This window comes from Liolophura sinensis, chromosome 4 (genome assembly GCF_032854445.1).
Source record: "Liolophura sinensis isolate JHLJ2023 chromosome 4, CUHK_Ljap_v2, whole genome shotgun sequence".
Lineage (NCBI taxonomy): Eukaryota > Metazoa > Mollusca > Polyplacophora > Chitonida > Chitonidae > Liolophura > Liolophura sinensis.
Window position 1 is genome coordinate 15,889,597 of NC_088298.1, and position 72,089 is coordinate 15,961,685.

The window sequence follows — 72,089 nt, forward strand, 5'->3', positions numbered from 1 at the left end:
TCCAACCATAATAATGACCGCTATCCTATCAGTAAAAAATTATTTACGATGGCGGTAAACAATAATCAATCAATCATGCCCAGAGCTGATCGATTGAGGCAAGAACGAGCGGTTTCCTCTGAACATGATAAGCTGCAAAAAGTGGAGAGGGTGACTATATGTTACAACACATGCAGTGTGTACCAGAAGTATTACTGTGAAATAAGAATTTGATATAACAATAATATCAGAATTAATCGCATCAAGACATTGGTTACATCATACCATCACATGAGCCTAATTCATTTTTGTCACTAATTTAACAGATTTTATTTCAGTTCCTGACTTTAGCAACTGATATTACTAATTACTTTAGGAATCAGAATCTCTTCGGCTTTGTGTTCATATCTTAAAGTAACATGATTGCATATTTATTCTTTACATACATGATTTATATATGCATTCAGAATGCATTTTTTAAAATATGTTATAGATAATGCCTATACCTTTAGACCTTTTCTCACACAGGTGTCTTCAAATGATCCCAATTGCTAAAACTTCTTGTGAACACATCTACTTGACTGTCAAGTTTATTCCTGACAGCGCCTGAAAGGCATGCCATGCTATTGTGTAAACGCATACGCTTCATAGGTAACAATCTAGATATCGCATTCAAAGATATTGTAACAAAGGCTTTTACTAAGGCTGTATTACACCCTGACGCTAATGGGGTTCTCCATTCAATAAAACAAGTTTTGGTCTTCCGCAAGGGGACACACTGAGCCGTCTCTCATATATCATTCTTTGCCCAAAGTAACACAACAGAAAGACGTCTGGCAAATGGCGTTAATGTGGCATTAGTTCATCGCAGCAGGAAGTTGACCAGCCGGACCCCAGCGGTGCCCTAAGCCCACATATGTTCCCAGTGAGAGAAAAGATGTCAAGAACCCCACCACGCCTTTGTTTAGCACCCCATGAAGCAGTAAATCTTTATTACAACTGGCCTGATAAACAAGTCCACTGCCATAAAGGAACGATATCACTGCGCTTTGCGGGTACAGAAGGATTAAGAAAGACGAGATGTATGTTCTGGTAAGATCCTACCTGAAAAATATCACGTTTTGTTTTTACTAAAAACCATAATATTAACTTTGTATGTGATACAAATTTTATTCCCGAAAACTTAATATAGAAAACTTAAAATCCAACACTGACCTTGTTGTAAACTTCTTTGAAGCAGCAAAAATCAATCGATGAGTGATAATACGAAGTAAAGCTGGGAAGAATAAATACATATATGTAGGCAGTGTAATGATATCGTGCAGAGCAAATTAAAGGTGGAGAGCACACGAAAATCACGTAGTGTCCAGATGGAAGAGTGCTAAAAGCTAGCTGTAAATGTAGTCCTCAATGTTTTTTTCGATTTTTCTTAAAAAAGAAAACAAAAGAGAAACTTGAAAATAATTTTGTGTGGCGGGTATTTAGGACCATCTCTCGGGTATATATAGTCTTCGCGTAATAATGTGATACATGCGGATGTAGCGCATGTTTAATAAATATATTTGCACTAGAATTTGGTCTTTTTAGCTAACAGACACTTTCCACCTGGATTTTTATCAAATTTATATTTATATATATTCATAAATATTATCATAATTTAGATTAAATGCATACCAAAAAATTACATTCAAATGAATTTAGTGCGCATGCATCATATCCCCTTTTCAGCACATTATTATGTAAATACGATATATACCATGAGGTGGTCCCCAATACCCACCATACAAAAATATTTTCAAATACCCTTTTCTCCCAAATGAAAAAAATTGTAAAAAATATTAAAGACCATACATTGTAATTGCAATAAATTTTCATTCTCTTTCATTTGATTTTGGCATCATTTCATTGTCTACTTCTTCTTTAAGTGGCATTATTATAGAGGGAGCATTTTAACTTTCCAGCACATCGCTCCACATGTAAATAAAATTCGCAATGATCAAACATGGCGCGAATGAAATAAACGGTAATGGCTTGTTGCGCCATCTTACATATCATTGTGACATTTTGGCCAACGATACAATAAAATAAAGTGCCATTTCTCCACACGATGCCGCCCTCCACTGAGCCTCGAAATGGAGATGGAATCGATTGTTGAGAGTCTTTGGGGGCCAGTCCGCACTCTGAGCTAAAACTGCCTATTTTCAGCTGCATAATGTACAAAAAAAAATGATAAAAAGGCCAGGAGCTGATTTTATAAATCCGTTTGTGACTTATGTCAAAATTTAAAACCTCTTCACAGCGTTCAGTTTTTGGTACTCGGAGTTTGACACATAAATCCTTGTTCATAAACCAGTGGGTATAATTTCCGTTAAGTCGTTTAGCGTAGAATTGACTGTGCTTTACAAAGTTTACTATCCCGAGAGGAAACGCATTACTCAGCAGGGCATTGCGCAACTCACAGAAATTCATGATTCAGAGTTATTCAAAATTCACAAGTACAGAAAACACATCGACTTGGCTCAAATTCTTATTATTTATGTATTTACATGAAACAGTTAAAATAAAACACCTACTGAGGTAAACTGACAAGAGACTATATTTCACCGGCTACGTGTGACCATTTGCCAGCTGCTCTGGTTGTACTCTCTTTGCTGTACGTCTTAAACTAAACTATGTTGGTCCGCTGGAAAAAAAACAACAACTTCACATCTGTTATGAGAGCGAGCAAGACGATGCCGATGTCTATCGTGACGTTGCAGATGACACCAACATGTATTTATTTTCTCGTATATATGTATCCAAGAATGGCAGTTGAACAATATTCATCTACATTTATCGTTGCCTACAAGTTTGGCCATCCACTGTTGCCTTCCTTGAGTTTATCCCTGTAGCAGGCCGATCCCAATGTGGTAATATTTGTTGTGCTGCCTCACTGGAACGCCTTGTCAAAGACACCGTGCAGCCACACATAGTTGGAGTACATCGACACCGAGCTTGACCGGCACTTTGAGTTGTCCGTGTCCGGTAGGTTAAGTTAGCTATATAAAGGCAACATTTGAGGGACTGCGCGACGGCAGATCGCCTTTCTTTCGAAACTACGGTTTGGGGCGCAAAGTTTAGAGGTTAGCGCCGCACAGTGACACAGGAACCTTTAACTTATACTATCACTGTGAGTTCAAATTCATCCTCATGCTGATTTACCTGACCGCTCGTAAGTGGGACGGTTTTACAGCACACTATGGGTGGTCGTGGGTTTCGCTGATCTCTGCCTTGTTTCCTCCCACCATAATGATGCCGCCGTCGTATAATTAAGCGAAACATTCCTGAATACCGCCAAACCCAATGATATAAATAACTAAATAAACCACTATACATCTAACTTTTTCTGAACCATGTAGTTATTATATTGGTGTACAGAGATTAAAAAATTGATTTTATTAAGTTATCGGATGAGAGTTTTTCATCTTTATTTTTGATTATTCTACTTTGATTTGGTGTCGGAAAACGCACCTATTCATTTCATTTTCATATGTGTATTTGCATAAGCTAGATATCTATGCGTTTAGTGCAAATGTTGAATAGAAATCAATACTCATTATGTGTCACTGAGTGGTTTGTCAGTGCATAGCATAACAACAGGCAGACCAGGATGACATCGCTCCATGAGGATAATGGAATTCCAGATCAATAGGGTTACTAACAGCAACAGCAGGTTCAACAACACTAGAGACGGTTACGATTCCGGGAACACGATCCACTGACCGATTTACTTCCTTAGATGCTTCTGGTGGTCTCTAAAGTATGTCTCGTCTCACTGACTGCACGTGCGTCTTTCTAACATCATTGAAAACTATTGACTGCTTCTCTTTGTACGATTCCGTCCTATTTTTGTACTTACACTGTCTTTGTCCTTTGACGGTGTCCTTTGCTATACGTCGTTTGGGGAACTGGCCTTGCCATAGCGTTCCTAGGCCTGGGACGTCCTTATAGGTTGACGGCTTTTGTGAGAGAGGAAACCGTTTTTGTCTTGGTACAAATATAGGTCCAATAATAATAATAATAATAATAATAATAATAATATATATATATATATATATATATATATATATATATATATATTATATATATATATATATATATATATATATATATATATGTACAAAAACCAAAACGGTTTCCTATACGTATATTTACATATACTTTAATGTTTTCTTTGCCTTTTACTTCTCGATAATATACAGCATAGGCAGGACAGATGTACAGCATAGAGAATAAATCCAGTACAGGGACGACAGTGTGTTAGCTGGCAAACGGTCATACGTAACCGGTGAAATACGGCCTCTTGTCACTTGAAACTACCTCAGTCAGGGTTTTATTCTAATTTATACGCTATGGCTTAAGCAGGATTAAGTCACAAAATGAAGTGATGTTAAATGTAATTTATGTATACTCAACACTGTATATATAGTTCTGATGTTACGGCAAGTGCTTTTCAAGTGCTAGGGCACACAATCCCTGCCTCGGACAGGGAAGTTGTATATTTCTTCCACTCTTACTATTTGTGGGGGCTTGGTGACAAAAAGCAACCAACGTCTCTCGCATGACCGATTGTACTGTATAACGCTCAATTCGTTCTAGATCTGTACTAGTCTTCCACTATAAAGACGTGCTTACCATCGGTATCTCGCAAAAGGTTGGAGGTTTTATACCTCAGGTACTTAGGTTCCCTTCACGTTGGACATGTTGTCGGTATCTCGCCAAAGGTTGGAGTTTTTATACCTCAGGTACTTCGGTTCTCTTCACGTTGGATAGGGCGTCGGTATCTCACCGAATGCTTTATACCCCAGATACTTCGGTTCTCTCCACGTTGGAAAGGTCGTCGGTATCTCTGCATAGGTTGGAGGTTTTATATCCCAGGTACTTCGGTTCTCTCCACCTTTGAAAGGTCGTCGAAATCTCTGTGTAGGTTGGAGGTTTTATACCCCAGGTACTTCAATTCTCTCCACGTTTGAAAGGTCGTCGAAATCTCTGTGTAGGCTGGAGGTTTCATATCCCAGCTACTTCTGTTCTCTCCACGTTGGAAAGGTCGTCGGTATCTCTGCATAGGTTGGAGGTTTCAAATCCCAGTTACTTCAGTTCTCTCCACGTTGGAAAGGTCGTCGAAATCTCTGTGTAGGTTGGAGGTTTCAAATCCCAGCTACTTCTGTTCTCTCCACGTTGGAAAGGTCGTCGGTATCTCTGCATAGGTTGGAGGTTTCAAATCCCAGTTACTTCTGTTCTCTCCACGTTGGAAAGGTCGTCGGTATCTCTGCGTAGGTTGGAGGTTTTATACCCCAGGTACTTCAGTTCTCTCCACGTTTGAAAGGTCGTCGAAATCTCTGTGTAGGTTGGACGTTTTATACCCCAGCTACTTCGGTTCTCTCCACGTTTGAAAGGTCGTCGAAATCTCTGTGTAGGTTGGAGGTTTCATATCATAGCTACTTCGGTTCTCTCCACGTTGGAAAGGTCGTCGGTATATCTGCATAGGTTGGAGGTTTCATATCCCAGCTACTTCTGTTCTCTCCACGTTGGAAAGGCCGTCGGTATCTCTGCATAGGTTGGAGGTTTTATACCACAGGTACTTCAGTTCTTTCCACGTTTGAAAGGTCGTCGAAATCTCTGTGTAGGTTGGAGGTTTAATACCCCAGCTACTTCGGTTCTCTCCACGTTGGAAAGGTCGTCGGTATCTCTGCACAGGCTGGAAGTTTTATACCCTAGGCACTTTGGTTCCGTCCGCCCAAAATAGACCACTGTCGTTTCAGTGAAAAATTCTTGTCTTAAGCAAACCTTATGAAGTGCTGAGATCCTAATTACTGTTGAAAGTGTAACTTGATGCACTGTTTCTGCTGATTTAATTTGTCCATATTAAACACGGAATCAGTAATTTGCACTGTTGGGTGGGATATTTACCTTTCTGCCTGACTAAAAGTTGTATGTCATTGGTTGCTTACCCGCTCTTCAAGAATGACTCCGACTTAAAATAAATTTGATGTTTTCTTGATCGCTCTTTATGGTATATCACCTGACTCTCCAGTCGCCTTCTTTGTGTAGGAAATAACCGTGAGTACTTGACAGGTTGACACAAAATCCACAGGGAAAGCTACTATGCCGAGTTTGACACGTTATGCCACAAAAACACAGGAAACACAGGGATTGATACGTCACGGGATAGAACTACATGTAACAGGAAACCACCAGTGCCTACAGGTTTCATCTGTGAATCAAAATCGAAAGGAAAGTTATGACGTAAAAATGGCAGGGAACTGCGACGCAGAAAACCATGGCATAGCTGGAAAAGTTATGTTATACCATAGAAAATCGTGATATTGTTTGACGAGTTATGGTATGCCGTAGAAATCGGTAACCTAGCCTGACAAAGTTTGGTATACCGTAGAAAACCGTGACATTGGCTGATAAGTTATGGTATACCGCAGAAGAGCATGACATAACACGACATTTATGGTATACAGTAGAAAACTCTGGCATAGCCTGAAACGTTATTGCATAAATCCCACAGACTGCTTCGGTGACCTAGTGGTTAGAAATTCCTACTCGAAGTCGGGAGACTCGGGTCGGGTCATACTAGAGACTACACAAATGGTATTTGTTGCTGCCTCGCTTGGCGCTCGCCACTGAGAGGTTAGAGCAAGGAAACAGGACTGGTTGACCCGGTGTCAGTACAGTGTGACTGGGTGGGGTGTCATGTCTGGTACTTTCGGCATGATACTTCACTGGAGGCAGCACTTTGGCAGCACGGACTCGGCAGGTCATAAGAAGACACAGTATCTGAACACAAATGACGACTTCTCCTCGTCATGACTGAAAAATTGGTAAGTACGACGTTAAACCTCATGCATACATTCATTCATTCCACAGGTATCGCTGATGTAACGTGACGAGGTAGGACACAAAATCTACAGGAAACTCCGAGAAGGGCGTGGCCAGAGATTTATTTTTTTGGTGTTTTACGCTGTACCATTTTCCACGTACGCCACAGACGATAATTTATGTTTCTTACAAAACTGAGAAAGGCCTTTACTCACTTGGAAGGGTAAAACGCCGATGATAGGCAAGACAAAATCACAAAAGAAGCAAATTATTTATTTATTTGTTTATTTGATTGGTGTCTTACGCCATACTCAAGAATATTTCACTTATACGACGGCGGTTAGCATTATGGTGGGAGAAACCCGGGCAGGGCCCAGCGAGAAACCCACGACCATCCGCAGGTTGCCGGCGGACCTTCCCACGTACGGTGGTAGAGAAAACCAGCAAGAGATGGACTTGAACTTACAGCGACCACTTTGTCGAGAGGCTCCTGGGTCACTGCGCGGCGCTGGCGTGCTAACCACCTCGGCCGCCATCAGTGGTTGGAAATTATAGTTAAGACAAGACGGAACTCAGGTCTGGCAGGTGGAACACTGATTTATTTTAATTATAATATCCAATACATGTCAATCGACATGATTTTTTTGGACACCCCTTCAGTTCATGAAGGACCGCAGCATAGAGAGGAAAACTACTGCAGCAAGGACAGTGTGATAGTTGGCAAATGATCACACGTAACCGATGAAATACGGCTACAGTATAGAGAGTAAAACAAGAGCAGCGAGGACAGTGTGATAGTTGGCAAATGGTCACACGTAACCGGTGAAATTCGGCTACAGTATAGAGAGTAAAACAAGAGCAGCGAGGACAGTGTGATAGTTGTCAAATGGTCACACGTAACCGGTGAAATTCGGCTACAGCATAGAGAGTAAAACCAGAGCAGCGACGACCGTGTGATAGTTGGCAAATGGTCACACGTAACCGGTGAAATACGGCTACAGTATAGAGAGTAAAACTAGAGGAGCGAGGACAGTGTGGTAGTTGGCAAATGGTCACACGTAACCGGTGAAATACGGCTACAGTATAGAGAGTAAAACTAGAGGAGCGAGGACAGTGTGATAGTTGGCAAATGGTCACATGCAACCGGTGAAATACGGCGGTTCTGGTCAATTCACAACAGTTGGGGTTTTATTCCAGCTGCAACTCAACTTAGCTTAACCCTTAACTTAGGCAGCATTACGTAAACTATTACTTGCAGGTTATCTGACGTCAATGGTCTAGAATTATTCAACAAAATGATGAGGTGTGATCACATTTAATAAACAATTAACCCTTGAAACCATAAATTTGAATAATATTGCCACAGTTCCAGCTTTTCTCGCCATAAACAACGTGTATCATCAAAAAACCCATTTCTATTATTAATTAAAACAGATAATAAGCATCTGGAAGTATTGCTTTCAAAATACATGTTCTCTTCTCGTTTGAGGCGTCACAGTAGAGGCTGTATGTCTATAATAAACAGAACAAGCAAATCGCCCAATACAGAACTTTATCTCTCACTTGTCTTTGTCAAGTCACGTGACAAAGTTTCAGTTGAGAATAATCAACCGTTTTGAAAAAAGTCAGAAAAAATCAGTAATAGGACAACACGACCATAATTAATCAGTAATAGGACAACGCGACCATAATTAATCAGTAATAGGACAACGCGACCATAATTAATCAGTAATAGGACAACATGACCATAATTAATCAGTAATAGGACAACGCGACCATAATTAATCAGTAATAGGACAACGCGACCATAATTAATCAGTAATAGGACAACATGACCATAATTAATCAGTAATAGGACAACATGACCATAATTAATCAGTAATAGGACAACGCGACCATAATTAATCAGTAATAGGACAACGCGACCATAATTAATCAGTAATAGGACAACGCGACCATAATTAATCAGTAATAGGACAACATGACCATAATTAATCAGTAATAGGACAACGCGACCATAATTAATCAGTAATAGGACAACACGACCATAATTAATCAGTAATAGGACAACGCGACCATAATTAATCAGTAATAGGACAACGCGACCATAATTAATCAGTAATAGGACAACACGACCATAATTAATCAGTAATAGGACAACATGACCATAATTAATCAGTAATAGGACAAGACGACCATAATTTCATTGAAAAAGGGAAAAAAAAAACCTGATCTGTAAGTTGTCATGGTGAAGTCATAGGTTAAGTTTAATGAAATAATAAAATAAATAAATAAATGAATCACTCTCCATTACAGAAAATTCAGTAAATTCTATACAACTGAAATAAACCTTGCCGAAGAATTTTAGTACTAGTCAACACATATACACTCTTATTTTATACATTTTACATACTGTAAATCTTGAACCTTTTCAACCACTAAAGCACTTTTGCTTGTGGACTTTGTGCATACCATTATAATGAAAATAACGCTACGATGATTTGTTGGTGTCATTAAAGATGCAAGCTTGATAAAACTGTGTAAATGATTTCTCAACACCCCATAGTTCTCTCAGAATGTTTTAAAATATTGGTTCCAGAGGCTGTTGAAAAGGTTGAGGATCTAGGGACTTAGAAGTTAAAAGTTCAACTTTTAACTTTAAACTAGAATAGGTGAACCAATTCCAATTTTAAGTAGAAGTTACAACTTTTAACTAAATGTTTCTCAATACTGATTCTTGTCTTAAAAAATCCACGTATTAACTTAAATACCAAGTGTTTCTACAAATATGCGTAACAATTATTCCACAGATATTCCTCACAAATGGTCACATGACCGTGATAACTTAATTTACAATTTCAACTTTTAACAGTGTAGTTTTGTGTTTGAAAAGCTTGCCTGTTCCAGTAATAAAAAAACAAGAGGTCATGGAACAACTGCAACATTTGGACATTCTGAACAGACAAAAAATGTTCACAAAATATTAATCCTATCAATGTAATAATAATAATAATAATAATAATGTCATAGGAAGCTCCAATATGAAATTATTGCCCAGCAGAATCAACATACATGTATGTAACTTCAGAACCAGGTGTAAGTCACGAAATTTACTTTGCTATGAAAATGAAAAACCCCTTAAAATCGAATCAGGCATCACTAAACAGACCATTTAAAATTACGCATAAATGTACGTTCATTTGATTTTTTTTTAGATTTTTGCGAAGAGTTAAAGACGCTCTAACATTTGAATTCTAAGGTGGACCTTATGGACCATTATTCAACTCGTGATTGGACCACTATTCAACTCGTGATTGGACCATTATTCAACTCGTGATTGGACCATTATTCAACTCTAATCACGGCACTGAATGATGAAATAACTTTATGAAATAATGTTCCGGGAAAGTTCCATCAGTACGGCCTATCGGGCCAACCATAACATTCAAATATTTGAATGCCTTTCAACACTGAAAATATAAATGGAAGTGTTTTTACGCACAGATATTATGCGATAAAAAAAAGTTTTACAGGTAATTCAATAACAAGCCTTTCTAAGCACTCCATTACGATCTATATTTCCTGATTTTTCTGCACCCCCCCTCCCCTCCACTCCACTCATTTTTATAAGTATATCACCAGTGCCTCAGCTGCCTTATCAGTTAGGATGTAGATTACCTAGTTGTAGGACAGTTTGCTTGTAAATTACCAAATTTTAGGACAGCCTACTTGTAAATTACCAAATTGTTGGACAGTTTACTTTTAAATTGAGCTGTAATACAATGTAATGGGGTTTTTAAAGGTTGTTTTTCAATGATGTAATATTCTATGTTTACCAGACATTGTTTTTCAATGATGTAATATCCTATGTTTACCAGACATTGTTTTTCAATGATGTAATATGCTATGTTTACCAGACATTGTTTTTCAATGATGTAATATTCTATGTTTACCAGACATTGTTTTTCAATGATGTAATATTCTATGTTTACCAGACATTGTTTTTCAATGATGTAATATTCTATGTTTACCAGACATTGTTTTTCAATGATGTAATATCCTATGTTTACCAGACATTGTTTTTCAATGATGTAATATTCTATGTTAACCAATACTTTCAAGGACCATTTAATTCAAGTACAAACAATTATGTTGTTATAAATGGACAATATCTCAGCAGCTTACTCATTGGTCCATTCGGCACAAAATGGACGACATTTAACAATCAAGTACTTTCTAGGTCTTTATCACAGAATAAGCTCTTTTTCAAGGATTTTCAAGATCTCGCAATACCTCTACAACAAAAAAAGAGTACAACTAAGGATTTCAAACTGAACCAGTCAGAACTGTATATGCTTGATTAACATAACTCAATTTATATAAAATTATGAAGGTAAAATCATCTATTTCACAAAAGCGAACGGTAACCTGTGTGTTACTGCAGTTCAGGGATGCTTGGTTAGGAAATATACACCTCTAAACATGGGACATGGGTAAAATAAAAGAAAACAAAAACAAGAATGGTCTTCGACATTTTTCACAATTTTTTCTTCTTTTTCTGCTAAAAAGCCAGTTTTCGAAAATATTTTTTCTATGGAGGGTATTTGGAACACCTCTTGGTATGCACAACAACGTTCTCAGTAGGGATGTGATGCATGTCCAGAAAATTTATTACGTGAAGACAATACACACCAAGAGGTGGTCCCAAATACCCACTATATAAACACTATTTTGAAGTGTCTTTGTCAGTTAAAAGAAAAATTGAAAAAAAAAAAAAATACTGAAGACCACAATTAACAACCAACTTTTCGCCCTCTTTCATCTGAACTTACTTTTTTTTATTTTATTTTTATACTTCCTCCTCCTGCATAAATATGCTTTGATGCAGACAATTTTTTTCATGCCCAACTTGGGACAGTGTTTTTGGGTCAGCCACACAGCATTCCCAGGTCTATACCCAGGTTAGCTGTAGCCCTGAAAGACTCCAACTCTTTTTCTTATACTGGCCTAGGGACATTGGTGTCTCAACGCTAACAGTGTTAATTTCGTACTCAGCAAGTTGCAGTCTTTCATGGCTTTCATTTCTTTCAGGTTAGCGTAGACAGACAGTTTCCTTGACTTTCGACTTTGGACTGGGGGATCGTAGGCAATCAACACTGCCCACTTTATGTTGGAGACGTGATCTTATGGGAAAGCAATGTTTACTATTTTCAAATTGAAAAACTGGTCATTACAGGCAAGCAATGCTCCATTTTCTCAAGTTGAGAAACTGGCAATAGAGACAAGCAATGCTCCCTATTCTTAACTGGAGAAGTTGATATTCTAGGCAAGGAATATTTCCATTTAGCACATAGACAGCTGCATTTTATACAAACTGCTTTTCTCCATTCTCAGCTTGGGATAGAGGTAGTTTGAGGAAGCAATGTTTTCTGTTCTAAACTTGGGACACTAGTATTACAGACAAACAGCTTTCCTTATTCTCACCTTGGGACACTTATATTATGTTGCCCATTCTGAGCTGGGGACTATTCACAGACATTAATCCCCATTCTCAGCTGGGGATTATTTGCAGGCATTAATCCCCATTCTGAGCTGGAAACCATTCACAGGTATTATTCTCCGTTCTCATTCTGCGACAGCTTTCACGTAGAACCATATAGCAAACGGCCTAATATATTCAACTGCCGATACAATCTATCTACTACTAACTAAATCACAACATTGTAACAGTTCAATTCAAAATAACAATATAAAATGCAAATATCTTTTTGGCATTGTAATTAATTGCAAACACTGAGGTATAAGGTCATACAAACCTAAAAAGAGAGCTTTGAGTTTGAACTCTTTCATTGCTAAAGGTAAAAAACCTTCTACTGTATCATGTGATCTGTCAAAAATAGTAGGCAACTATTGCAGGACCACATATACTATAACATGGGCATTGGAAAAAAAGTTTCCGTAGAAGTTATTTAGAGTAAAGAAATGATGGAGAGAACTGAGGAGCTGAACGTTTGTGAACTTGAGAAGTTCCTAAAGGAAAGACAAGTCTCTGGAACAAGGTGAGACAAGTTATCGGTGAATTAAGGTCAGCAAAGGTTGCCAAACATTTTTCGCCGGTCACCTGATACAGGAGGGTTATTTTTACCTTCAATGGCAAAAGAGTTCAAACCTGAAACTCCCCTATTGTACAGTATGAATATAGAACAAATATTGTAATCTATCCCCTATTACAACCTTTGGATGACAACACTATCTCTCTTTTATGCACCGTTTCTTTATACACGTAGTAATAGAGATGTAAAAATATAAACTCAACAGCTATTAGAAAAGCCCTGTAATCTGCACCATATTTCAGTCTGTCCATACAGCTGTCAAGTAATGACCACCAGCAAACGCAAACTTCACATCTGGGCATTTGCTCGCACAACTGTCAGATATGGTAAATGATATAAATTTTGGCCCAAAAAGTTGGGTTTTTATTGCCAAATAAATGTTATAAAATATGAAACTGACTTTTTTTCCACATGAAAAGAATTTTCCTAATAAATAAACCTCAGAACACTTTTTCAATGATCAATACATTTTTCAGAATCAGGCAACATTTGCTATCTGGTCATGGAGCATAATTGATAAACACCACCAAAATCTAAACATTTCATTGACAAGGGAATCACAAAAAAATCTGAATGATTTTTTGGGGAGAAATACACTGTCAGAACATTCAACATTTCTTGAGAAAGAAATTAACTTTCAAAACATTCCATGAATCCAGCAAAGTGGTGCTCTCTGCAGTAAAATTGTACAAGTATTGTAAATATTTTATATAAAATCATACATGGCTATAATATACAGATACGGTCTTTTCATGAGGCCCAAATTGTTCTATTATATACCATAAATTACATGTAAATGATAAAAGGAAAACAGACCAACTCCAACCGTATTTCCTTCCTGCTTCCAGAGGATACTACTGACATGGATGTTACTTTAGGCAGTGCTCTCCAGCAAAGTGAAAGACAAAGTCGGATTTGCTAGAATTCCTGCAGAGGTAGCTATCAGGTCTCACGAGACCTGGAGGTCACTAACACTGTGTATGGACTAGTCACATGACTGAATTAACCAATCATGGGACAGAATGTAAAGATAGGCTCTCATATCACATAATAATAATAATAATAATAATAATAATAATAATAATATTAAAAATTATTACTGGCTGACATTTATTGGCTGAAGCTGACAAAAAGACAGCAAAAAATTCATACGGTTCTAGTTAAAACTTTAACATCATAATGCACATGCAATCTCAAAATTTCAAGAGATAAATAACACATTTTTGTTGTTATTGCTGAAGCCATAAACCATGAATAGTCGTTAATAATACTTCACTCACCTACACTTGGAGTTTTTTCAACACACAACTCATCTATATTAATAATATGTAACCAGTTTTTACCGAACAATATGATAAATTCATTCATGTATATCTAAACATCATAATGCTGATGTAACAAAATTCATAAATCTTTACCACTCCCATGACATCTTCCACGGGCTCTAGCTCTTTATCTCCATATCTTGTAAGTTTTTTCAACTTCCTGTCAAAAGAGAATAAGGACTGGAGATAAGATAAACCAAAACTGCCTGCAGTTTCACGGCTTCCAAGCAGTCTGCATGAATGGTTTTTAGCTTCTGTTTCGGTAGACCTTTTTGTGATATAAAGTCAATGCTAAACAGTTGTTCAACAACACAGCTTAGCTGGTTTCCTGCATACGCAGTACGCTTTGGGAAATCATGGGCAGATAAGTGGGCAGTTCAAGAACACGTTACTGCTCAGTTACCCTTTAAAGGAAAAGACTTCTAAGAATTCTAAGGTGGACTTTATGGACCATACTATCAGAGTTAGCAACTGTGGCGTTACAGGAAGTTTTTCCAACTCTAATCAGGACACTGAATATTGGAATAACTCTTTTTACCCATTAGTAAAAGATTACTGATTACTAAAGATTCCCCAAAATTCCTTCCTTCTGGTGAACATTAGGAAGAAAGGTGATGTGAGGTCAGAATTGCTAGATATCGTCAGTATGGCTCGTACAGCCAACCTTACTATTCAAATATTTGGATGTCAACATTCTTTCAACAAATCTGAAAAAATCAATGAAAGTGTTTTTACGAATAGTTTTCAGTTGTCTCTATGATAAACCTTACTTCATATTTTAGATTTCTTTTACTTTAAGTCTGGCTAAATGAATTAGCTTAAATGATCTGAAAATAGACTGCAGATTTCATTTTAACCCTTTTAGCAATAATGATCTGAAAATAGGCTGCAGATTTCATTTTAACCCTTTTAGCAATAATGATCTGAAAATAGGCTGCAGATTTCATTTTTAGCACTTTTAGCAGTAACACTATAAACTCGAGCTCAAATATGCTGGGATACCACTTAAAGTGTATACCTTTCCGAGAAAATTACAAGAAAACTGCAAATTTCTAGCTCTCATAGTTTACGATTTACTTGCCATTGAAAATAATTAACTAAAAACTAATTTTTTGAATGTATCACAAAAAATTACAAAAAAAATAACAAATAACAAGAGCAGGTTTGAAGTTATCAGCTCAAAATACACTGATAAGTTATTTCAAAATTCAAAACCTGTCATGTTACATATTCGACCATTGGCAAGCTTCTATGGTTTTGACCACATTTTGGTATCATTGTCTAATTTTATGTAACTAGTATTGTTCTACATGCAAATCATATTTCAGAAGAAACCGTCCACTGGTTCTATGGAAAAAGATGTTTAAAGGTATCGTTGGAAATCGAATTTTGCCGCTCAACTAAGTGACCTAGAAAAACAAACTTTATTCCTTGAAGAAATAATTCAGAACTTTGTTGCCAAATTTCAAGCAGCTGTCATTTTGTAAATTTTAGAAAAAACAAACAAACAAAAAACAACTAAAACCACAGTACGAAATGAATAATTTTCATAGAGTGAGCAAACCTGGAGGCCTAAATTAGACTATTTTGATTTGTTCTTTACAACGTATGTTCTGAATGCTTTTTTGAATCAATGAAAGTATATATACATGAAAACAGATGAGAACAGACTTCGTGAGCTTAATGTGGATCCTTACCTAAGGCGATCCGGCATTACACAAAAATAATCGTAATCAAAATTTTATCAAAAAGAGAAAGCCGTCTGTCAGAGCAATGATCCATTCTTGCACAAGACTAGTTCAAAGTCGTTCTGATTTGTCTTGAATGGTTCGCTGCAGACTGCTTTCAGAACATATTGATTCTTTCATGTACAGCCGCTGGTGAGGATATTCAGGAGGCATACTCCGTCTCTTGACTGAACTCTCTGAGGAAATCTTCATTTGTCTCAGAAATAGACGAAGGAGTCTTGCTAATCAATAGAATCTACTGGATTACCTGGAACCAGTTTCTACAGGCATCATTTATGATGGGATGTGATTTGACAAATGGGCAGTCTGCAGTTCAATCCCAGCTCTCGCACACTGTCTGATTGAAATTTTTGTCATCTGCGGTATTGGGGTTACCACAGGCTCTTAACTGCCTTCCTATTGCTAAGATACAGGAAACGCGGGTTCAAGTATGGGCTCTCACTGCCTGTGAGGCCGATGAATGATGCTCATGTGATCGTCTGTCTTTCACAAGTATGATGAGCCTATATCTGTACTTGGCATGAGGGCACATTTCTCAGTACACTGCCAAATGTCAGCGGTTTACCCTGGGCAGTTCAGTTTTCTCCAGCCGTAAATCCTAAACACCATCTTATATTGTATAAGTTAAAAATTGCCTACAGCATTTAGCAATGATCATGTACGAAAATAAATAAATTTCAGAATTTATCTTCACATTCAGGGCCTTAAGCTTTTTGCTCTAGTTGGCATAGTAGAAAACTTGAGGTGTTGCCAGTGTTATCTATAAATGTCGATGCATTTTATTTATTTATTTGATTGGTGTTTTATGCTGTACTCAAGAATATTTCACTTATACGACGGCGGCCAGCATTATGGTGGGTGGAAACCGGGCAGAACCCGGGGGAAACCCACGACCATCTGCAGGTTACTGGCAGACCTTCCCACATATGGCCGGAGAGGAAGCCAGCATGAGCTGGACTTGAACTCACAGCGACCGCATTGGTGAGAGGCTTCTGGGTCATCACGCTGCGCTAGCTCGCTAACGAAATGAGCCACGGAGGCCCCCTAAGTGATCCAGGTGCTTGTCATTCAATCATTACATACAGCTTACACTCGGTGTGCTGAGGATTGTCACTGCATTTTAGAATTGCAAATGAAATCAAAATCTGATGGTGTATGTGAGAAGTCTGTCAGCAGCCTACGGATGGTCATGGGTTTCCCCAAGTTTCCTCTCAGCATAATGCTTCTGCCATCTTGAGTGCATTGTAAAACACCACTCAAATAAATGAATAAATACACTAGATGTATAAACTAGGCGGCCTGCATTGTGGCCTGAGGAAACTGGGCATACCCCAAGGAAACCCACAACCATCCACAGGTTGCTGCCAGACCTTCACACGTACGGTCGGAGAGAAAGCCAGCATGAGCTGGATATGAACTTCAAGTCACCGCATTCATAAGAGGCTCCTGGGTCATTGCACTGCGCTGGCGTGCTTACCACCTCGGCAACCTCGGCCCTCAACATACACAAACATGCCAGTATAACTCGCCTCTCACCCTGTTAATATATTGGACGCCGTCAAATAATTCTGAAAATTCATGACTGAGACATATTCCTGTTTTATCGCTACTCAGGTTTGATCATGTTGATAAACGGCGTTGAATCGTCCTCATTGATTGATTGACTGATTTCTGTTTCGACCAGGATTTGCAGAAAACATGTGGATAGTTTTGGTTATGTGGACATTTGTTTATTTATTTATTTGACCGGTGTATTACGCTGTACTCAAGAATATTTCACTTAAAAGACGGCGACCAACATTTATGATGGGAGGAAACAGGACAGAGCCTGTGGGGAAACCAACGACCATTCACAATTTGCCTGAAGACAAAGTACGACTGGAGAGGCAGGGAGCATAAACTGGACATGAATTCCCATTGGCCGCACAGGTCAGGTAAACATGTAGTGTACAGGTGTGTTATTCCTTACCTTGGTTTCGTTCGTCAGAACCCCTTGGCTAAGAACAGAAAAGCTCAGGTGAAGTCGTATGTGTCGTCTCAGCTGTGGGTTACGCTGAATTCGCACATGCCCTGAAATTATGTCCCCTGCTGCCACGGTTACAGGTTTGTCCAGCATGAACAAATTCTGTCTCCAATGAGTCAATCTGGTGAAAAAACCAAACCAAGAAACGCTTATCTTTTGATTGACTGATGTTTCATGCTGACTAAAGTACATTTCGGTCGTCATTGGTGCAGGAATATTGAGTGCCTAGAGAAAACCACCTGTCTTTGGCACGTAACTGACCAACTTTCAAACAGGACACAAGATTTTATTTAATACTGTCATGGAATTATCTCCCCTTGGAGAGCATCAGGATCAACAGAGTGTAAATAAAGTTTACAGACAGACAGACAGACAGACAGAAGACGAAAAACGTAATATGATATGGAACAAAAACTAGCGTCGAGCAAGCGGTGGATGCTCTGTATGGGAGCATATAGCTTACAGACAGCTATATTATATACAATTCAATGTTTACTGAATGTAGTTTATACACACAAATGGATTCAGCTTGGATGCAGTGAATTAAATTCCAGCCAATCAAAGTAGCCATAGTTCAACCAATCACATAGCCTGGATGCTGTCTAAAACAGCCAGTAGTTTCACAGTATTTTCAGCCAATAATATTTCAGTAGCAGGGTGTTGCAACTAATAGATGTAGAGTGACCTGATGAGTCTAGGAAAGTTTTCACAGCACATGGTGCAATTAACCAGTTGCAGTCTGCATGTGAGGATCCAACTTGTCTATTGCATTGAGCCAACCCTCCTCCATCCCCTTAGCGCCTCTACTCAGGGAGTATTTCAGAACTAGACTTTCCATTGGAGTCTGGTTCCAGTCTGAATGGCCTTAAGAGCGACCCATTATCAGAAATGCAACTGTTTCATCTGTTTATTCAGAAATTTGCACCACTGCCACTGCTGCTTGTTTGTGGGGTTATTGCTGGACTGGCAAATGTATCCTTTTGAATGTCAAGAATGCTTTAACTAAACACATTGTTAAGAAAAGTAAATGTAAAATGACATAATGCAGCTAATGTGCATATTGACTTTGTGGCAGGCTACAAAAAATTTTCTCATTCAGGCAGATGCAAGTTTAACAAACAACACCAAAACAATGTCTATGCCTGAGTCTAGCCAATTCCAGCCTATAGGGCTGGAATAGTCACTTCCCTGCACTTCTTGGCTGGTTATGGTTTTCAGTTTTACCTCTGACGAGGAAAAAGCTTGTTTTCTTTGTGACCTATTGCCTTATAAATTTGAGACTGAAGTAGTTGGCAGGAATATGTTTTGTTTACATCAGAACAGGTTTTCCTAACCCTATGGTGCCTCTATGTCATCTGCATATACTAAATGGTATTAAAAGACTACAAAACAGGAACACTAAGACAAGACTACCTATAACCTATCAGGTCCTATGTCAAATGCACACCATTTTAAGGAAGGGTTCAAGCGGCTTTTATACTAATCTGTTAATGCAAGCTGCAACAGCTGTGGCGTTCTTTGGCTTTAGAGATGAGCTATCTACAAAGGGAGCCGACTCGAGTCCTAAGTCAAGCATCACCTTAGGTGATCTCAGATGGGCTGATGATCGTAACACTTGTACAATTTGTCTAAAGAAGTCCATAACGGACAGACTTCTCGAAGGCACAGAAATTATTTTTCACAAGTCAGGAGGCATGTCCAGTTACTGTACTTAAGCAGTTTTGTAATCTGAGACAAACACACCATGCATGCGCACATTCATTCCAGCCACTATTCTTGACAGAGCAAGGCAAAGCAATGTCAAGACAGTTTTTTTATCACTCACACCAGTCATATTTTAGCTATGCTAGGTTGACAAGATGATTTATATTCCGTGCACCCATACAGAATAGGAGCAGCCACCAGTTCGGCACACGCTGGTGTGCAGAATCATGTGATTTGAAAGCTGGGTAGGTGGTAGTGTTCGTGTTATATCAGGTATGTCAGGAGTGCAGAGACCGACAGGAAAATGCAGGAAAAACGCATTATCTCAAATGTGTGTTCTTTAAAGGAGAACAAAATTAAATATCAATCAAATACCATTGAAAAGAGTATGCATTTCCTTGCAGGTGCATGACATAAGAAAATTCTAATATGTACCTCACGTTTATAAATTATAAAGTTAGCGCCAAAATCTTCTGTGGGCGACTCCATTTTGCCTAAGAGCTAGTCCTGAAGTCCTCTGTGTCAGAAGGAGAATTGCATTGGAAACCGCCGAAGTGCAGTTCGTACATTTCCGGTAGAACTCTTCTTCCCTGAAGATAGCGAACAGTACAGTTCATTTTCCGCTTGACGATCGGGACACTGGAATGTGTTGGACGTAGGTTCCGAGTTTACACGAACAAGCCGGCAGTTTTAACGACTCTCATTCGCTGAGAGGCAACACACCCCCAGCATAAATTACACGGTGTTAAAGACAGACGATGCGATGAACTCAGCGATTTATGCCATCTTTGCTGTTTTCAGACTTTACCTGTATTGCGAGGAAAAATGGCAAAATTATGCAGCAGGCACCACCAGAAAGAAAAAAATGTGCTCTTTTCAGCCTATAGTGTCATGGTTTTAAGTTTTCTTCTCCTTTAACTGACACCATGCAAATACGTCAGTGATCATTATCATCTGTCACATTAGTCATGCACTCGTATTCGCCAGTTTTGATTTAGTGCAATTTATTTGTACACTGTCATGCATGCATAGAGTTATTGTGTTATTAATAATCAATTTATTACTGATGAATTTTGCTTAAATTCGTTAGAGACATAGCTTTCACTGTAGGCTATAAGGAAGTATACGTCACAGATAATATGTTACTACCCACCGCATGCTATAGCAACGATACTTGCCTGCTGGACTGCTGTCCAGGAAGATTCTAACATGGACAGATGTCTAAGTATTTTTTTTTTTTTTTTTTTTTTTTTTTTTTGATTGGTGTTTTACGCCGTACTCAAGAATATTTCACTTATACGACGGCGGCCAGCATTATGGTGGGTGGAAACCGGGCAGAGCCCGGAGGGGAAACCCACGACCATCCCGCAGGTTGCTGACAGACCTTCCCACGTACGGCCGGAGAGAAATGGCAGCATGAGCTGGTCTTGAACTCACAGCGACCGCATTGGTGAGAGGCTTCTCGGTCATTACGCTGCGCTAGCGCGCTAACCGACTGAGCCACGGAGGCCCCGATGTCTAAGTAATGGCATATTACAAGTGAGTTCCTTAAATGACATCAAATATGTGAACGATCATTATTAATTGTATAATTAGTCAGGCATTAAGTAATGGCATATTACAACTGAATTCCTTAACTGACATCAAATATGTGAACGATCATTATTGATTGTATAATTAGTCAGGCATTAAGTAATGGCATATTACAACTGAATTCCTTAACTGACATCAAATATGTGAACGATCATTATTGATTGTATAATTAGTCAGGCATTAAGTAATGGCATATTACAACTGAATTCCTTAACTGACATCAAATATGTGAACGATCATTATTGTTTGTATAATTAGTCAGGCATTGTCAATCACTACTTTTTGATGCAATGCACATTTACTTGTTTCCCTGTCAAAAATATGCACGGACACATTGAGGCAGTGATCAGGATAGTTTGCTGTCTCTTGTATTGCTTATTGGCGGGAGAACGGTTACGTGAGCAGTTTTTTCACTATACGTTGTAATCTTGAACTGCAGATTGTACCAGGGCCTTTTCTGTATTGAGCATTTTCACAATTAAGTTTCAGTTGTGCTTGCAAATACTCAATGACATTCATATGTAAATCAATTGTATTATTATAAAAGAAAAAAAAATTCTTGGGGTATCGCTACCACTCCTTTGGGGTTAATATTGCACCAAGTATGGTTTCAGCAATATTCTTTACAAGGAAGAAAATTTTTTATCGGTATTACACACTGATATACAATACTGTGAAAGCGCTGTTCAGAGTGTATGATCTTAGACCTCTGTCTGAGCAATAACATGGACCAAGTAATAGCATATTACAAGTGAACCTCTGTTCACAAACAAGAGCAGGGACGGCTGTCCTATACTAACATGTGTACGCGCTGTTCACAAGTCATTGAGTAACAGGGACTGCTGTCCTATACTAACATGTGTACGCGCTGTTCACAAGTCATTTACTAACAGGGATCGCTGTCCTATACTAACATGTGTATGCGCTGTTCACAAGTCATTTACTAACAGGGACCGCTGTCCTACACTAACATGTGTACGCGCTGTTCACAAGTCATTTACTAACAGGGACCGCTGTCCTACACTAACATGTGTACGCGCTGTTCTCAAGTCACTGACTAACAGGGACCGCTGTTCTATACTAACATGTGTACGCGCTGTTCACAAGTCATTGACTAACAGGGATTGCTGTCCTATACTAACATGTGTACTGTCCTATACTAACATGTGTATGCGCTGTTCACAAGTCATTTACTAACAGGGACCGCTGTCCTATACTAACATGTGTATGCGCTGTTCACAAGTCATTGACTAACAGGGACCGCTGTTCTATACTAACATGTGAACGTGCTGTTCACAGTCATTTACTAACATGAACCGCCGAACAAGTTGTTCACAAACTCTTACTCTCATTAGGATGTGGGCCTACCGGAGTTCACTCACAGGATGTGCACTTATATTCATTTTTCAAGTCATGATCATTTTATGCAGGTTGTGAGTTCACATTGTTACTTTTTCAGTTTTGCATGTCGGCTCATGTGTATGTCCATGCCAAATTATTCAACAATAAAAAAGATGTCAGACGTACTTCATTTTGTTTTGTTGTGTATAAATTTCTAAATCACAACCTAATTTCATATGCAATACTTAAAATGCTTTAACAGACTGTAAAACATCAATGAGCTTCCTGTATAAAGTATTTCAGTATCACGCGGCCTGCCTGCCGTGATGACATAGATCAGGAATGCGACCTCAGAGGTCATCGTAACTTTTTAGCTGCTGTTACAATTGCACCTCATACTGCACAAGAACCTCATACTGCACAAGAACCTCATACTGCACAAGAACCTCATACTGCACAAGAACCTCATACTGCACAAGAACCACGTGGGCGTGGTACTACGTCAATGACACAAATGATCAGTGTGAAGAACCTGTTATAATTCATCATTCATCATTATACGTGACTTGAATCTAAAATGTGTCTATTATTACCATCATATTTCTTCCCTCTCATTTTCATAATAATTAATATCCTGAATGATCCTACAAATTTGTTTATTACATTCTATGATTTGCTCTAGACATTAATAACCAATGTTACTGTATTTTGGGGAAAAAAAAATATCGTACTGGCTCTATTATCGCAACATATTTGCAATTATAGTGCTATTGCCACATCTTCATCTGGGTATTTTCATCAGCTCATTGAAATCAAACACTTGTAACACTCAGTAAGCAAAAAATAACATGATGCACTGTTTCATACTCATAGTCACAGGGTGGGGGGAGGGGACTGTTTTAGGGAGCTACTGTTGGGCTCCGATGGCTGAGTGGTTAGCCTGCCAGCAGGACGCAATGACCCATGCATGCCAGGAACCTCTCACTCAAGTGGTTGTTGTGAGTTCAAGTCTAGCTCATGATAGCTACCTCTCTGGTCCTGCCTAAGGATGGTTGTGGGTTTCCCTGGCTTCCTCTTGCCATAAAGCTGGCAGCTGCTGTATAACTGACATATTCTTGAGTACGGCATACAACACCAAACAAGTTAATAAATCACAGCGATACTTGGTTCATCACTATAATGATGAAACAAAGGCATCTCCATATAAACTTTAAATTTACACAAGGTTTATTCGAAATACTGTATTTCAAATTACCTTTAGCTTTTTTTCAAGCGAAAATACGGCCACTAAAAAGCGTTTCTTTTAGAAGTTTGAATAATTTCTTATCACAAAAAGCATCAAATTGTCATGTTCAAGGCTTTTAGATGTTTATGTTTCTGAAAGTGTTTTATTACTTACCGAACTTAAGGTGAAATACAGTGAAAGTTTTTTTTCAGATGATAAAGATCCTGAGAGAGGACTGATAGATCATCAGGCTTAACATATCAAATTTATGTTGAGATGCCGTTACTTCTTTATTATTAATTACCAACATGCTTCAGCACAGTTTACCCTGTATCCTGTAACTACTAAACCGTACAATTAAGAAATTATAACAGACCTTATTCCAGGAAAAGACAACCAAAGATAAGACAATTGGAACTTTAGGACCTGCCAGTCACATGGCAAATGGAATAACAGACAATGCTATCATCAGGCTTAATGATCAATGTATAATAAATTACATGTATTTTAAACAAAGTGAAGCAGTTCTTCATATACCATCACCTGAAATGAAAAGCAATGACGTGTAATAATCTTTCTTAATCTTTGAGAGATCCTGCCCACAAAGATTACGCAACTGACGATCACACATACATATCTAGACAGGCCCCAGGGGAAAATCAATATGCCCCTATACCCCCAAGGTAATTGATTAATATTTTCATTGACATATTTTCTGTATGCAGATGATGTTACCCTCATTCCTCAGCCTCTTCACATATTTTTCAGTGCAATTTACATGCATTTTTAATTTCATTTTGGAGACAAAACTACATTGGATGGAGTAGCCAATTTCAGGGCTTCACAAAAAGTGTATCAGTCGTCACAGAATAATGCATTTCGAATAAGTTTGAATAAACACCTTTTGCAAACATGCAAAAAGGTGGAAGAATTACGGTATGAGACAGGGACATTTTACTTGGTGTATTTGATTCCCCATGAGTATCTCTTAAACAACGTGTCCGCTTCGGGACCGGTAGATTCATGATCAATCCTTGATCGAGTCACACCTAAGACTTTAAAAGAGGAAGTAGTAACTTCCTCGCTCAGCGTTCAGCATGAAGGGGATAGTGCAACGACTGGTTGACCCGTATCAGTATAATGGCTTGGGCGGTGCGGCTTACTTGCCTTCGGTAAGTCGTCTGAGTGAAGCAGCACTAAATAAAAGAGCTGTGGAAATCCGTCCTGCAACAGGGAGGCACACGTACATGCACCCTAATGATTCCTTCGTCGTCATATGACTGAAAAATTGTTGAGTATGACGTTAAACCCCAAGCACTCACTCTTGAACGTGTGCCACACTTCAGTACCCCCCCCCCCCCCTCCACACACACACACAGTACAGTCATGGAACCATGCCAGGTAGATAGGGTTTCTCATACTAGTTAACCTCAGGTGAGATTACACCAGGAGGCAGGTTTGTTGTTATACTGCCATGGTGAAACACCAACAAATGACTACGATTGCCTCTCAGACATGTCAACTTAATAATTCAACTGCCAAGCAGCAGAGAAATTTATTAGCGCCATGTTTACTGCTGGAGGCTTAAAACATTTTCTACCAACACACGAAAGACAGGCTACTGAAACCCCTGACATCATGGGCAGATCTGTTTTGTAAAAATCGCACTAGAGAAGCCAGAGAAGTGTAACTCTAGTCAAGTTTTTTCCAGCTCTCTGGTATTTTGAAGGCACATTAATTCAGGAGGAGGTCTAGACATGAAGCCCCATAAAAACTTTTGGTTGGTGTTTTATGCTCTACTAAAGATTCGTGCACTTGTGTGGTAGTGCTCAGGTTTATGAATTGAGGAAAAACGAGCCCTGGGGAAACAGGGCTGCAGGGCAGGGGCGGTGGTGTGACAGGTACCAAACATCAAAAGTAGCAAAGAAAATGAGCCAAGAGTAGACCCAAGCACATGATCTCAAAGGTAAAGGGCCTGTCAACTACAGGGTACAGATATTTTGTCCTCACAAGGTCTTTGCCTTGTAAAAGAGCTGTGATCTAACTTCAATGAAAGTAAACATTGTATTTCACCAAAGGATTAGCTTATAAAAACAACTTCACTTTCAAATGCACATGAAGTCCTCAAAGTGATATCTTTCAGTTTAATTGACAAGAAATTAACACACACAAGAAAACCCCTCTCTTGAGTGGCTCTATAAGGTGCACGAATCAATGAGAATCAAGCAAAATCTTTATTTATTTGATTGGTGTTTTATGCTGTACTCAAGAATATTTCACTGATACGCCGGTGGCCAGCATTATGGTGGGAGGAAACCCACGACCACCTGCAGGTTGTTGCCAGACCTTCTCGAGCAAAATACATCCCTCAGTAATGTACTAAAGAATTGTAACATAAAGCACAACATTCAATCCCACTGGGGTTTAAGGTGATTGACTCAACAATTTTGTTTATCTATGACCAACAGTGTCCAAGGGCAACAACTCAAACAAACTTGTCTAAACATGCACAACAGGTAAAATATGACAAAGGTCTTGTGACCTGACCTTTGTCATTTGACCTCTAATCTTCGGTCAGGTTTCAGGTATGGACATGTGAACAAAGGACTGAGTGTTTGAAGAGCAGTTTAAATTCGATCTGTAAGACAGGAGAAGCAGGCCAAAATAAGACAAATGTTTGTTTAACAGTAATTCTGAAAACCTGAAGTATGATTTAAATTTATTTGTAACAATATCTTTGAATTATTTTAAGAACTGTCAACATGATCAATGATTGCACAAAATTTGATCAAAATTTAACACTATCCTCAACCTTTTCGCATATGAACAAGCAACTTGCAATTTATGCACATTTTTTTTATTCCACTTTGAAGACAAAATTACATTACATTCAGGGCTATACAAAAAGTACAATTTTATCAGTCAGCACAGATTAATGCCTTCAGCAAATGTCTGAAAAAAAAAAACCCCACCTTGTCAACATGCGAAACGAATGGTATTACAGTAATTGAAGTTGCTGCACAGAAAGACATGACCACTGACGTTCATGAAATTCACTAATTAGGCAAAATTTATGCACAGATCAATTGGACTAGTTTTTCAAACTTCACCTATGACCTATGGCTTGAATGCCTCCATTTATCAACCAGACAAACAAATCACACGAATTACTGCTTGAAAAATTGGACAGATATTTTTACGTATATCATTACAAAACAAGAAATGCCTAAGTTTCATTATCAAAATTTATTTTTTAACAATATTGTTCCTAAAACTGGAAAAATTAAGTAAATAGATTTAAATATATATTTTTTTATATCGTGAGGGTTATAGGGGCAGAGTGAATGCTGATATTACAGTCTTAAATGATCAAGTGACATTGATCATGTAGTTTATGTTAGTTCATGAGTTTATTTATTTATTTATTTGATTGGTGTTTTACACCATACTCAAGAATATTTCACTTCTTCGACTGTAGCCAGCATTATGGTGGAAGAAAACCAGGAATAACCCTGGGAAAACCCACGACCACCCACAGGTTGCTAACGGACCTTCCCGTATAGTAAAACTGAGTTGACCCATGAGCTTTTCAAATGTCTGCTGGTGCAAACTCCACACAGGCAATTGATCACTATATTTATTGCGAAATTCAGAACCTGAAGGCGGGGGCATGGGCAGTTCAAACCGATGTTTGGGAATTGTGCAATGTCACTAATGGATATTGTGAAATCTGGCACATTGGCCAGATATCTGTGGGGCGGGTAGTTTAGAAGCCAGCTTGAGTATGACCTTTGGGCAATCTCCTGGATGTGATATCAAAGTGGTGGGATAAGAGTGATAAAGGTTAATCTGTCCTGTACACACTGCACATGTAGCTTTAGTGGACGTGAAAGTGACAATCCAGGTAAACATGTGCAGACATGTTGTCTTAAATGTGCAGACCACTTCTAACCATTATTAAGGAGACTTCATTCTTATGGCAGGGGTTTGAATATATGTAATTTGGATAAATCCAACAAAACTGCTTTCACATTTGTAACATTATTCATTTGTTCAGGGGTATCCTACAGAAACTCCCTGGGTCGGTATAAAAGTACACGTGGGGGGGGGGGGGGGGCACGGGGTCTCTGGCTGAGGGAGTAAGCAAGCATGGTAGCATGGCACAAAGACCAAGAAGTCTCCCACCAATGCAATCGCTGTGAGTTCAAGTCCAGCTCATGTTGGATTCCTCTCTGGTCCTATGTGGGAAGGCCTGCCAGCAACTCAGCTCTGTCCTGTTTCCTCCCACCATAATGCTGGTCGCCGTGGTATAAGTGAAACATTCTTGGGTACAGCATAAAAACACCAATCAAATAAATAAAAGTACACATGGAGATCTGACTTGATTTATGGAACAACTTGCTTTTTTTTTAAACGCAGATAATTCAGATTGAGGCATAAATGATACTCTTCTTTTTTTCCCCCTATAATAATGCCTCTCCTAATACAACATGGGTATACATAATATGGACTAAAAATTCAACTGCTGATGGGCATCCTATGGAGCCTCCTTACACCACAATAACCTCAAGGCTGGATTTATAAAACAAACTCACTGTTAATTTTAAACACGAATATTTTAAATTGAGCTATAGTTTATACCTTTGTTTATCTTCTCATTTAATAATGACTTTCTTATTGAACGGATTTGAATATATATAATGTGGCTAAAATAATATTCAACTGCTGAAATGTACCCTATGGAACCTCAGTACATCACTAAGATACACATGCACTTCTGACTGGATCTATAAAACATAACTCTCTGAAGGAGAACTCGTGGACATCGTGGACATCGTGCGATCTGACCTCTACGTGCCTTGAGCAGGAGTGTGCATAAAAGTTTTTTGTTGAAAATATATCTTGTGGGATAAATAAATTTCAGTCGGCACAGTCAAACTTTTTGTTGGAAAACTCAACGTGGGTACCACTAATATGGTATTTGTTCTCTTACTTGTTTTGTATCTTAAGGAAGTATATAAGTGGGATGAATCAGCTAGTTTGGCATAAGAGATTTGATAAAGGTATAAAAATTTTTTTTTTTTTTTTTTTAGCATATTTAAACCCGTTGGTTCACTTGGATCTATGAACCCTGTTCAACAGTATTCAATCTATCAACTTTGTACAAAAACTTGACACCTACTTGAATCTGCATAATGTTTATAAAAACCATGTCTAAATTTACATACACCTACATGTAGTGAGATAAAATAGTCCACTGTGGCCAGTTAATTGTTCAATACTGTACTTATGAAGTTAGCTTATAACCTTGTGAGTCTGAGTACAAGTGTACTTAAAAGTCCAGCTTACAATTAGAAAATGTATCTATACCTGTATCTGCTCTACAATATTTAGCACAAATATTTTTCCATACAGCTCGACTTCATTCAATGGTGTTGAAATTTTTTTTTAAAATACCACCCCCCTCCCCCCACCACATTCTCCTTCACAAGAGCTATTTTTACAGGTCAGACTTCAGAAAGTCAGGAAACAACCTGGGAAACTTCACAAAGCCGTACATGATACACAAAGCCCACTTCACAATCTGAACATGTAATAGCTCTTTTCTGGGTAGAAAACAAGTCCGTACATGTTCATACATGTAGTTTTGAGCTTCTAGGTTCCTCGCAATGAGCAGGAAATGATAAATAACATGGAGGCTAAATGGGCGAAATGCTAATTTTTGCTGATTACTAAAGTTTAAAGTACCGGTACTACACGACATCTTATCCTGTAATATGATGAAACTATCATATCTGAAGGCTAGATCTTTTCTAAAAGAATTTCTTTTCTAAAACTTATCTTTCTCATTTTTTTCAATACTACAATCATCTTTAGTGCTTATCTCACCTGGGTTAAATTCCCTTTGTTTTCACCCCCACTACTCTAGTCACATGACCAAAACGCGTGCTGATGATTGGTTAAGAGCAGCTGTGACATAGCTGTAAAACTATGAATACTAATCAGTAATAAGGTCAAGGAGATAGTAGTAAGAAAGTGTGCTTCAAATTTCTCAGTTTTCAAGATACCTTATTCACTAAAGGGTAGGGGATGGGGGGTGGGTGTGGGGAGGGCGCAAATAACATATTACCCCTTATTTCCAGGTGCAGTCTTATTCCATTCCGTTGTGTTTAAAGCAGGAAAACAGAGACTTAGGGAAGCTTCTGCACCCAGGCTTGCCTATCAGAAACTTCCCTTTGTACTATGGATAGTTCTCCGTCTCAGCAAGCAGTCCTGAGTTTGATTCAGAGGTATAAGATCCCCTCAAGAACCACCATGGGCGATACATTTACACAGTTCAGTCTCCAGGGTACAAAAGGTGTACCCTGGACCTTAATGGTTTGTACTTTTTCATCGATAAAAGGGAAATTTCAGCAGGCCCCTGAACATGTATGATGATACACTGATGTGAGAAAACTAAGGAGTCAACACATCTAGGTCATCTCAGAAGAACGCCAGATCTAGGGCAAGTATAGATGAAAGCTGTACACACTAAATAATATGAAGTGAGAAATGCACCTGTGGCCCATTATGAAATTTACCTTGGCATCTCCTTACTACTTCATTTAACTGTGCATGCCACAAGAAAGAACCCTATTCATTCTGGTTGGACTATTTTTTGTTTTCAATTTATTCGTTTGACTGTCACTTAATGACAGCACTCGACCAGCACTGTAGACATCATGGACAAGCTCTCTGGCTGTACGTGAGAAGATCTGACAGCATAGTCGTGTGGATAGTTGTGGTCCCCAAATTTTCTTGAGTACAGCGTAAACAGCAATAAAAAAAAAACCCAAGGAAAAAGATCGACAATCCTTTTTTTGTTAAGGGTTTGATATCTGAATATAAACAAGCCATGCATACCTTATAATTTGTTGAATTAAGAGTGTTACTACATCTACTTAACATATCTGTTTCTGACAACATCTGACTACATTCACACTTCAGTCACAATATGCATGTCTTTATACGTTTTATTGGTACTGATTGCACAGAATATACAAAAAATTTTCACTTAATCTATGATGAATGGAAAAAAAACCACAGACCCTGGAGAATAAAACCATCAACCTTTGACATGTACATATACCTGATAAAGTCACAATCTTGTGATCTGGTAACTCCGTGACAAGCTACCAGTGCACAAAGGCCTCAGACAGCATCTGAAGTATCAAGTCAACTCCATGTAGGTGTTTTATTTCTGCTGGATTCATCATAGCTTTCACCATTATTGCCATTAAATTCCGACCTCTCCTAGTAAGAAAGTAGTTCCGATGTAAACGTCAAGTAACACAAGCTACTGTCCCCCCAAAAAATAAAAGCAACGCCCACGTATATGAAATCACCCCTCTTGACCCTCTGTGTGACCTATCTGTAGCTGGCCAGTTTACCTGGCTATTATCAGTCGTCATGGTGACAAGGTGCTTCACTTTAAAGCTGGACAGAGTGCAGCATTACTCATTGACCAGGTAACAACAGAGAGACTCCAGGGGCGCATTAGTCAGTTGAGAGAAACTTCATCAATAGTTCCTCATCAATACCAATATTCTTGTGAACAGATCACATTTATTCCTGAACTTTATTTCATCAGTCTTTTATGCATTACTGTAATCCTTCAACCTTTTCGCATGTTTGCATGGTGTTTATTCAATCATATTCTTAACGCATTATTCTGTGTTGACTGATTTTATTTTAAAAAAAAATTTTTTTAATTTTCTGATTTACATTTTACTTTTTGTGAAGCCCAGCAACCAATGTTTAGTTTTGTCTCCAAAATCTAATCCAAAATGTATATTAATTGCGCTGGAAGTTGACCTTTCACATGCAAAATGGTTGAGAAATTAGGTCACCAAAGATATATTGACTTGATACACTACTATCCTGGAGGTAATACATGCTAGTTATTGGTCAGAGCTATCAAAATACACTGTACATTTATTTATTTATTCATTTGATTGGTGTCTTATGCCATACTCTCTTTCACTGTCTGATGCCAGCACACAAGTTTTTGTGACATTATTAATCAAACTTCATAATGTGAATGAATCACTAAGAATCACGCAAAATGTAGTACTTGAACACTGCTAAACTTTAGGTAAAATACAGTAATATTACGAGATACCCCTGGAGTCGTGAGAAACAAATAATTTCTCGCTAGAGGCCTGTGTCAAGTGTCACAGAACTGCCACGCAACGTAACTAGCCCTGGGGCTTTGACATGTTAGGCTCCATTCATCACACTATTGACTGACAATGAGGAAAGCGCTGCGCTTGACTCGCTGTAGTTTATTGAACTGCTGTACGACTATTCAGAAAGGTCCCATTTGTGGCTAGTGGTAAATGGGTACGAGAAAACATGCACCTGAAGACAGTGTAGCAAGCCACAATTCAACATAGGGTGTGTGAGGGTTGGGAGTGCGTGGAGTGGTGTGTGTGTGTGTGATGGGGGGGGGGGGGGGGTGAGGTGAGAGTAGGGGTGTGTGGGGGGTGTGGGGTGTGTGTGTGAGGTTGGGTGTGGGGTGGGTGTGTGGGGTGGGTGTGAGGGTTGGGGCACGTGTGAGGGGTGTGTGTGGTATGTGTGGAAGGGGGTGTGTTGGGTGGGGTGTGAAGGTTGTGGCGTATGTGTGAGGATTTGGGGTGTGTGTGTTGGGTGGGCGTGAGGGTGTGTGGGGTGTGGTGTTTGAGGGATGTGTGTGTCGCTGAGGTGTTAGGTGTGTAGAGGATGTGTGATGTGTGGTTTGTGGGTTGGGTGGTGTGTATATTAATGGTTAAAGGTAGCTACATGTAAAATGAATTCTTAACAACTGCTACAGGCACAGATCTTTCAATGGCACAAGATTAAGGATCAATGATATTAGAACCCCTCACATGTGAAATCTGCTAATCAGGGGTTCTAGTATCAACGCCTTAGAGTACCTAAAAACTGATCAGGAAAATGTTATCAACTCTTCTATCCTATTACCCTAGATCCTCAACCTTTTTGTGCAATTTATTCACACTTTTAATTTGATTATGGAGGCAAAGCTACATTGGCTGGATTGGCCAGTTTCAGAGCTTCATAGCGTAAGTATGATTTTATCACTCAACACAGAATAGTGCCTTCAGAATAGTGCCTTGTAGAGGCTTGTTACATATGTGTACACGATGGAACATAAAGTTTGGTTTCTTCAAACTTCAAAACAAATCTGATTACATTACACAGATTCAGGTGGAGTGTGTGATTGGTGTGGAATGCAAATGGTTAAAGGTAAATCTCAAACTGGGACTTCATTCAGTGGGCAGAGTTGCCACAGATATGTGGAAAAAAAATTATGATTTTGATGACAATAATTCAAGACTTTCAAAATTTGAACAGAAAATATGAGGAAAATTAACCACCCCACTATAGTAGGTGTTAAAATCCAGTATCAGTAAAAATGATGAAGAAATGATTTAGGGTACAAATTGAAAATAACTTGCATATTCTGAAATGTCTACCACAAAACCTGCAAGCTTCAGTAGCTTCCCTTGTTTAGTGTAGAAGAAGTTGATTAGAAAGAAATGCACCCCATTGCAGAAAATGGTTAACAAACGGACAAAACTCCAAACAAAGATATAAAACATAACACAACATAAAGCATTGCTGAACAAATACTGTAAATCTTCAACCTTTTCAACCAATAAGGCACTTTTTCCACTGGAATTTATGCACACAATTATTATGAAAATCATGCTAAGTATGATCTGTTTGTGATTATTAAAATACAAAACTGTGCACATTATTTCTCTACACTCCATTGTTCTCTCAGAGTATTTCAAAATTTTGGTTGCACAGGTGGTCGAAAATGCTGAAGATTAAGGGTACAAATCTGAATGTCTGATCTGATTGAACTTTTAAATTTTAAACTGATCTAAAGACTATTTTACCTTCTGTCAGGTTAAAGATAGAAATTAAATAAAGACTAACCTGCTATATGGTCCAGTACTCAAATTCAGCCTTGCTACTCCATGTGCCAAGGGAGGGAACTCTACCTCAAACCAGGAACAAAACCCATGCATTGTTCCAGACTTGAGGATCTTGAATTCAAATCTTTCTTCCATCATTTCCAGGTCACCAACAGTTACTGTTGCCATGGAGATGTTTAAAATGGCAACTGCATCTGCCAGGCAGTCATTGGAGCCTAGAATATAATCTGAGATGGGCCTTTCGTAATATTCTTCAACAGCCAATCTCCTGTCAATAATAATCAAATGGTTGATTGATTGGTGTTATAGCCAGGCTTGTTTACTGTTACTGTTTACTTCAGCCCGAGACACACTAGGCAGATTTTTGTTTATTTATTTATTTGATTGGTGTTTTACACCGTACTCAAGAATATTTCACTTATACGACAGCGGCCAGCATTATGGTGGGAAACCAGGCAGAGCCCAGGGGAAACCCACGACCATCCGCAGGTTGCTGCAGACCTTCCCACTTACGGCCGGAGAGGAAGCCAGCATGAGCTGGACTCGAACTCACAGCGACTGCATTGGTGAGGCAGATTTTTGAGCTTGTAGGGACAAACTTAATTGCCTGCGAAATACAATCACAATATTCGCAGCACAGTTGCAGATACATTAAGTGGATTTTTCCATTGATTGTGGTCAGTAGGTTATGTCATGTGACCTAGTAAACCATCTGATACAAACAAAATGTCAAAGGTCAACACAATTTTCTGTGTTGTTTGATTGGCCAGCTTGATCATCTCGATTGCTCTGAAGCGGACACATAATGTGGACAGAGTGAAATCGCCGGCATATTTCTTCCCTAGTGTCTGACATGTTCGAAACAAGAGAATTATGGAGAAGGAAAAGATCGCCTGCGAAATACCCCGTCAAACACCTGGACACACTGGGCAGATACTTCGAATTTCACAAAATACGCCTGTATGATTGAAAAATGTGTCTTGTGTGTCCTTTGCTTTATGCATGGCAGGCAGGTTTTTATGGGTGGAGAAAACGAGAGTGGCTGGTGTAAACCACCAACATTTGGTAAGTTACTGACAAAATTACCCACTCGTGACATACAGATATTGATGGTCTTCATCAAATCTTAGTGGTTCAAACAGTCCCACAACCAGTGAGTGTGTGAGTGAGTTCTTAGGGTTTAACATCACACTTAACAATTTTTCAGTCATATGACGACGACCCACAAACAGTGAGATGTCGGGAATAGTAAATCCCCTGTCCAAGGCAGTTTTGAAATATTAATGTTATCGAATTCATTAATTTCTTTAGTGATCAATGAAATACTTTAATTTATTTGTTTGATTGGTTTTAACTGGCGTACCCAAGAAGCTTTCACTTATACAACAATGGTACTTATGAGACTCTTCCACACAAAGCCAGAGCTGGATTTTCAACACACACCTTCACTGGCTTAACAAGCATACCTTACAAGCCTTGTCTGAAAGGTCAACACTGAAAGTTGCACATCAGGTAAAGGGATGTTCGAAAAATGGGCAACAATTTTGAAGATTCAGTGGTGTCCTGTTTGAAGACTGATATTTAGAAAGCTGATTTCCATAAATTCACTAAAACACTAACAGACAAAATACAGTACCAAAATTACCACAGTTTTGTCGAAAAACTTGAACAAAAGCTGTAGCTTGTCATGGTGAAAGCATGTACTCCATTTCAATTCAGTACATCTACAGGTAAATGAGGAGAAAATCTGTAGTTTTCCCCCGGGCTCTACTCAGTGTCATCCCACCATAATGCTGACTGTCTTCGTATAAATGAAATATTCTTGAGCACAGCGCAAAACACCAATCAAATTAACAAATATAGTTTCCTCTGTTATTACTAGAGAACTAAAAAATAAATTTAAAGAAATTTTTTGATCCACAGAAAACATTTACGTACCTCAATAACGAGAAGTCCAGCCCGTATAATTTGTCCCAAAATTGGTATGTCTCTTTGTAATGGCTATCTGCTGAGCATGGCACAAGGTAAAGTGTAGCCATGGAGGGTAGCACTACTCCATCAGATCGCAAGAACTTATCTCGGGCAATGATCACAGACTCTAACATCATCTCAAACTACAGACAAACAAAGGAAGACAAGTTATATGTTTATCTAAAATTCATGGCGAATGGACAATAAATGCCCAGTTTGTTCATGGCTAACTGGAAAAAAAAAATGGTGATCTAAAGTACAATATGGAACCTTGTCAAACTCACATATCTCGAAAAATAGCGAATATTTTTCGAGAATATAATCCATCACCGGTCTAAACTGTCTGCCAGGCGAGATAACATGCAAATGAGAGAGCACAAAGATTCCCACATGTAAACATTTTAACAATATGACACATAATTACAAGACTCTCTTTGGTTATCTACTAGGTCGCAGCTATCACGAATTTGCACTTGTAAAACTGCTTCTTTCCAGTTAAAAAGTTGGCAGTTACAATTAAGATGTTTTCATCAATCCTGAAATTTTAACACTCTTTTTACTGTCCATTCGCCATGAATTTGTTTCAATGTACTGTTTTAACTGTCTTGGAACATACCACTGAAAGAAATTCAGAATTTTTATGTTGGTTCATCTTAACACAAATATGAGTTGCATCTGACTCCTAACTAAATCTCCTGGGGCTATAATTCCCCGAGAATCATACGGGGAAATCCATCACCGGTCTAAACTGTCTGCCAGGCGAGATAACATGCAAATGAGAGAGCACAAAGATTCCCACATGTAAACATTTTAACAATATGATAATTTGAAAGCAAATTATAAGTCTAGTAAACCAAATATGATCTTGCTTTTTATCAATAATATTTTATAAAATATTTGTAATTCCCAATGATCTGTACAGCAGAACTGAAGTTGCATGGTAGACCACATAATTACAACACAAAAGCGTGTCTAACATTTCAAGTTCGCTGAACATCTGCTGTCGTCTAGACAACAAGGGGAGGTAACTGACTTAAAAATCAGTCTTCCTAAGCACAGCGACTTGAGCGAGTTGATGGTCAAAGGGAAACCCCAGATTAAACTGAACTGACCGTTCACTCAAAGACAGATACGTGTCAGTAGACACCTGGAGGTATCAACTTTATGTAGATCATGTTTAAAATAACAGATCAATTTTTCCTACGTCGGCGGTGTGCCCCTTTAAAGAAAACCACTGCTCATAATAGCACACATGATTAGAAGACTTTCTTTGGTTATCTACTAGGTCGCAGCTATCACGAATTTGCACTTGTAAAATTGCTTCTTTCCAGTAAAAAGTTGGCAGTTACAATTAAGATGCCTTCATCAATCCTGAAATTTTAACACTCTTTTTACTGTCCAGCGTTACAATGCTGTCTGTAAATAGCAATCTATCACAGGAATTTACCAGTAAAAATGTCCCCATCCACTCTGATATGATCACATCGACTTTGTCTTCTATCTGTATCTGCTCCACATAATCATTTATCACAGCTATTTTCTCATCCAGTCCATTGATCTTCACCAACTCAGCTGTATAATGAGCAAAATCGCTGGCTTCAACTGCATATACCTGAAAAAAAAAGAAAAAAAAAAGAACGTGTTTCTATAATAATGCATTTCTCTGTTTTTTGACTACCCTATTTCTTCTAAATATTGGTACACCTGGTCTGCACATTTTAGCCAATATGCATGTAATTCTAGCAAGAATATTGAGTTTCTTTTCTCACAGGGTTAGACCACCTAATGAACAACATACTCATATCTTTACTTTTCCAAAAGGCCAGAAAAGAAATGTAATATTCTACTTTCAACTCTACTAAGATCTGTTCCAAATTTTAAAAGAATTAAGGTAATCGACTCATCTATTCAATAATTTATCTTTTGTCAGGAAGAACAACTGAAGCGTTGTTTGTCAAACAATCTCGTGACAGAGCTCTCAAACGTAAAGAATTCAATTTTTTCTTTTTTGATTGGTATTTTATGCCGTACTCTAGAATATTTCACTTCTCAGATGGCGGCCAGCATTATGGTGGGAGGAAACTGAGCAGATCTCAGGGAAAGCCCACAAACAACCCGCAAGTTGCTGGAAAGGCCATCCCACGTCTCACTATGGCCCAAGCGGCAGTCAGTACAAACTGGAGTTGAACTCTCAGCGATTGCATACCTGCTCCAAAAAAAGAAAAAATTAGAATAAAAAACACACATGCAGACAGACTTACTTTTTTACAATTTCCATATTTGGCACAAAACATACTGAGCACTCCTGTTCCACATCCCACATCCAGTATAACCTTTGAAACAATAAAAAATAAGAAAAAGATATAGCACAATTTTATTAGATGTGTTTTTTGTACTATATTCTTGTGTGTAATGCATAAGTTTTTCCATAGGTTCATGAGGCTCTGAGCTCAGGCTTATCTGATTACTTATTTATTTATTTGATTGGTGTTTTACGCCGTACTCAAGAATATTTCATTTATACGACGGCGGCCAGCATTATGGTGAGAGGAAACCGAGCAGAGCACGGGGGAAACCCACAACCATCCGCAGGTTACTGGCAGACCTTCCACATTATCTTACGAAAATCAAATCGACTGTATATCGCTTCACTAACAACGACCTGACACACATCCTGTCCCTGGCGAGTTCAGTGACCTCCTGTGAACTGAGCTGACATAAACAACCAGGGGTCATTGACATCATTAGTGACCAAACAACATAAAGTTTTCTCTGGCAGCAACCTGCAGATGGTCATGAGTTTCCCTCAGGCTCTGCCCGGTTTCCTCCCACCATAAAGCTGGCTGCCATCGTAAAAGTGAAATATTCGTGAGAACGGCGTAAGAGACCAATCATATAAATAAATAAATTTTTCATTAGTTTAAAAAAAAAAAAAGAATTCCCTCTTGACGGGCCTTAGTTCCTCTGAAAGTAGGAGGCTGGTCTCAGTGACCTCCTGTGAACTGAGATGGCATAACCAACCAGGGGTCATTGACATCAATAGTGACCAATCAACACGAAGTTTTCTCTTCATTCCTTCAATTCCTTCTTGACTGACCCTAGTTCTTCCAAAAGCACGAAGCTGGTCTCACCAAGTGCAGAAAACATTTGTCAGTTCTCACCTACTACGCATTAGATGCTTACTTTATCTCTCAAGAAAGGTTCATTCATTTGAACAGCTTGTAAATAGGCCTCAGTCCTGGGACGATCGCTCAGCATTTCCTGGTGAAGTTTCTGAAAAGAAATGAAAATCAGATACACAGAGCACAATGAAGGTTGAACCCTAACCCTAACCCTAACCCTAAATGGGTAATTATTCCATTTTCCATGAGAAAAATATTTATAATATTCAACCTTCACTGTACAATATTCTACTCATAGTTTATATTTTGACAATGTCGTGATTTTGTGTAACTGAACAAGTTCAAGCAATGTTTTTAGCTGTAGACCTTCACAGGCTTCTGTATACAGCATGATGTCCTGTCTTATTACGTGACGTAAGAAATGTTACAGTTGACTGAACTTGTATTGTTACGTCATTCTGCTTAACTTGGATTGGATGATCATAAAACAAAATGTTTCTTTTTGACGTCATGGCGTCGGGGTGTGCAACAACAAGTTACATCTAACTCCAGGCAGTGAGATGAGACATCACTTTTATCAACGAAGGAATCCTGACATTTCACCTTTAAATAAGTAAATAAAACAATGATTTACGTACAAAAATTGAAAAAGACTGCTTAGTGTATATGTACATGGGGTTTATCCATACTTGTGACCTTATCAAGGTCATTAATCCTTGCCATTTATTTATTTATTTGATTGGTGTTTTACGCCGTACTCAAGAATATTTCACTTATACGACAGCAGCCAGTATTACGGAGGGTGGAAATGAAGCAGAGCCCAGGGGAAATCCATGACCATCCGCAGGTTGCTGACAGACCTTCCCGTATATGGCCGGAGAGGAAGCCAGCATGAGGTGTACTTGAACTCACAGCGACCACCTTGGTGAAAGGCTTGTAGGTAACTTTGCCATTTAAGGGTATTAATTTATTTACTTCGGAGTTTAAAGTCTTATCTCTTGAAACACTTGAAATTTATTTCTTAAAGAGTTTCCAAACTGGCCTAAAATATAGGTACAAAAAATCTTCTCCAATTTCTTCTTGGGGAGATAAAATGGCTTTAAATTACAGTTTACAAGGCCTCAGAGATCAGTACAGACATTAAGTATGTCTCAGCGTTGACGGCTGTCACACAAATGGGGGCAGTATGCTGGTCTTGTGTACCCAGTATGTTCATCGATGACATCATTTCTGAATATGTTCGACCACTGTCGCGAATTATGCATAAAATATTGGGGGAAAAAAAACAAAAAAAAAACAACTTAAAATTTTTTCTGGGGCTACATGTATGTATCTTCATTCCCTTTGATACATAATCTTTGTTGCCACCTTTAAAAATGTTTCATTTCCATAATTATGGACAAAGGCAATTGCAGTACCCTTTGCACACCACAGACCTTGTTGGTCTGTAAATGAGCAAGTTGGCACATTTGGCCAATACCACTGAGGCAATATGGTCTAACTCGGTCAACATGGTCTAACACAGCCAAAATAGTCCAACTGGGCTATATGGTCTAACATTGCCAATACAGTCTAACAGGGCCAATATGGTCAAAATTGTGGGAAGGACTTTACTCACCAAGTGGCTGTAATTTCCAAAGTACTCGTCATCTTGCCACACAAACTGTTTAGAGGTCCGACGAGTGAAATGATTTGCAGGGACATAGCCTTGCCAACCATCAAGCTCTGCCCACCACCAGTTACAGTCCTGTTTTAACAGGATGCGTACTTCTTGTCCCTCTTTAAATGACAGCTGTCAATCAAGAAAGAAAGAAAGTGAGTGATTCAGTGATGAAAAAACCCAGAGTAATCAGAAGGAAGCGAGAGATGTGTTGACAAGGACTTACTATCTATCCCCATTCTACTATTAAAGGGCAATAACTTTGGAAACAATTGATGCAACGCACCACAAACAGCTAAAGACTAAATAAAAGTTTTAAAGGGGAGGTTGCACCTTCCTCGCTTGGTTGACCTGTACCAGTATAATGGCCTGGGCGGGGCGCCTTACTTGCCTTCGGTAAGGCGTCTCAGTGAAGCAGCACTAGATAAGAGCGGTGGAAATCCATCCCACAACAAGGAGGCACATTACTGAAAAACTGTTAAGTATGACATAAACCCCAAACACCCACTCACTCATTTTTATGTAGAAAGGGCAATTACTCTGGAAATAATTGATGCAGCACAACCCAAACAAATTTACATCCTTATATGGTCTCTGTCATGCCTGCATGTACAAAGTTTCATGCAAATCCAATCAAAAGTGTAGGGGACTTACACACAGTGAGATAGAGAGACGGAGAGAGAGAGAGGTAGATGGAGAGACAGACAGGCAAAGAGACAGAAAAACAGACAGATGGAGAAGATCTCAATGCGAAATTTGCATTTACATGTCATACTTTAAACCTGCTGTGAACCCCTACACCTTCTAGCAGTCCATGTGACCACAAAGCAGCAATTTATTTAGTTTCATTGTTGATGATAGTAAAATACAAGGACAGTATTCAAGATTCCACCAGAAAATTAAATAGAAATGAGCAGAGGAGGTTAGTTATATTGCCAGAAGTGGGAAGGAGATGGGAGTTAGTCCATGCCATGTTTCTTGAGAGGTTGTGATGGACTCTGTGTTATAATGAATGTCAGAATTTTAAAATCTATGCAGCACATAATCAACTATCATAATTTTCTAATCTAAATTAACTTAGTTTAGCCTTCACAAAATCTACTCTGCAAGTGATCGAAATGACCCATCTCTTAATTCTCATTCAACACCAGAAATCTGCTTGTGCCGCCGTTTTGGACTCGATTTAATGGCCAACTTCGTTCCGCAAAGTGCCTTATGGAACTAACCTACCGGGCTTTTGAATTCAGCCAATAAACGTTGAGGCAGGTAAATATCAGAAATAGTTGAGAATAGACCTCAACGTTTAATTTAATTGCACTAAGTTTAGTCTTGTTTTACACATTATACACAGTAGTTGTACCTGGTTGACACCAAAAGGCTTAAATCCAGCCATGGCATAAGCCAGCTCAATTTCTTCACCATTATACACTTTGGGGTCCTTGGCCGTCACATTTGACGGCTGTTGTTGTTGTTGCGTTTCATTTTTGTCCTTGAGCTTGGTTCGAGCTTCACGATCATGTTCTGCACAAATTTTCCCCACGCTGTTCTCCATGACAACAGAACATCGGTAAATTTTGGACCTCGGCCCACTTCAAGGACTGACTTCATGTAGACTCAAAGGAGGTAAATTTTAGTTTAAATTTATAAACCTTGTTTCCTACAGATCTCCTGTGCTGTTTTTTCCCGCCATTACCCTCACTTAACGCCCCTGATTACCTCACTTATCCCCCCTGTTTTACTACGCGCGGCATGGATGCACACGTAACGCCGATCCGTAACGCCGTGGTTTCTCTCTTGAGGTGTATTATGGTCCCAATAGGTCACCGTAAACCCAGTATTATAAATGGTTGAAATTAACATGGTCAGAAAAACTAAAAAAAAACATATAGAGGATATGTAATGAGTGACCGTCGATATGAAATTTATTAAACGAGAGCAGTAGTTTTCATTTTTTTCAGGTGCCCTGATTACACGCCGTGCACTTTTAAAAAAGAACTGACAGTTTAACTTAACGAAGGTTGATTGAACAAACGAAACAGTCTGAGTCTACAGAGTTGTAACGGTTAATTGGAATTTAGTCATCAGCCAGTTTTCTTGTGAAGATTCGGATGACGATTCAGTAACACAAACACGTCCACGTCTGGGGTGCTTCATGATTGCAATGAACATGCATGTGAAAGACATCCCCCGATATGGGATCGCCAAATATCGGCGCCAAGTAGTGATTGGCCGATTTGAGGAATGAAAGATACACGGACCAATCAAAATAACGATTATAACTGCAATAGGGCTAGGAATGCGGAACAAGATACTACATGCAATTAGCTTAAAGACAACCAAAACCGTGAAAACTAATCTGAAAGAAGGGTTAAGTAAATGAACAAAAAGTAAGAGTTGGGAGACAATTTAAGTCAGCATTTGCCTGTCCCAATAGAAAAGTTGTGGGTTGTGTGTTCGGGGGGGGGGGGGGGGGCGATGGGGGGATAGAGGAGGGCATCCACGAGGCTCACAAATGCGATCGCCAGCTGTGAGTTCAAGGTTTCGTGTCCGGTTGTACGTGAGAAGACCTGTCAGCAACTTGTGGATGGTCGTGGGTTTTCCCTGAGCTCTGTCCGGTTTTCTCACACTATAATGCTTGCCTACGACATATAAATAAAATATATTCCTGAGTACGGCGTAAAACCTCCAATGAAAAAAATAAACAAATTTAAAATAAATAAATAAATATCATTAGTACTTTCTGACACAGAGGAGTTTTTGTTTAACTTCCCGTCAGAAATACATACCACAAATTTCCTGGATTTCAAAATTCCGAACCGATAACTCTTATCACGACAAACAGAAAGTGTTGTTCTTCCCTGTAAACAGTTATAATTTCCTCCTTCAACGACAGAGGCGTGGTTTAAACGGGAAATACATTCTCTCAATTTTACACAGGGGAAGTTTCTTGAAAATTTAATGGTGGTGGGGGAGGGGGGGGGGGAGGGGGTTAAAATGCATTTAATGGCACCACTGTGACATGCTCGGCAAAATGTCCGAATTGACCACAAACCCCAAGCTAAGAAACGCTCATTTTTTTTAAGAGTGCTGAATGGCATTCAAATATTTGAATACTACGGTGGCTTTATATGCCATACTCAGGTGTTTACAAATAGTGGCGTCACATAAACGCCCCCCCCCCCCCCCCCCGATTTTCACCAGAAGAAAGCAATTTATGGGAACATTATTTCAGTAATGTTTTACTCATGGGTAGACATTCCAACATTCAGTGTCGTGATTAGAATTATAAAAACTTCATGTGACGTTAGAGTTCTTAAACTCTGATAGTATGGTTCATAAGACCCACCTTAGAACTCAAAATCTGAAAACCTTTAACTCTTTTCACAAAAATCTAGAAAATAAATAAAAGTATATTTGTGCATGGTTTTAAGTGGTTAAATTAGTGATGCCTACTTCGATTTTCCCACCGGCCCGGATAGCACAGTTGGTAGAGCATCCGCTTCGGGACCGGTAGATCCAGAATCAATCCTTGATCGAGTCACACCTAAGACTTGGTGTTCAGCATGAAGGGGATAGTGCAACGACTGGTTGACCCGTATCATTATAATGGCTTAGGCGGGGCGGTTTATTTGCCTTCGGTAAGTGGTCTCAGTGAAGCAGCGCTAAATAAAAGGAGCGATGGAAATCTGTTCTGCAACAAGGAGGCACATTACACGTACATGCACCCTAAGGATTCCTTCGTCGTCATATGACTGAAAAATTGTTGAGTACGACGTTAAACCCCAAACACTCACTCGATTTTCCGAGATCTTTTCCGTTAAATGTCTTGTTATTAAGACATAAAAACCGCATGAGTAAAGGTAACGACTGATTTTTACTGAACGTTTTTATAGCTTAAAAGTAAATACTGTTTGAAAGCAAGCCGTAATATTTAGGACTCCACGGAGTAAAATTACACCCGTTATCAGTATAATGTGACTAGGTGGGGTGTCATGTCTGGCGTCTTCGGCATGATATTCTTCAGTGGCAGCAGTACTGGTGTTTTACGTTGTAATCAAGAATATTTCACTTTTAGCATTATAATGGAAGGAAAACGAGGCAGATCCCGGCGGAAACCCACGACCATCCACAGGTTGTTGTCAGACCTTCCCACATACGTTTGACAGAGGCCTTTGGGTTCTAGCGCTTTAACCTACTGATTCACGGAGGCCCCGCTGCTCGTCATAATGCTTACGACTGAAAATTTTTAAGTACGACGTTAAACCCCAAGCTCAGACTTCTCAAAACATTTTAAACTTTCTTCAGCACATGGTTTCTCTATACCATACAGACGAAAGACCAAGCACTTGGCTCCGTGGAATGATTTGAATTAAGTCAAAGTTATACAGTGTGATACCTGACATTTGGCCACAGGTAACAAATGCGGTATAGCAACTTTAGATTCTTGTGTCGTTTTTTTGACTAACTTTTCATAGGTTCGAACCTTGGTGTAGCCAAATTGTACAGCTTTCACCCAATGTCTGATGTGTCTATCAAATTACCTGCGCGGCATTGTTTCGGATACCTTTTAACGGTTGTTCTTCCCTGTTCACAGATAAAATTTCGTCTCCTATCAAATGATGCGTGTTTTGGGTGGCAAACAGGAAATAGTATCCGTATTATCTCCATCAAGCATTTGATATGCCAAAGTTTGCCAGAATTAAGTAAATAGAAGAGCAGGCTCTAGAAAATAAAGTAATACAAAACAGCTGCATTTGCGTACGAGCAGCACGGAGGTTTAGAAATGACAATCGGGGAATCTCAGCTTGAACAGAGCCGTAAGTAAAATAGGTCTCAATGTCGCTGAGTAAAGTTTAGATTTTTGTTTGTATGGACCATTTCTTCCTATGTGTTTGGAGATTGAGGAATACTGACGTGTTATCCTTACATGTGAAAAATCGTGTAAAGCCATTGGAGTAATACAAATCAAACTACAAAACTTTATTAGGACTGCAAATCTAAAGCAAGTTTCTTATCAACGTAACCGTACCATACATCTTTGTAAAATTCATACCGATGATGACTGTCCTTTTACCTAAAATGTTAATGAATCGTCTTCCTTGATTTAACTACATTCAAATACTTTGAAAAATCTTGAAATTATTATTGTTTAGATATTTTGCGAAAGACAGCTAAAAAAGTAAGATTCATCAGATAGACATTTGAAAGAGTTGCACAAGAAGTTTTTCTTACTCCAAACACAGGTTTTATTTTGAATCTATGATAGTAGAGATATATTACTTAAGCAACGTTCTCAGAAAACGTCGCCTATATGTAATTATGAAGGAAAAAAGCTGACGGGGCATCAGAGTATGCCGGTACCTTGCCATCAAAGATGTAGTCAGTACAGCGTACCTTACAATACCTTGACGGCATTTGATTCATGGTCTCGCCACCATGTGGCTGAAAGATTGCCAATATGGCGTTAAGCCATAATTATTCATTTGATTTAATGACACACATAGCCCTCAGTGTGACAGAATCCTCATTGTGACAGATTTTCGTGAATAGCATTGCCCACAAGGTTACATGTATATAGGAAAGCAGCGTGAACATCCACTTGAACGACGTGCAATTTTCACCAAGACTCGGCTGGTATTGCAAAAAATTAAGATCGCTATCTGCTTTAATAAAAGATCGTATTAGGTGCGTCTCTTTTTTACTTAAAGACAAACCAAACTGAAGGCTCTCAAACACTTCTAACACCATAGCAGCCTAGAGATGGATACATGCATTCCCTGTAAGTTGCGTGTTTCGCCAGTTCATCTTTTCCCTGGTGTAGCGGACTGCAGACGACTCTCTAAAGTGAACTCCTACACACCACAAACTACGGTGCTCGATAAACCGTTATGCCCCACAACCATTGTGTACTACAAACTACTGTTCACGACAAATTACTGTTTACCAAAAACATATTGCCCAATATTCTTCACAAGGGCTACAACAACAACAAAAGAATAATCAACATGTGAATGAGGAATCCCAGAGTTGAAAATCACGTTCTCTAAATCTATGCAAATTTTTGAAACACTGGACAAAGCTTTTGTTCACGTTTCATTGAACACAACTTGTAAACTTTGTGAACTGGTTCTGAGGTCTTTTGATTGCGATAATGGGGTCAGAATATTCAAATTTGTGGACTTTTTTTTACAGAGATTTCTCCGAGACATACGAAAAAATGTGCACAACGGGCTTGGCAATGTTGGTCTTTCTGGTCGGAATTTCAGCTGTTTGGAAAGTGGCAAGTTTACCCTGTACCTTCGATTCAGTGAGTGGTTTCCTGGATTGTGGCTCCCGTGAACTTCACCATATTCCAACAGAAAATATCCACTTCGACAACGCCGAAGAGATCGACCTTAGTGGCAACAAATTGGGAAGAATAAAAAACGAAACATTTTCCAAAAACTCAGCTTTGAAATGTTTGGATCTGTCGTACAATGTTATAACTCATCTGGAAACCAGAGCATTTGGTGGACTCGACCATCTGGCCATCTTGAACCTATCGGGAAATGGAATAGCGCTCAGTCCAGATGTACTGACGCCAGAACTGTTCGAGCCGCTGGTTGCTCTGAGAGAGATACGCATGCAACATATGTCCGTTCCGGTATCAGAGTGGAGAGGAATCGACACAACCTTTCAGATGCTGAAGAACCTAACCAAACTGTATATCGACTTTCCCCCTGAGTTTGTCTTCGGGATAGGATTTAGTGAGTTGACCAAACTGAAAACCGTTTCTACTGCAGGTCGGAGGCGAGAGTACAATGGGTGTAATTTACGCGCGCTGAGAAATTCTACCTTCAGCGTCCTGTGGGAAGTGAACATTACGGAACTACGACTGATCAACTGTGGTATTGATACCATAGAAAACGGTACCTTTGACCCCTTGACTGCGTTAGATACATTGGATCTTTCAAACAACATTAATTTAGGACTCGCTCAAGCCATCAAATCGCTGCGTTCTTTTAACAATCGTGAGATGAAAGAAATCAGATTAGCTCGTCTAAATAACGGCTCGTGTGAGAGAGGAAACCAGTTCGTGTTAAACTCTAATGACATGTTTATTCTTCTAAATATGTGCATAAAATCGTTAGATTTATCCGAAAACTTCATCACCTATGTGAGCCTCAGCGGAGGCCTTAAATTAAGCAAGTGCCTAAAGCATTTCAACATGTCATACCATTCATTACGGTGCGTTCCTTATGTTTTCCTAACATTTTTTTTTCAATCTCAGGTCTTGAAGTCAGTTGACGTAAGCTATGGGTTTGGGATTCCGAAAGTTGGAGGTCACTATGTGGAGTACTCTCACCCGGGGTTAAACCGTCAAGGAGCGGTAGATATTGGCCCAATCGACATATATTTGCCACGGTCTTTAGAAAAAGTCGACATGAGTGGCATCGCTAATTGGATGTATATGGACGGACCTGTATATGTCCATAACGGAGAAAATCTCAGGCACTTGGCTTTAGCATACAACAATCTAGGCAACTGTAGACGGTCAGTGTTTAAGGGAATTGGTAGTCTAACATATTTGGAAGTTTCAGGCATAAGATGTTATAATGTACACAGGGGTTATTTCGAGGATCTAAGAAATGTTACCCATCTCTCGCTATCCAATTCGATTGACTTAGACTTTTCCAGTTCGTCGTTGACGTCCTTCGAACTGCTTGATGTCTTAGAGTACATCGACTTGTCAGGCAACAAGATATTTGACATACATCCGCGACTTTTTCAAAACAACAAACGGCTTCTAAATATCAACTTGGCAAACAACAAACTACAGCGACTTCCCAGTGCTATTTCACATTTACCCGCATTGCAGCGGTTGGACTTATCTAGTAATGCTTTCACTTATCTTCAGACAAATGAAATTGCACTGATTGATCGCTGGATGGTCAGAGGTGGCAAAGAGAAACCTTTTTTACTGAGCATGGGAAAGAATCCTCTACAGTGTACTTGTGACACCGTCTTGTTCATCCGGTGGATAGGAAACAGAAAAGATAACTTGCATAATGTAGACAGTTACACATGCTTGGTGTCTAATGGATCGTGGATGTCGATTCTTGAATTTAGCAAGGACATTAGGAATTTTGAGGTCAACTGTGTGAGCTCAACGTATATAATAATATCTGTAGTTGCTATTTCGACAGTTTCCATGTTAATTTTGTTGCTTGTGGTTATGTATCGCTATCGCACAAATTTAAGGTACTGGCTGTATACAAGACTGCAACCTCCGATGGACATGTTCGCTGAGCAAGAGTATGTTTTTGACGCTTTCGTGGCCTACACGTCTGAAGAAAGGAAATGGGTCTCCCAACAGCTTTTCCCCAATCTGGAGTTACCTGAAAATTCGTTCAAACTCTGCATCCATGACAGAGATTTTACACCCGGAAAACCGATCCACGAAAATATCGTTGACAAAATGAGGGAAAGTCGTAAAATTCTCTTGATTATTAGCCAACATTTCCTGGTATCGACCTACGGTCCACTAGAAATCGAGTACGCCGTGATGAAATCTCTGAGCGACGGCAGGGACGACATTATATTGTGTGTACTGATGGAGGACATTCCAGTTCGTCACATGCCGAAGGCGCTGAGAAACCTGTGGCACAAGATCACCTTCCTGAAGTGGAGCGCTGATCAAGCGGAACAGGTCATTTTCTGGAGGAGTCTGATTGAGGCCCTGGACTAAGGAACCAACAATGGCCAATGCCGGTTAACTTAATAAGATTTAAATATGATTCACTTTGTAACTTGTTTTTTGTTTTCATATGGAAATTCGTTAATGTGTTGTCTGTGTCTATACCACATGTTTTGATTAGGTTGTGTTCAAAGAGGTAAATTGATAGCCTGTTATAACCTAATGTTAATTGGGTCAAAACTGCGCAATCTTCTGTTCATTTCTGCTTCACGATGAGGATGTTTGGGTAATCTGGTTACCTGATACTCATGGATTTCCTGAGACTAAGGATAATTCCCTCCAGAGCTCAAGAAATCATTTCTGGGAAAAAGTACTGCATTGTTTATAGGATACATGTCACTGAAACGTTTGGTTTCTAGTTTTTAGTATGCCGTTTAAAATTGGTCATAACATATAAAAGGCAATAAAGGTTTAAATAAATTAAATTTTTTCTTGTGGTCTAAAAATAGATTTATTTATAGTTTAGCCTATGCCCACGTGGAGAGAAAAATTTTCAACCATTACCGGAAAATACTGACGTCTCATTAAATATTCCTTGATAATGAAAAAAAAATATTGTTTTCGTCTTTTTAAATTAAAGCCATAATCTTTCTTTTGACGTTCCTTTTCATGTATCCTTTATTTATTTATTTGATTGGTGGTTTACGCCGTACACAAGAATATTTCATGTCATGTATCCTTTAAAATGTGCGTTTAATTTCCCAGACAAGTATTGTGGAAGATTTTTATCAAGTACAATAAATACGTATATCTGCCATATATCTCATGAAATACTTAATTTGCTGCGACCTGTCTGCATAGATCTGTGACTTTTTGTACAACAAATCAGAAGTGTTGACATACATGTTGTACGATATGAACGGTGGTTCGTATAGCTAAGAGTTATGTATTTAAATGTGGAGAAAAATACAAATTGCTTGAAGTTCAAGGAATGCCAACAGTTAGATGTAAATATGGTCTTGAATATTTCTTTCCAATTTTCTGTAAAGAGAAAGAGACACCTGAAATTATAACATCCTGTTTATATTTTCCTTGTTTGCCTTTGTTGTAAATATTACCCTTTTCGTCATTATTATCATTAGTTTGCTTAACGTGTTTGTATTTAAATATTTTTGCTGTTTATTCCACACATAGGTATAAGTCCTAGGAAGGTAGAATTTCCTTGTTAAAATACATAGAGTTATGAGAAAATAGGAGGATATGATTTTTATTGTTAAAATACTTACAGGTAATTTTGACTGTACAGTATTTTTAGTGTGTTGATGATTTGGGGATATATTTCATCACTATAGATACTATTATGACTACATATTGTATATGTAATCGTTTTTTTGAGTTGTATTGCCGACCCCTTAAGAATGCCTATACTTTGTTTAGACATATACATATTCTTTTTGGTATTGTTGAATATATAAGGTGATCCACAACGCTAATAAAAGTGAACAGTCGTGTTTTTGGATCGACTTTCTGTTTTTTACCACATCTAAACGTTCTTCAACAGAGATAAACGAATAAATCGTTTATTAAATGGGGTATAACGTACTTAACAATTTTTCAGTCATATGACGACTATGGAATCCTTAGAGTGGATGTATTGCTCTCTTATCTAGTGCTGCTTCACTGAGACGACTTACCGAAGGCAACTAAACCGCCCCGCACGAGCCATTATACAGATTCGGGTCAACCAGTCATTGCACTATCCCATTTATTCTGAACGCCAAGGGAGGAAGTTACAACTTGCTGTTTTAAAGTCTTAGGTGTGACTCAACCCAGGATTGACCCAGGATCTACCGTTCCCGAAGCTGACGCTCTACCAACTGTGCTATCGTAGCCGGTGATATTAAATGAGTTGAACACCTGCATGTATGTATATGAATGCTTGGTGTTTTCCGTCGTCAGGCACGTGTAAAGTGTGATAAGTTCACATTTAATTTTATAAGCCATGGAATTTTATGTCGTGATTTTAAACACGGAGCAAAGGCCCGAGACAAAAATCCAACAAGGGATGTCGTTGTTTACACTGGATTTTTCCATTACCACGGTTTATTTCTGAAAGCCTTCAACTCTTTTCACAAAAATCTGAAAAATAAATGAAAGTATATTTGTGCATGGCTTTAAGTGGTCCATTTAGTGATGCCTACTAAATCATAGATGTTTTCCTTTAAGTGTTTGTTATTAAGACATATAAAACGCCATAAGTAAAGCTTAAGACTGATAGTACTGAAGGTTTGTGCATAATTTCTAGACTTTTTTTCATAGCTTAAAAGTAAACACTGTTTGAAAGCAGTCCTTAATATTTATTACTCCAGGGTGTAAAATTCCACCCGGAATTAAAGGAAACCGATAGCATTATCCGCTTCGATAGCCTATTTGTTAGAGCGTCCGAATGCATGTTGAGAGACCCGAGATGAAACCCGGGTTGGGTCATACCAAAGACTTTGAAAATGGTACTTGTCACTGTCTCGCTTGGCGCTTAGCACTGAGAGGTTAGAGCAAGGAAACAAGGCTGGTTGACCCGATGTCAGTATAATGTGACTGGGTGTGGTGTCATGGGTGTGGTGTCATGGGTGTGGTGCCATGGGTGTGGTGTCATGGGTGGGGTGTCATGGGTGGGGTGTCATGGGTTGGGTGTCATGTCGAGTGTGTATGATATACTTCAGTGACATCAGTACTGGTGGTGTACGTTGTACTCAAAAAGATTTCACTTCTATTTTCACCATGGCGCCACATTATAGTGGATTTAAAAATGGTACTCGTTACTGTCTCACTTGGCGCGCAGCACTGAGAGGTTAGAGAAAGGAAACAAGGCTGGTTGACCCGGTGTCAGTATAATGTGACTAAGTGGGTTGTGAAGGGTGGGGTGTGATGGGTGGGGTTTCATGTCTGGTGCTTATGATATAGTTCAGTGACAGCCATTCTGGTGTTGTACGTTGTACTCAATATTTCACTTTTACCACGGCCGTCAACATTATAATGGGATGAAACAAGGCAGAGCCTGGCAGGAACCCACCGCCATCTGCAGGAAGCTGGCAGACCTTCCTAGGTTAGGACGGAGAGGAAGCCAGCATCAGTTGGACTTAAACTCACAGTGACCGCGTTTGTGAGAGGGCCCTGGGTCATTATGCTGCACTAGCGCGTTAACAAACTGAGCCACGGAGGCCCCCTGTTGTTCGACTAAAACATGTTAAACCCCAAGCATATTCTCAAACCATTCTAAGCTTTCTTCAGCACATGGTTTCTCTATACCATACAGACGAAAGATCAAGCACTTGGCTGCGTGGAATGATTTGAATTAAGTCAAAGTTACACAGTGTGATACCTGACATTTGGCCACAGGTAACAAATGCGGTATAGCAACTTTAGATTCTTCTCTCGTTCTTTGACTAACTTTTCATTGGATCGAACCTTGGTGACTTGTCGATCACATTACCGGCTAGGTAGTGCTTCAGTTTCCTATGCCAGTTAAGCATTGTTCTTCCCTGTTCACAAATAAAATTTCGTCTCCTATCAAATGATGCGTGTTTTGGATGCCAAACAGGAAATAGTATCCGTATTATCTCCATCAAAAATTTAATATGCCAAATTTGCCCGAATAGAATAATAAATTGAAGAGCAGGCTCTAGAAAATAAAGTAATATAAAACAGCTGCATTTGCGTACGAGCAGCACGGAGAAATGACAATCGGGGAATCTGAGCTTGAACAGAGCCGTAAGTAAAATAGGTCTCAATGTCGCTGAGTAAAGTTTAGATTTTTGTTTGTATGGACCATTTCTTCCTATGTGTTTGGAGATTGAGGAATACTGACGTGTTATCCTTACATGTGAAAAATCGTGTAAAGCCATTGGAGTAATACAAATCAAACTACAAAACTTTATTAGGACTGCAAATCTAAAGCAAGTTTCTTATCAACGTAACCTTACCATACATTTTTGTAAAATTCATACCGATGATGACTGTCCTTTACCTAAAATATTAATGAATCGTCTTCCTTGATTTAACTACATTTAAATACTTTGAAAAATCTTGAAATTATTATTGTTCAGATATTTTGCGAAAGACAGCTAAAAAAGTAAGATTCATCAGATAGACATTTGAAAGAGTTGCACAAGAAGTTTTTCTTACTCCAAACACAGGTTTTATTTTGAATCTCTGATATTAGAGATATATTACTTAAGCAATGTTCTCAAAAACGTCGCCTATATGTGATTATGAAGGAAACAAGCCGACGGGGCATCAGAGTATGCCGGTACCTTGCCATCAATGATGTAGTCAGTACAGGGTACCTTACAATACCTTGACGGCATTTGATTCATGGTCTCGCCACCATGTGGCTGAAAGATTGCCAACATGGCGTTAAGCCACAATCATTCATTTGATTTAATGACACACATAGCCCTCATTGTGACAGAATCCTCAGTGTGACAGATTTTCGTGAATAGCATTGCCCACAAGGTTACATGTATGTAGGAAAGCAGCGTGAACATCCACTTGAACGACGTGCAATTTTCACCAAGACTCGGCTGTTATTGCAAAAAATTAAGATCGCTATCTGCTTTAATAAAAGACCGTATTAGGTGCGTCTCTTTTTCACTTAAAGACAAACCAAACTGAGGGCTCTCAAACACTTGTAACACCATAGCAGCCTAGAGATGGATACATGCATTCCCTGTAAGTTGCGTGTTTCGCCAGTTCATCTTTTCCCTGGTGCCGCGGACTGCAGACGACTCTCTAAAGTGAACTCCTACACACCACAAACTACGGTGCTCGATAAACTGTTATGCCCCACAACCATTGTGTACTACAAACTACTGTTCACGACAAATTACTGTTACCAAAAACATATTGCCCAATATTCTTCACAAGGGCTACAACAACAACAAAAGAATAATCAACATGTGAATGAGGAATCCCAGAGTTGAAAATCACGTTCTCTAAATCTATTCAAATTTTTGAAACACTGGACAAAGCTTTTGTTCACGTTTCATTTAACACAACTTGTAAACTTTTGACTGCGATAATGGGGTCAAAATATTCAAATTTGTGAACTTTTTTTTTACAGAGATTTGTCCGAGACATACGAAAAAATGTGCACAACGGGCTTGGCAATGTTGGTCTTTTTGGTCGGAATTTCAGCTGTTTGGAAAGTGGCAAGTTTACCCTGTACCTTCGATTCAGTGAGTGGTTTCCTGGATTGTGGCTCACGTGAACTTCACCACATTCCAACAGAAAATATCCACTTCGACAACGCCGAAGAGATCGACCTTAGTGGCAACAAATTGAGAAGAATAAAAAACGAAACATTTTCCAAAAACTCAGCTTTGAAATATTTGGATCTGTCGTACAATGTTATAACTGATCTGGAAACCAGAGCATTTGTTGGACTCGACCACTTGGCCATCTTGAACCTATCGGGAAATGGAATAGCGCTCAGTCCAGATGTACTGACGCCAGAACTGTTCGAGCCACTGGTTGCTCTGAGAGAGATACGCATGCAACATATGTCCGTTCCGGTATCACAGTGGAGAGGAATCGACACAACCTTTCAGATGCTGAAGAACCTAACCAAACTGTATATCGACTTTCCCCCTGAGTTTGTCTTCGGGATAGGATTTAGTGAGTTGACCAAACTGAAAACCGTTTCTACTGCAGGTCGGAGGCGAGAGTACAGTGAGTGTAATTTACGCGCGCTGAGAAATTCTACCTTCAGCATCTTGTGGGAAGTGAACATCACGGAACTACGACTGATCAACTGTGGTATTGATACCATAGAAAACGGTACCTTTGACCCCTTGACTGCGTTAGATACATTGGATCTTTCAAACAACATTAATTTAGGACTCGTTCAAGCCATAAAATTGCTGCGTTCCTTTAACAATCGTGAGATGAAAGAAATCAGATTAGCTCGTCTAAATAACGGCTCGTGTGAGAGAGGAAACCAGTTCGTGTTAAACTCTAATGACATGTTTATTCTTCTAAATATGTGCATAAAATCGTTAGATTTATCCGAAAACTTCATCACCTATGTGAGCCTCAGTGGAGGCCTTAAATTAAGCCAATGTCTGGGGCATTTCAACATGTCATACAATTCATTACGGTGTTTTCCATATGTTTTCCTAACATTTTTCATACAATCTCAGGTCTTGAAGTCATTTGACGTAAGCTATGGGTTTGGGATTCCAAAAGTTGGAGGCCACTATGTGGAGTACTCTCACCCGGGGTTAAGCCATCAAGGAGCGGTAGATTTCAACCCAGGCGATACATTTTTGCCACGGTCTTTAGAAAAAATCGACTTGAGTGGCATCGCTTATTGGTTGTATATGGACAGACCTGTATATTTCCATAACGGAGAAAATCTCAGGCACTTTGCTTTAGCATACAACAATCTAGGCAACTGTAGACGGTCAGTGTTTAAGGGAATTGGTAGTCTAACATATTTGGATCTTTCAGGCATAAGATGTAATAATGTACACAGGGGTTATTTCGAGGATCTAAGAAATGTTACCCATCTCTCGCTATCCAATTCGATTGACTTAGACTTTTCCAGTTCGTCGTTGACGTCCTTCGAACTGCTTGATGTCTTAGAGTACATCGACTTGTCAGGCAACAAGATATTTGACATACACCCGCGACTTTTTCAAAACAACAAACGGCTTCTAAATATCAACTTGGCAAACAACAAACTACAGCGACTTCCCAGTGCTATTTCACATTTACCCGCATTGCAGCGGTTGGACTTATCTAGTAATTCTTTCACTTATCTTCAGACAGATGAAATTGCACTGATTGATCGCTGGATCGTCAGAGGTGGTAAAGAGAAACCTTTTTTACTGAGCATGGGAAAGAATCCTCTACAGTGTACTTGTGACACCGTCTTGTTCATCCGCTGGATAGGAAACAGAAAAGATAACTTGGATAATGTAGACAGTTATACATGCTTGGTGTCTAATGGATCGTGGATGTCGATTCTTGAATTTAGCAAGGACATTAGGAATTTTGAGGTCAACTGTGTGAGCTCAACGTATATAATAATATCTGTAGTTGCTATTTCGACAGTTTCCATGTTAATTTTGTTGCTTGTGGTTATGTATCGCTATCGCACAAATTTAAGGTACTGGCTGTATACAAGGCTGCAACCTCCGAAGGACATGTTCGCTGAGCAAGAGTATGTTTTTGACGCTTTCGTGGCCTACACATCTGAAGAAAGGGAATGGGTCTCCCAACAGCTTTTCCCCAATCTGGAGTTACCTGAAAATTCGTTCAAACTCTGCATCCATGACAGAGATTTTACACCCGGAAAACCGATCCACGAAAATATCGTTGACAAAATGAGGGAAAGTCGTAAAATTCTCCTGATTATTAGCCAACATTTTCTGGAATCGACCTACGGTCCACTAGAAATCGAGTACGCCGTGATGAAATCTCTGAGCGACGGCAGGGACGACATTATATTGTGTGTACTGATGGAGGACATTCCAGTTCGTCACATGCCGAAGGCGCTGAGAAACCTGTGGCACAAGATCACCTTCCTGAAGTGGAGCGCTGATCAAGCGGAACAGGTCATTTTCTGGAGGAGTCTGATTGAGGCCCTGGACTAAGGAACCAACAATGGCCAAAGCCGGTTAACTTAATAAGATTTAAATATGATTCACTTTGTAACTTGTTCTTTGTTTTCATATGGAAATTGGTTAATGTGTTGTCTGTGTCTATACCACATGTTTTGATTAGGTTGTGTTCAAAGAGGTAAATTGATAACCTGTTATAACCTAATGTTAATTGGGTCAAAACTGCGCAATCTTCTGTTCATTTCTGCTTCCCGATGAGGATGTTTGGGTAATCTGGTTACCTGATACTCATGGATTTCCTCAGACTAAGGATAATTCCCTACAGAGCCCAAGAAATCATTTTTGCGAAAAATACTGCATTGTTTATAGGATACATGTCACTGAAACGTTTGTTTTCTAGTTTTTAGTATGCCGTTTAAAATTGATCATAACATAAAAAAGGCAATAAAGGTTTAAATAAATTAAATTTTTTCTTGTGGTCTAAAAATAGATTTATTTATAGTTTAGCCTAACCCCACGTGGAGAGAAAAATTTTCAACCATTACCGGAAAATACTGACAGCTCATTAAATATTCCTTGATAATGAAAAAAAATACTGTTTTCGTCTTTTTAAATTAAAGCCATAATCTTTCTTTTGACGTTCCTTTTTATGTATCCTTTATTTAATTATTTGATTGGTGGTTCACGCCGTACACAAGAAGATTTCATGTCATGTATCCTTTAAAATGTGCGTTTAATTTCCCAGACAAGTATTGTGGAAGATTTTTATCACGTACTATAAATACGTATATCTGCCATATATCTCATGAAATACTTTATTTGCTGCGACCTGTCTGCATAGATCTGTGACTTTTTGTACAACAAATCAGAAGTGTTGACATACATGTTGTACGATATGAAGGGTGGTTCGTATATCTAAGAGTTATGTATTTAAATGTGGAGAAAATTACAAATTGCTTGAAGTTCAAGGAATCCCAAAAGTTAGATGTAAATATGGTCTTCAATATTTCTTTCCAATTTTCTGTAAAGAGAAAGAGACACCTGAAATTATAACATCCTGTTTATATTTTCCTTGTTTGCCTTTGTTGTAAATATTACCCTTTTCGTCATTATTATCATTAGTTTGCTTAACGTGTTTGTATTTAAATATTTTTGCTGTTTATTCCACACATAGGTATAAGTCCTAGGAAGGTAGAATTTCCTTGTTAAAATACATAGAGTTATGAGAAAATAGGAGGATATGATTTTTATTGTTAGAATACTTACAGCTAATTTTGACTGTACAGTATTTTTAGTGTGTTGATGATTTGGGGATATATTTCATCACTATAGATACTATTATGACTACACATTGTATATTTAATCGTTTTTTGGAGGTGTATTGCCGACCCCTTAAGAATGCCTATACTTTGTTTAGACATATACATATTCTTTTTGGTATTGTTGAATATATAAGGTGATCCACAACGCTAATAAAAGTGAACAGTCGTGTTTTTGGATCGACTTTCTGTTTATTACCACATCTAAACGTTCTTCAACAGAGAAACGAATAAATCCTTTATTAAATGGGGTATAACGTACTTGACAATTTTTCAGTCATATGACGACTATGGAATCCTTAGAGTGGATGTATTGCGCCTCCTTGAAGCAGAACGGATTTCCACCGCTCTCTTATCTAGTGCTGCTTCACTGAGACGACTTACCGAAGGCAAGTAATCCGCCCCGTCCGAGCCATTATAAAGATTCGGGTCAACCAGTCGTTGCACTATCCCATTTATTCTGAACGCCAAGGGAGGAAGTTACAACTTGCTCTTTCAAAGTCTTAGGTGTGACTCGACCCAGGATTGACCCAGGATCTACCGTTCCCGAAGCGGACGCTCTACCAGTTGTGCTATCGTAGCCGGTGATATTAAATGAGTTGAACACCTGCATGTATGTATATGAATGCTTGGTGTTTTCCGTCGTCAGGCACATGTAAAGTGTGATAAGTTCACATTTAATTTTATAAGCCACAGAATTTTATGTCGTGATTTAAAACACGGAGCAAAGGCCCAAGACAAAAATCCAACAAGGGATGTCGTTGTTTACACTGAGTATTTCAACTCTTTTTACAAAAATCTAAAAAATAAATGAAAGTATATTTGTGCATGGTTTTAAGTGGTCCATTTAGTGATGCCTACTAAATCATAGATGTTTTCCTTTAAGTGTTTGTTATTAAGACATATAAAACGCCATAAGTAAAGCTTAAGATAGTACTGAAGGTTTGTGCATAATTTCTAGACTTTTATTCATAGCTTAAAAGTAAATACTGTTTGAAAGCAGTCCTTAATATTTAGGACTCCAGGGAGTAAAATTCCACCCCGAATTAAAGCAAACCGATGGCATTATCCGCTTCGATAGCCTATTTGTTAGAGCGTCCGAATGCATGTTGAGAGACCCGAGATCAAACCCGGGTCTGGTCATACCAAAGACTTTGAAAATGGTACTTGTCACTGTCTCACTTGGGGCTTAGCACTGAGAGGTTAGAGCAAGGAAACAAGGCTGGTTGACCCGGTGTCAGTATAATGTGACTGGGTGTGGTGTCATGGGTGTGGTGTCATGGGTGTGGTGTCATGGATGGGGTGTTATGGGTGGGGTGTCATGGGTGGGGTGTCATGTCGAGTGTGTATGATATACTTCAGTGACATCAGTACTGGTGGTGTACGTTGTACTCAAGAATATTTCACTCTTACCATGGCGCCACATTATAGTGGATTTTAAAATGGTACTCATTACTGTCTCACTTGGCGCGCAGAACTGAGAGGTTAGAGCAAGGAAACAAGGCTGGTTGACCCGGTGTCAGTATAATGTGACTGGGTGTGGTGTCATGGGTGTGGTATTATGGGTGTGATGTCATGGGTGTGGTGTCATGGTGGGGTGTCATGGGTGGGGTGTCATGCGTGGGTGTCATGGGTGGTGTGTCATGGGTGGGGTGTCATGTCGAGTATGTATGATATACTTAAATGACATCAGTACTGGTGGTGTACGTTGTACTCAAAAAGATTTTACTTTTATTTTCACCATGGCGCCACATTATAGTGGATTTAAAAATGGTACTCGTTACTATCTCACTTGGCGCGCAGCACTGAGAGGTTAGAGAAAGGAAACAAGGCTGGTTGACCCGGTGTCAGTATAATGTGACTAAGTGGGTTGTGAAGGGTGGGGTGTGATGGGTGGGGTTTCATGTCTGGTGCTTATGATATACTTCAGTGACAGCCCTTCTGGTGTTGTACATTGTACTCAACATTTCACTGTTACCACGGCCCTCAATATTATAGTGGGATGAAACAAGGCAGAGCCTGGCAGGAACCCACCACCATCTGCAGGAAGCTGGCAGACCTTCCTAGGTTAGGACGGAGAGGAAGCCAGCATCAGTTGGACTTAAACTCACAGTGACCGCCTTTGTGAGAGGCCCCTGGGTCATTATGCTGCACTAGCGCGTTAACAAACAGAGCCACGGAGGCCCCCTGTTGTTCGACTAAAACATGTTAAACCCCAAGCATATTTTCAAAACATTCTAAGCTTTCTTCAGCACATGGATTCTCTATACCATACAGACGAAAGATCAAGCACTTGGCTGCGTGGAATGATTTGAATTAAGTCAAAGTTATACAGTGTGATACCTGACATTTGGCCACAGGTAACAAATGCGGTATAGCAACTTTAGATTCTTCTCTCGTTTTTTGACTAACTTTTCATTGGATCGAACCTTGGTGACTTGTCGATCACATTACCGGCTAGGTAGTGCTTCAGTTTCTTATGCCAATTAAGCATTGTTCTTCCTTATTTACAAATAAAACTTCGTCTCCTATCAAATGATGCGTGTTTTGGATGCCAAACAGGAAATAGTATCCGTATTATCTCCATCAAAAATTTAATATGCCAAATTTGCCCGAATAGAATAATAAATGGAAGAGCAGGCTCTAGAAAATAAAGTAATATAAAACAGCTGCATTTGCGTACGAGCAGCACGGAGGTTTAGAAATGACAATCGGGGAATCTCAGCTTGAACAGAGCCGTAAGTAAAATAGGTCTCAATGTCGCTGAGTAAAGTTTAGATTTTTGTTTGTATGGACCATTTCTTCCTATGTGTTTGGAGATTGAGGAATACTGACGTGTTATCCTTACATGTGAAAAATCGTGTAAAGCCATTGGAGTAATACAAATCAAACTACAAAACTTTATTAGGACTGCAAATCTAAAGCAAGTTTCTTATCAACGTAACCTTACCATACATCTTTGTAAAATTCATACCGATGAGGACTGTCCTTTACCTAAAATATTAATGAATCGTCTTCCTTGATTTAACTACATTTAAATACTTTGAAAAATCTTGAAATTATTATTGTTTAGATATTTTGCGAAAGACAGCTAAAAAAGTAAGATTCATCAGATAGACATTTGAAAGAGTTGCACAAGAAGTTTTTCTTACTCCAAACACAGGTTTTATTTTGAATCTATGATAGTAGAGATATATTACTTAAGCAATGTTCTCAAAAAACGTCGCCTATATGTAATTATGAAGGAAACAAGCCGACGGGGCATCAGAGTATGCCGGTACCTTGCCATCAAAGATGTAGTCCGTACAGCGTACCTTACAATACCTTGACGGCATTTGATTCATGGTCTCGCCACCATGTGGCTGAAAGATTGCCAACATGGCGTTAAGCCACAATCATTCATTTGATTTAATGACACACATAGCCCTCATTGTGACAGAATCCTCAGTGTGACAGATTTTCGTGAATAGCATTGCCCACAAGGTTACATGTATGTAGGAAAGCAGCGTGAACATCCACTTGAACGACGTGCAGTTTTCACCAAGACTCGGCTGGTATTGCAAAAAATTAAGATCGCTATCTGCTTTAATAAAAGACCGTATTAGGTGCGTCTCTTTTTTTCTTAAAGACAAACCAAACTGAAGGCCCTCAAACACTTGTAACACCATAGCAGCCTAGAGATGGATACATGCATTCCCTGTAAGTTGCGTGTTTCGCCAGTTCATCTTTTCCCTGGTGCCGCGGACTGCAGACGACTCTCTAAACTGAACTCCTACGCACCACAAACTACGGTGCTCGATAAACTGTTATGCCCCACAACCATTGTGTACTACAAACTACTGTTCACGACAAATTACTGTTTACCAAAAACATATTGCCCAATATTCTTCACAAGGGCTACAAAAACAACAAAAGAATAATCAACATGTGAATGAGGAATCCCAGGGTTGAAAATCACGTTCTCTAAATCTATTCAAATTTTTGAAACACTGGACAAAGCTTTTGTTCACGTTTCATTGTAAACTTGTAAACTTTGTGAACTGGTTCTGAGGCCTTTTGACTGCGATAATGGGGTCAAAATATTCACATTTGTGGACTTTTTTTTTTACAGAGATTTGTCCGAGACAAAAAATGTGCACAACGGGCTTGGCAATGCTGGTCTTTCTGGTCGGAATTTCAGCTGTTTGGAAAGTGGCAAGTTTACCCTGTACCTTCGATTCAGTGAGTGGTTTCCTGGATTGTGGCTCCCGTGAACTTCACCACATTCCAACAGAAAATATCCACTTCGACAACGCCGAAGAGATCGACCTTAGTGGCAACAAATTGAGAAGAATAATAAACGAAACATTTTCCAAAAACTCAGCTTTGAAATATTTGGATCTGTCGTACAATGTTATAACTGATCTGGAAACCAGAGCATTTGGTGGACTCGACCATCTGGCCATCTTGAACCTATCGGGAAATGGAATAGCGCTCAGTCCAGATGTACTGACGCCAGAACTGTTCGAGCCGCTGGTTGCTCTGAGAGAGATACGCATGCAACATATGTCCGTTCCGGTATCACAGTGGAGAGGAATCGACGCAACCTTTCAGATGCTGAAGAACCTAACCAAACTGTATATCGACTTTCCCCCTGAGTTTGTCTTCGGGATAGGATTTAGTGAGTTGACCAAACTGAAAACCGTTTCTACTGCAGGTCGGTGGCGACAGTACAGTGAGTGTAATTTACGCGCGCTGAGAAATTCTACCTTCAGCGTCTTGTGGGAAGTGAACATCACGGAACTACGACTGATCAACTGTGGTATTGATACCATAGAAAACGGTACCTTTGACCCCTTGACTGCGTTAGATACATTGGATCTTTCAAACAACATTAATTTAGGACTCGTTCAAGCCATCAAATCGCTGCGTTCTTTTAACAATCGTGAGATGAAAGAAATTAGATTAGCTCGTCTAAACAACAACTCGTGTGAGAGATTAAACGAGTTCGTGTTAAACTCTAATGACATGTTTATTCTTCTAAATATGTGCATAAAATCGTTAGATTTATCCGAAAACTTCATCACCTATGTGAGCCTCAGTGGAGGCCTTAAATTAAGCCAATGTCTGGAGCATTTCAACATGTCATACCATTCATTACGGTGTTTTCCATATGTTTTCCTAACATTTTTCATACAATCTCAGGTCTTGAAGTCATTTGACGTAAGCTATGGGTTTGGGATTCCAAAAGTTGGAGGTCACTATGTGGAGTACTCTCACCCGGGGTTAAACCATCAAGGAGCGGTAGATTTCAACCCAGGCGATATATTTTTGCCACGGTCTTTAGAAAAAATCGACTTGAGTGGCATCGCTTATTGGTTTTATATGGACAGACCTGTATATTTCCATAACGGAGAAAATCTCAGGCACTTTGCTTTAGCATACAACAATCTAGGCAACTGTATACGGTCAGTGTTTAAGGGAATTGGTAGTCTAACATATTTGGATCTTTCAGGCATAAGATGTAATAATGTACACAGGGGTTATTTCGAGGATCTAAGAAATGTTACCCATCTCTCGCTATCCAATTCGATTGACTTAGACTTTTCCAGTTCGTCGTTGACGTCCTTCGAAATGCTTGATGTCTTAGAGTACATCGACTTGTCAGGCAACAAGATATTTGATATACACCCGCGACTTTTTCAAAACAACAAACGGCTTCTAAATATCAACTTGGCAAACAACAAACTACAGCGACTTCCCAGTGCTATTTCACATTTACCCGCATTGCAGCGGTTGGACTTATCTAGTAATGCTTTCACTTATCTTCAGACAGATGAAATTGCACTGATTGATCGCTGGATCGTCAGAGGTGGTAAAGAGAAACCTTTTTTACTGATCATGGGAAAGAATCCTCTACAGTGTACTTGTGACACCGTCTTGTTCATCCGCTGGATAGGAAACAGAAAAGATAACTTGCATAATGTAGACAGTTATACATGCTTGGTGTCTAATGGATCGTGGATGTCGATTCTTGAATTTAGCAAGGACATTAGGAATTTTGAGGTCAACTGTGTGAGCTCAACGTATATAATAATATCTGTAGTTGCTATTTCGACAGTTTCCATGTTAATTTTGTTGCTTGTGGTTATGTATCGCTATCGCACAAATTTAAGGTACTGGCTGTATACAAGGCTGCAACCTCCGAAGGACATGTTCGCTGAGCAAGAGTATGTTTTTGACGCTTTCGTGGCCTACACGTCTGAAGAAAGGAAATGGGTCTCCCAACAGCTTTTCCCCAATCTGGAGTTACCTGAAAATTCGTTCAAACTCTGCATCCATGACAGAGATTTTACACCCGGAAAACCGATCCACGAAAATATCGTTGACAAAATGAGGGAAAGTCGTAAAATTCTCCTGATTATTAGCCAACATTTTCTGGAATCGACCTACGGTCCGCTAGAAATCGAGTACGCCGTGATGAAATCTCTGAGCGACGGCAGGGACGACATTATATTGTGTGTACTGATGGAGGACATTCCAGTTCGTCACATGCCGAAGGCGCTGAGAAACCTGTGGCACAAGATCACCTTCCTGAAGTGGAGCGCTGATCAAGCGGAACAGGTCATTTTCTGGAGGAGTCTGATTGAGGCCCTGGACTAAGGAACCAACAATGGCCAATGCCGGTTAACTTAAAAAGATTTAAATATGATTCACTTTGTAACTTGTTCTTTGTTTTCATATGGAAATTGGTTAATGTGTTGTCTGTGTCTATACCACATGTTTTGATTAGGTTGTGTTCAAAGAGGTAAATTGATAACCTGTTATAACCTAAGGTTAATTGGGTCAAAACTGCGCAATCTTCTGTTCATTTCTGCTTCCCGATGAGGATGTTTGGGTAATCTGGTTACCTGATACTCATGGATTTCCTGAGACTAAGGATAATTCCCTCCAGAGCCCAAAAAATCATTTCTGGGAAAAAGTACTGCATTGTTTATAGGATACATGTCACTGAAACGTTTGGTTTCTAGTTTTTAGTATGCCGTTTAAAATTGGTCATAACATATAAAAGGCAATAAAGGTTTAAATAAATTAAATTTTTTCTTGTGGTCTAAAAATAGATTTATTTATAGTTTAGCCTAAGCCTACGTGGAGAGAAAAATTTTCAACCATTACCGGAAAATACTGTCGGCTCATTAAATATTCCTTGATAATGAAAAAAATATTGTTTTCGTCTTTTTAAATTAAAGCCATAATCTTTCTTTTGACGTTCCTTTTCATTTATTTATTTATTTATTTATTTGATTGGTGGTTTATGCCGTACAAGAATATTTCATGTCATGTATCCTTTAAAATGTGCGTTTAATTTCCCAGACAAGTATTGTGGAAGATTTTTATCACGTACTATAAATACGTATATCTGCCATATATCTCATGAAATACTTTATTTGCTGTGACCTGTCTGCATAGACCTGTGACTTTTTGTACAACAAATCAGAAGTGTTGACATACATGTTGTACGATATGAACGGTGGTTCGTATAGCTAAGAGTTATGTATTTAAATGTGGAGAAAAATACAAATTGCTTGAAGTCCAAGGAATGCCAAAAGTTAGATGTAAATATGGTCTTCAATATTTCTTTCCAATTTTCTGTAAAGAGAAATTGACACCTGAAATTATAACATCCTGTTGATATTTTCCTTGTTTGCCTTTGTTGTAAATATTACCCTTTTCGTCATTATTATCATTAGTTTGCTTAACGTGTTTGTATTTAAATATTTTTGCTGTTTGTTCCACACATAGGTATAAGTCCTAGGAAGGTAGAATTTCCTTGTTAAAATACATAGAGTTATGAGAAAATAGGAGGATATGATTTTTATTGTTAAAATACTTACAGGTAATTTTGACTGTACAGTATTTTTAGTGTGTTGATGATTTGGGGATATGTTTCATCACTATAGATACTATTATGACTACATATTGTATATTTAATCTTTATATGGAGTTGTATTGCCGACCCCTTAAGAATGCCTATACTTTGTTTAGACATATACATATTCTTTTTGGTATTGTTGAATATATAAGGTGATCCACAACGTTAATAAAAGTGAACAATCGTCTTTTTGGGTCGCTTTTCTGTTCATTACCATATCTAAACATTCTTCAACATCTGGTTTCTCTATACAAAGATAAAAGAACAAGTCCTTTATTAAATGATTTGAACACACACATGCATAAATGTATCTGAATGCTTGGTGTTTTCCGTCGTTAGACACATGTAAAGTGTGATAAGTGACATCTGGTCCCACGTGAGGGTATGAGCACTTGGAAGTTTTAGTTTCTCTTACGTGAAATATTCTTGAGTATGGCGTAAAACATCAGCGCACGCCAGCGAGGCGCAAATACTTAGGGGCCTCGAAGCAATGCAGACGCTCTGAGTTCAGGTCTAGCTTATGCTGGCGTTTCTTCGGTCGTGTGTGGAAAGGTTCTCCAGCAACCTGTGGATGGTCGTGGGTTTCCCAGGGCTCTGCCTGGCTCTGTATAAGTGAAATATTCTTGAGTACGGTGTTGAGTTTGTCTTCTTGGACGAGTTCCGTGCGTTGATCAAACTGACGACCAGTTCTACTGTGGGCCGGAGAAGAAATGAGAACGGGTCGGGGCGCTGAGAAATTCTGTTAACCTTAACATTACAGAAATTAGGTTTACAAGCTGTGGTACTTTATCCTCTAAGGTTTTCATACATTAGATCTTTTTAATAACATTGACAAGGATCAATAGGGGAGTTTCGAGTTCGAACTCTTTTATCGTTGAAGGTATAAAAAGTCCACCTGTACCATGTGACTGGTCAGAAATGTTAGGCAACTATTTTTCATCACATTCAGTATAACATGGGCGTCTGAAAAAAGTGTCGAAGTAATTTAGAGTTGAGGAGTGATAGAGAAGATTGATAATCTGAATGGTTGTGAACGTGAAAAGTTCATAGAGAACAGAGCTGTCATTGGTGCCTCTGGAAAAGGGTGAGATAGGTGATTAGTAAAATAATGTCTACAAAGGTTGCCTAACACTTTTCACCACTGATGTGATAAAGCAGGACTTTTTTTACCTTTGATGACAAAAGAGTTCCAACAGCGTAAAACACTGATAAATAAATCATAAAGGAGAAAATCTGACACAAACTGATATAAATTCATAAAAAGTAGTCCAGTACTTGTTTGTGCAATCAAACTTACCTCTTACAGACTCCGAGAAGCGGACCATAACTTCCAAGGGAAAAATTGTTTATGGGAAAAAACGTTTCACAAACTAGAAGAAATTCACAACTTGTTCAGTACTTGTCTGTCTATGAGAAGAAATCTTTCCAGAATTCAGCAATTTACCACAACACCTATGGTGCTTCTCAGTGGGTCTGTTTGGTGGAAGAAAGATTGAAAAGATTGGAAGAAACCCAACACGATTAATGCTGTTCTGGTCAGTGAGAAAACCTTCAAAAACTTGATGGGAGAAATCTCTGCGCCTTGGCTTGTGCCTGTACGTATGTCTTGTGGAGAGAATCTTTCGGAGAACAGAGAGCAGGTCGTCAAGCGTGCAGTGCTGTACTGCTCTATCTGGTGGAGGAAACCTTGCAGAAATTGTTAGAACTTTCGACAATTAATACCGTCTTTGTCTGTCTGGTGGTGAAGAGCTTATAGACATTGTGGTGAGAAACTCACCACATTTAATGTTGGTCTGTCAGGTGGCGGAAACGTTTAGCAGAGATTGGCAGAATCTCACCACAGTTAATGTTTTTTCCGTCTGATGGAGGAAACCTAGCAAAGATTAAGAGATACTCACCACAAATAATACTGGTCTGTCTGGTGGAGAAAACCTTACACAGATTGGGAGAAAGGCCACAATTAATGTTTGTCTGTCTGGTGGAGGAAACCTTGCAGAGATTGGGAGAAAGTCACCACAATTAATAATTGTCTGTCGGTGAGGGAAACCTTGCAGATATCACCACAATTAACGTTTATCTGTCTTGAAATAAAGCTTGCACAGACTGGGAGAAACTCAACACAATTAACGTTGTACTTTTCTGCCTGGTGGAGGAAATCTTGCATAGAATTGGAGAAACTCACCGCACCGCTCACCGAGATTGGGAGATTTTTTATTAGATGGACGAGATCTTTGAATTTTCCCTTGACAGAAGACTGACGCCCTCCTTTTAACTTGTTGGATCAAACACCAAGATCTATTAGCGTGGTAATCTTCCATGGGTCGGGAAATGTACTAACGGAAAGGAGAAAAGGGAATAGGGAACGTTTTCCGCCTATTTATCACTGGCCTAAGCTATGTAGTCTATATGCTATGCTCTGCTTAAGCTATGCAGAGAATGAGGTTTTAAGGATACTGGTGACATATTTCAATGAATACATGAAAAGTATGGCCAATCCAGCCTGAACCCCAGTCGCCACTGCCCACCATTACACAGAGAAATCTTTTTTGTGCAACTTTTCTCAAAACGGTAAACACAACAAAAATGCTCAGAGTAATATATTTTTAAGGCATGATTTTCAAAATCTACCCGCTTCTTTTTGACTACACGTGGTGCCCAGCATCTTCTCCATAGAACGATCAACAAGCGAATGCTTACAAATGAAATAAATCATCGAGCTTTCTCACAGATGCGTTGACAATAAATACATATATTTACTTGATTATTGTTTAACAAAACATACATAATTGACAGCTGGTGTGCGATTGCGGTCAGTAGAGGTAACCGAAGTGCCAGGGGAAAAAACATCGATCTTTGGTAAGGTACTGACCAACTTTCTCACATGAGACATACAGAAATGTGTTTCATATTGGTGGACGAAGGTTACCTTCAACGATCAGCGTCGCCGACAGCTTATTGTCACAAGACTCCAGAAGCAGTGATAGCGGGGGATACATATGTAGATCTGGGGCCGATTCCATGAAGCCCTTCCTGACTTAAGTCAAAATTTAAAAACGTTGTACTATGCCTAGTTTCTGGTACTGAAAGTTGAAATTTGGACTCGTTTGTCTTAAGGCAACATTAATGAGGGGGACAAAATTTTATTTTCTGAAGCCCCAAGGGAATGACTTTGTGAAAGCGGCCCCGGCATTTATACAAGGTATACGGATTAAAAACTACGTACAAGATACACAATACTATATGGGTGAAAAAAGAAATTGTACAAGATGTACAATAATGAAAAAAACTTATACATGATACACTATAGCGAAAACAATTCTACAAGATATACAACAATGATAAAGACTAAGTATACGTGATACACAGTGCTGAAAAAATTCTACAAGATATACAATAATGAAAAACAGTAACTATACGTTATACACAGTGCTGACAAAAAATTCTACAAGATATACAACAATGATAAACACTAAGTATACGTGATACACAGTGCTGAAAAAATTCTACAAGATATACAATAATGAAAAACAGTAACTAAACGTTATACACAGTGCTGACAAAAAATTCTACAAGATATACAATAATGAAAAACAGTAAGTATACGTAATACACAGTGCTGACAAAAATTCTACAAGATATACAATACAGTAATGAAAAAAAATGATGCACATTTGTGAAAACAAATAATACAAGATTACATAATAATGAACAAAAATGTGCATGATACACATTGAAGAGAAGACATTGTACAAGATGTATGAAGATTTAGTCTACTCCGGATAAAACTAAGTGAAAATGTGAACAAGCCGTTGACGCAGTGTTGTAGATGATATATGTAGTCCCCGGTATGCTGTAGGCATCCACAGAGAAAACATGTGTGAAAAATTACTTAGAAATTAACTTCGAGAGAAATACCAGGCTTTTTCCTTCCTGGGAATTTACGTCACTCCAAATAAAACAAGGTTGTAATAAAGTATAATGAAAGAAAAATCATAAACGTGCAACATAATTCAACTCAGTGAAAATTTGGTAGTGAATATGTTGCAGCGAATCAAGATATATGTGCAACAATAAATCAGTTCATTTAAAGTTCATGAAAGATATGGCAGTATAAATCAGTTCAGTTAAAGTTCATGGAAAATATGTCAGTATAAATCAGTTCATTTGAAGTTCATGAAAAATGTGTATTAAAGACACAGCGTAAAGAGTAAACTAAAACAGTGACGACAGAGTTATAGAGTACGGCGTTAAAGACGAATGAAATTGATAAATCCAAAGAGGGCATGTCAGAATAAGTTACTGTGAACAATGGAATACAGAGATTCACAATGGATTAATTCTGAGATCCCCAGGCTTCCGCTGATTCCCTGCACATACTCTAACTACAAATGTTCCTACTGAACCAGTATTATATTTCTCACGTAATCACCTTACTTAAAAAATTGTAACCCATTACACCGATATAGAAGGAAGTATTAAATCATGCTCTCATTGAAATTAAAATCAAAATGTTTTCATGTTTCAGTTTACTATTTTTTTTTTCGCAAAGCAGTTATCTTTTGGGTAACTAATGTGGGAATTGAGGAAATTAAAACCCTGAATAAGGACAATTCTTTGTACGGGTAGGTCATATAATACGCTCAACAGGAAACCCAAATTCAGGCAATGTCAGTGATACCTTACATAATGAGGAAGACCACTGGGATCTGAATACGCGCATTAATAATTTGGCATAGAGACATAAGTGTTTAAATGCATATATACAAATCACATACGGAAGGTTGAGTTACAAACGACAAAGCAGGAAGAAGATAAAATTAATGTGGTAAAGTAAAATACTTAAAAAAGAAGCTGGGAAGTACGTGTTTAACATCCATTTATTTATTTGATTGCTGTTTAAGCACGTCTATGGATATTTTTAATTCATGACGACCCAAAAGCATAAATACACTTTTTTGTATGACAGTATAAGCATACTCCAGAAATCATACAGCCACTTGCCCAAAAGGAATTGTGAGGCAATGGTGAAGTTTTGAAGTTACAATCGCGATCGTAGGACAAATTTGACTCGTACGTAAAGGTGGCTTCGGACCCCCATTAATTTTCCATAAGCGACAATGTTAACGTCTAGCGCTGTAGCTCAGTCCCAAACATTCCTTGGCAAATAAGCTTTGGTGCATACCTGGCCCAGCCTGGGAGAAACAAGCCATAAAAATCTTGACATAGGTTGACCGTCAAAATCTGGATCTTTCCATGCAGGCAGCCTCACCACTACCTCACACCTTGTGTCCTCTCACCCAGAAAATCAAACTTTAATCAATAAAGCTCATACCTCCTCAAAGTTTAGACACTTTCCAGCATTTTAATACCAAGCATGCACCTGTGCACCAAAAATGGAAACCTGGGAGCAAAAAAGAACTTTATACCTTAAAATTCACATAACTACCGAAAAACGGAAGTTGTAATGGGGGTCTGTGTCCTATCACACCAGCCAATTTTTTTCAAAATCAATAATTTTTGCACCACATAATTCCTGACACTTCTGAACCTCACAGGCAAAATTAGGGCTTGATACATGCAAAAACTTTGGAGTTGGATGAATTCAAGTTGGGATACCCCCATCTTGGACATGTGTCTTTTTTTCAGGTTAAAAAAACTGTGAAGGGTAAACTTTGAAGCTTTGCAGTGCATATACCGTTCAAGATTTCTCCATCAGGTCAACTGCTTTGGAAAGACAAGATGTTTATCTGCAAGAAAAGTTAAAAAAATCACATTGACAAAGCACTTTAGACTTTTCAAAAGCAACCATTTAGAGAAATATACATTTTTAAGAAGACTTTTCTACTCAGAGCAGCTTTAAATATCAAAGTTACAAGCCAAAAGTATCAAAGCATACATCAAAATA

The 72,089-nt window shown here is 38.8% G+C and overlaps 2 protein-coding genes across 4 annotated transcripts; one reads left to right on the forward strand and one right to left on the reverse strand.

Annotated features, from left to right (window-relative positions):
* Positions 1-14,065: 14,065 nt before the first annotated feature.
* LOC135464906 (protein arginine N-methyltransferase 2-like) lies at positions 14,066-42,315 on the reverse strand. 3 transcript variants are annotated; one of them, XM_064742474.1, is made up of 9 exons: positions 42,015-42,315; positions 40,613-40,786; positions 39,056-39,145; positions 38,134-38,205; positions 37,320-37,484; positions 35,840-36,015; positions 33,903-34,169; positions 18,002-18,176; positions 14,066-14,444 (listed from the first exon to the last, which is right to left on the reverse strand). In XM_064742474.1, exons 1-9 carry the CDS (start codon positions 42,204-42,206, stop codon positions 14,412-14,414), a joined length of 1,344 nt encoding a protein of 447 aa, XP_064598544.1. In that variant the 5' UTR covers positions 42,207-42,315; the 3' UTR covers positions 14,066-14,411. The 3 variants fall into 3 exon arrangements, with proteins under 3 accessions (XP_064598544.1, XP_064598543.1, XP_064598545.1); XM_064742473.1 differs by lacking the exon at positions 14,066-14,444 and having other exon boundaries at positions 17,534-18,176; XM_064742475.1 differs by lacking the exons at positions 14,066-14,444; positions 38,134-38,205 and having other exon boundaries at positions 17,534-18,176.
* A 4,556-nt stretch (positions 42,316-46,871) lies between these two features.
* Positions 46,872-64,914, forward strand: LOC135464447 (toll-like receptor Tollo). The gene is made up of 3 exons (XM_064741873.1): positions 46,872-47,709; positions 62,495-63,241; positions 64,373-64,914. The coding sequence occupies exons 1-3, from the start codon at positions 46,872-46,874 to the stop codon at positions 64,912-64,914; spliced, it is 2,127 nt and encodes a 708-aa protein (XP_064597943.1).
* Positions 64,915-72,089: the final 7,175 nt, after the last annotated feature.

What these genes read in the sequence shown, in the direction of transcription:
- LOC135464906 (XM_064742473.1), bottom strand. Translation starts at nt 42,206, where the DNA reads ATGGAGAACAGCGTGGGGAAAATTTGTGCAGAACATGATCGTGAAGCT. An exon ending in GGATGGGGACATTTTTACTG is followed by an intron (nt 36,016 to 37,319) that starts GTAAATTCCTGT and finishes GTTTGTCTGTAG; the next exon opens with TTTGAGATGATGTTAGAGTC. An exon ending in AGTACTGGACCATATAGCAG is followed by an intron (nt 18,177 to 33,902) that starts GTTAGTCTTTAT and finishes TTTTTTCACCAG; the next exon opens with ATTGACTCATTGGAGACAGA.
- LOC135464447 (XM_064741873.1), top strand. Translation starts at nt 46,872, where the DNA reads ATGTGCACAACGGGCTTGGCAATGTTGGTCTTTCTGGTCGGAATTTCA. An exon ending in TCGTCTAAATAACGGCTCGT is followed by an intron (nt 47,710 to 62,494) that starts GTGAGAGAGGAA and finishes CCTTCGATTCAG; the next exon opens with TGAGTGGTTTCCTGGATTGT. An exon ending in TCGTCTAAACAACAACTCGT is followed by an intron (nt 63,242 to 64,372) that starts GTGAGAGATTAA and finishes CTATTTCGACAG; the next exon opens with TTTCCATGTTAATTTTGTTG.